General features: G+C 37.6%; 1 long non-coding RNA gene across 1 annotated transcript; it reads right to left on the bottom strand.

Annotated features, from left to right (window-relative positions):
• Positions 1-15,159: 15,159 nt before the first annotated feature.
• Positions 15,160-22,776, bottom strand: LOC147579039 (uncharacterized). Its single transcript, XR_015253123.1, has 3 exons — positions 22,312-22,776; positions 17,031-17,078; positions 15,160-15,270 (listed from the first exon to the last, which is right to left on the bottom strand). It is a non-coding gene; the product is annotated as an uncharacterized LOC147579039 (long non-coding RNA).
• Positions 22,777-70,330: the final 47,554 nt, after the last annotated feature.

Below are 70,330 nucleotides of genomic sequence, written 5' to 3'. Positions count from 1 at the left end.
GAAGATGATAAATAATCGTTTATTCCTTTAAAACATCTTTGTCTTACACTAATTCAAAAAGACATATGCACATCATGTTTATTGGAGCATTATTTATAATAGCATTATTTATAATGTTATTTCAAATTATGGAAACAGCCCAAGTGTCTATCAATAGATGAATGGAAAAATAAGATTTGGCATATATATATATATATATATATATATATATATATATATATAGTGGAATATTACTCAGCCATAAAAAAGAATGAAATCTTGCCACTTGCAACAACATAGATGGAATTAGAATGTATTACGCTAGGTGAAATAAGTCAGTCAGGGAAAGACAAATAACATGATTTCACTCATATGTGAAATTTAAGAAACAAAACAAATGAACAAAGGAAAAAAGAGACAACCCAAAAAACAGACTCTTAAGTATAGAGAATAAACTGATAGTTACAGGGGGGAGGGAGATGAGGGGATGGGTTAAATAGGTGATGGGGATTAAGAGTACACTTATCATAATAAGCGGTGAGTAATGTGTAGAATTGTTGAATCACTACATTGCACACCTGAAACAATATAACACTGTATGTTAAATACACTGAAATGTAAAAAAAAAATTTAATGAAAAAAAGTATTTTTCTTTATCATCAGCTAAATCTTGAACTTCCTTCAGGGTTATAGAATTGTGTAAATAGACCCAACAGTTTCTTATCAGTCTGGGGAATCCCAATGAATAATGGATTATTAGGCTATAATAATGTCATTGAGATTGACTGGAAATTCTCTTCTAAAGCAAATTATAAATCTCTATTTAACTAAGGCCAAAAGATATTCAATGTTATTTACTTAAAATAAAGATGACAAGACATTAATTAATCTTTATATAACAAATTGCCAAGAATGTTATATGCAAACATGGCTTTAAAAATCTATAGCCAACACCTTCCTGCCAGTTTGTTCCTGCCGAAAACAGCACCCCCAGTCCTGTTACTCAAGCCTTCTAGAAGCCTGGGAATCTGCCATCTCCCTTTGCTGCCCACATCCCATCCCCACGTCTTTAGATGGACTCCATCTCCTAAATATTTCCAGAACTTAACCACTGACACAATGCCTATCCAGCATTGACTCCCACCTGGGTAACTCCACAAGGTCTATCTCCAGGCTTGCTCTCCTTTTGGACATTGTCCAAATAGCAGCCAAATAATCTTTCCAAAATAATATCATCTTTTTTTTTCTCCTGCTAAACAACCATTAAATTATCTTCCTCAACTCTTGAGATAAAAGCCAAACTTCCTAAAGGGGTCTAAGTCCCTCCCACCTTGCCTCCTTCTGCCTCCTCCAGTCTTATCTGTTGACTCCATGTCCTGCTCGTTCTTACTTCTTCGTCCACCTGCATCAACTTGATCCCTCTAAACTGAATAAGATGGCCTACGAAGAACACCAATAGCTTCCTGTACCTACTTCTCTAACCTAGCACAAATCATGTTTTTTGATAGCTGCTTGCTTAATTTTATGTTTTTTCTAATATACTCTGGAGGCTACAAGAGAGCTGGGGTTGGTCTGTCTTTGTTCAAAACTGTATCCTCAGCTCCCAGCACTGAGCCTGACAAAACTTAAGTGCTCAATAGATGCTAGTTGAACAGACGGATAAGGCAAAACACAAAGAAACAAAAAGGAGGGTACAACCAACTGGGGGGAAATACTTGATTCCAATACAATAGACCAAGAGTAATTTCTTTTTTAGCTAATGACTGATACCAAAAAAATGAATACAATATATGAATGTGTACCAGACAAGGAAAAATAGTTCACGAGAGTGTAAATAGGACTCTACAGTAAACATTTAGGCAAATTAGCTACACTTCAGTGAAATAACCTCTTATCCATGTAAAATGACTGAGAAATTTTGTTTTCTTTTTTTTTTTTTAATGTTTATTTATTTTTGAGACAGAGAGAGACAGAGCATGAACGGGGGAGGGTCAGAGAAAGAGGGAGACACAGAATCGGAAGCAGGCTCCAGGCTCTGAGCCATCAGCCCAGAGCCCGACGCAGGGCTCGAACTCACGGATCCCGAGATCGTGACCTGGGTGAAGTCGGACGCTTAACTGACTGAGCCACCCAGGCGCCCCTGTTTTCTAATAGAAGGCACTGCTAGCCCTTTAGCAAGGGCATGGTGATAGGAATAATGCCATATAAGTTAAGTTTAAATTGGCCCAAATGTTTTTGAAACAAATCGATATGTAATTTTAATGGGCATAACCCTTAGGAACTCATCCTACACAAACAATTCTAAATGTGAGAGATTTATAAAACTACACAAAACAACCTTATTTTTAGCAGTAAAAAAAAAATGAGAAGCAATCTAAAACTTCAATGGAATAGACATGATGCATTCTCTTCTTAGATTATTATATAATTTTTATGAGAATGGTAAATAAGCAATCAAAAAATATGCTTATGACATACCTAAAAATAATATAAAATGTTAAGTGTAGCATGATTAAATATATAAAAACTATGAATAATTAGTGACTTAAAGTATTTTTGTTTGCCAGTTACAATTTTTCTGTTAATTCAGTGAAAACAGAACTTGTGCCTGAATTGTCCTTAAATTTCCACTTTACTTTGTTTTTGTGAGATCATGTAATAATTGTATCTTTGTTATGAAGAAATAAAAATACTTTTCATTGGCTCTGATTTTTCTATTTTGATAGGTGTTTGGGGAAAAATGAGAGAATGAATCACAATGACTCAAAACCATGTCATTTACGCAGGTTTCCTTTGTTTGCATGTTATCATTATTCTTAAGAGGATAGTTACTCAAGCTCTTTAGAAACAGTATCATAAAAAGTATCAAATGTGTTTCTTACAAACCATTCCTATATTCATAAAGAAAAAAATCTAATAGTTGGGAATGTCTGTGTTGCAATATGGTATAAAACAGGTTATTGCTTATCCCCATGTAAATGGATACCACAGATTGATAGGAAACTTAGCTACCAAATTACAAAATCATAGAAAAGTGTCCCAGTGCAATCTCAAAGGGATCCTTCTTCAAAAAGGTCTGGTGTAAAATCAGGCATCCAGATAGGATTAGACATAAGAGGTTTACTGGAAGAAATACCTGTGAGGGAAGATTAGGAAGGGAGCCAGAGGAGGCTCGGGCAACCTGTCAGACCATGATGCGAGTCTGACCCCCACAAGGAAAGAAGGAAGAAAGTTTGGGTCAGAAGCATCTTAAACTGCAGTGCAATTCTAAGGAAGTCCAGAGAGATTACCAGAAAGTCCTTGAGAAAAGTGTCACACCAAAGGAATCCTTTCTCTCCTAGGAATCATCCTGCCTTAGTACTTCTCCCATGTTCTATCACAGATTTGAAGCAGCCCATGGTAAGTGTGGCTTCCACATGAAGGTAGTGGTAGATGTAGAGTACAGCAGCTGGGACCATCAGTTATTATGCCCTCTACAGCAGGAGCTTGGAGAGGCTCTTTCTCCTGGCTGCCACAGGCATCAGTATTTAATTACATTCAAAATAGAGCATCTTATTTTATAAAAGAGCATCTATCCAATGTTTCCTCAAAATAGCCACCCAGTTATTTGATGGCAGATTTTGATGTCAGATGACCAGGTGTCTCCCATGGCAAAAGCTCCAGGCAATAATTAGGTAAGCATATACCTCCATTGTTTGGGTAGGGAAACTGAGGTATGGAGAAGCTAAAGCACTTAACAAAGTTAAAAATAAGTATCAAACTAGAATCCAAATCACTGTGGTTTTAGTATAGGAAGATTCCTTCCCAGGGTGCCCAGGTAGCTCAGTTGGTTAAGTGTCAGACTCTCGATCTCAGCTCAGGTCATGATCTCCAGGTTTGTGGGTTCAAGCTCGCATCAGGCTCTGCACTGTCAGTGCAGAGCCTGCTTGAGACTCTCTCTCTTCTCCTTCTCTCTTTGCCCCTTCCCCCCATCTCAAAACAAAATAAATACATAAACTCAAAAAAAAAAGAAGTTTCCTTCCCTTTTACATTCATATATGTAGAAATACAATAGCAATTTCAGGATGTTAACATAGATAACACATAAACATCCAAGGCCAATTGGCTCTCTTGATCACTGTTGCATATTATAAGAAAGGAGAGTTTACAGTTAAATACACTTATTTCAGAATAAAATCAAAGGACCCAGCTATCTATTCATAAACTTTCTTGAGAGACATTGATTTTTCATCAATTATTTCATTCTCTGACTCAGCAAATTAAGGAGAAATCTTAAGGTTTTCTTCAAGAAGTCTTGAAAGTGCATACTCAATTTTAATTTTTTTAAAATTTTTTTTTTAATGTTTATTTATTTTTGAGACACAGAGAGACAGAGCATGAACAGGGGAGGGGCAGAGAGAGAGGGAGACACAGAATCTGAAACAAGGCTCCAGGCTCTGAGCTGTCAGCACAGAGCCCGACGCGGGGCTCGAACTCACGGACCGCGAGATCGTGACCTGGCTGAAGTCGGACGCTTAACCGACTGCGCCACCCAGGCGCCCCATGCATACTCAATTTTAAAATCTAACTGAAGAAACCTAATGTCCTTCTTGCCATTGGGCAAAGAAGTTATTTAATGCCTTTAAAATAATTCTTAGTTCCAAATATTCTGATCTGACCCACATAGAAAACAGGTTTCTCTTTTAATTCTATACATGTAGATGTGTTTTTAGATAATTACCACCCTAAAAAATGACTGTTTTGCTCTGTCCAACTGTTACAAGAATGGCCTCCTGTACTTCATTAAGCCAAATTTTGAAGTGAGCAAATTGGGGACTTTGAAAGCTTAATTAAGTGGCTTAATTAAGCCACTAAAGAAAAATAGCTATAACTTGTTTTATGATGATCTATCCATTTAAAAGAATTTGTTTATGCTCAAGAAATAGTTTATTGTTGTGAAATACTTATATCACTTCCAATCCTGTAAATACCATGAAGAAAGGATTTTATTTTCCAAAGACCAAGCACATGTCTGTCCCAACATCAAAACCACCTCTAACTTTATCATCTCTATTGGTGAATTCTCTTAGTTCTAAATTTTAGGACTTCAAAAATTTCTAGGACCTTATGAATATATATAACAGGTTTTTGGGCAGGGAGGGGGATAGACGCTAACCTTACTAAAAACATCATTTCCAATCACCCTCCAAGGTTGGTCTGTCTTGGATTTCTTTTCTGATCTTGAGAAAAATGCATGAATTTTCTTAGGCAGTACATGTATTCAGAATGATGAGCTGCACTGTAATCCCCATTAAGGTACATTATTCTTAAAATAAAATAAAATTCATTGCCATAGAAAATTTAGTTCCTCACACTTCAAAGAATGAAGTCCTCTGTTTATGACAACGGCTATAGCAGTACAAGTTTTAGGGACCATCACTGCCAGATTTGAAATTGAGCCTGAAACAGCCTACCTCAAAGACCTCTCTTGGGTAGTTCAGTAACTTTATCTTTTTCTACTCAAGCCATCTACATAGTTAAACAGAACAAACTCACATCATTTATTTTGCACATTGGACTCCACTCCTTTGGGACAAAATCATTCTCTGAATGAAATGGAACTGCAAAGGGTGTCCATAACACTGGATCATTTTGAAGGAAACAGAACATATACTCCCTATTCGATATGTATTAGGTCACTGGCATTTTTGCATAATGATTTCATAAAAATATAACCATGTGCATGACTGAAAATAAATTTATTTAAGTTCCGCTCAAAAAAAAAAAAAGCATTCAAGGAAGTAATTCAAAAAAGTTTAAAAACAATGTTTTGTCTTTTTTCAGTTAAAAGTACTCAAACACATTTAAATTCAAAATCAACCAGGGGTAAAATAATCAAAGCATTTTGGAGCTTGAAAGAATCTAAGAGGCTGTTTTAATTCAGATACAGTTTTAGAAGTATGTAATAGAAACCCAAATTAATATTGGCTTACACAGGATGAAAGTTAATTTTTCTTTCATGTAACACTGAAAACTTAGGTGCACGCTGCTAGTAGGATTACTCTGGTCTATGAAGTCATCTAGGGACTCAGGATTTGTCTATCATGTTGCCCTGCCATTGCTAGTGTAATACTTTGACTACATGGTCAGGATTAATCATCATCAAATTCCTACTTTAGGGACTGAATATTGCACACATCATTTCTGCTCCTACACCAATGGCCAGAAATCAGGCACAGGGCCATACCTAGACACAAAGGAGGCTGGGAATCAGCCATACCTAGATGCAAGGGAGGCTGGGAGTAGTGTTTATTCTAAACATTCATGTGCGAAGCTGAAATTCAATTATTTTAAAAGAAGAACAGATTTTAGAGGATTAACCAAAAGTCTGTGTCCCAGAGGTCATTTTAGGTCCTAATATTTAACACAAATAAAAGCTGAACTGTGATTGAAGAGAGATTGGACCCTCCACCCATGTCCTCTTGAGTCCTCATAAGGTTCCTCTAAGAACTATGGCTTTGTAAGACACATTTAGAAACCATTGCTTTAGACAAAGGATGAAGAACTAAAATGTCTAAAAAGGTCAGGCACCTAAAGTAAATAAATGTAGCAAGTTGACTGGGTCCTGAGGCTGGCAGTGGAACAACCTCAAGAGAACATTTCCAATTATGGTAAAACCTTGGATTGCCAGTAACTTGTTCTGCGAGTGTTCCGCAAGATGAGCAAACATTTCTAATAAATTTTAACTTGATAAACGAGTGATGTCTTGCAATACAAGTAGTACATGAGGCCGAACATCACATGATCACAACTGAGCCAATGGTTCTTGAAATTCGCTTTGATATACGAGTGCTTTGGATTACAAGTATGTTTCCAGAACGAATTATGCTCACAAACCAAGGTTTTACTGTATATCAAAAAGAGTCTTCTGCACTTGATATGAACATATTGTTTTGCAAAGCTGTGGGACCTAAGTTAGCAGACATTCTTATTTTTCAAGAGAAGCCAGAAATCTACATTTTCATGAAATCTCTTGCGTTTTTGATATTGGTTACTAGTTAACACATCTTGTGTTATTGTGAAGGCCAAAAACACATCTGTAAGCCAGATTTACTTAAGGGTCACTCTATATAATCTATACTCATTTAGACCAATCATTTAATTTTCTAGACAAGGAAACAGGCCTTGAGTGATTAAGTGACTAGCCTTTGGTCACACAGCTAGCACACCTGGTCAGGTTTTTTGTCTTTCAATTCAGTACTCTTATGCTATGCCACCATAAAGTGCCACTGTGAATTCCGGAATAAGCAAGTAAGAAAAAAGTGGAAAATGATTCCTTAAAAGTAATCCAATTCTATGGCATAATTTAGTGTTCAGCTTAGAAATGAAATAGTTAACAACAGATCAAGTATGTGTCCTATGCCCCATTCCCTCTGAACCCCAATTGAAAGGAAGATGTGTTCTGTTTTCTGCCTTCCTGGCTTGGATTTGCCAGAGCCCTGGCTGCCTGATCAGGAACACATGAGGCTGGGAAGCGTCAAAGGATATCATTGGCACTCACCCAGTAGCCAATCTTGCCTCTCTCCAGCATGGCCCATTTAATTGCACACTCATATCATATCAGTGGCAGATTTATTGCAAAACATATTTTTCACTTTTATGTGTATTTTTTTCCTGTGTGCTGTAAAGTTATATGGTTAAAATATTTTTGGCTGAAAATTTTAAATATATGGAAATGGATAACATTTATCTTCTAAATGCCTGAGTGGAACTAAATTGTTCATGGATTAGTTATATGGTACTTGCATAAGCTGCTTTATGAATATTTCTATTCTTTAGAAGCTTCTTCTAGAAGAATCTTATACTAAAAGTGTGTGTCAAGCATGAAAAAGTACCTCATACTTTATTTCTACCTTATGGTGGGGTATTTTCAGTCCAAAACTTCGACGAAGGGATGTGCTTATTTTCTGCTTTTTTCCTTAGAACTTTTGCTTTGATCAGTCTTTCTAACACTTAAATTAAAATGTTTTTGGTCCAGTGTTATCCTAAATGTATAGTAAGAAAAGGCTGGAAATATAAGTAGTCTATACCCACGTAGTAATCCAAAAAGATATTTCGTTTTCAAATTTGAATTTTTTTAATTTAAAATCATTAGAGCCCCCCTTTTTTTCAAATCTGAGGTTTTGGTGGTTTCTGTGATACTAGCAGTTGGCAAAAGTAATGTCTATAGGGGGCCAACCTCAGAAAATAAGAATCAAGGGGTGGATTTGGTTTGGCTGGGAAAATATAATATTTTTCCATTCCTTCTTTCTAATGTCTTAAATCATCAGGTTTTATTAATAGAATAAATTGAACCACATGGAACACTTCCAATATCACTATTAGAAAAACACAGCCACAAATGTACAAACAAAGCTACTCTATTTCCTGGTCACTTTCTATAGTCTTACCTCTATTTATCTTCTGTTTCTCTTTACTAGTCATTCTCTTTCTCTCTCCTGCTTATTTCCATCATAGTTCACTTATTTCTTCTAACTTTCCTCGACATTCTGTCCAGGCCTGCTTCATTTTGTCAGTGCATTTCTAAAAAGATTGGTGTAAATTATTTATAAACCTTGTTACCTATTATGTATAAATTCTATCTTTGTATAGATTTACCTACTATTTTTATAAATGTGTCCCCAAACAAACAAACAAAAAAATGGCATAAGTATTGTTATGGGCTGAATTCAGTTCCCCCCACAGCCAAATTCATATACTGAGGTCCTAACCCCTAGGACCTCAGAATGTCACAGTACTTGGATATAAGGTCTTTAAAGAGGTAATTAAGGTTAAAAGAGGTCATTAGGGTGGATCCTAATCCAATATGACCTATCTTTATAAGAGATCAGGACACAGAAGGAAGACCATGTGAAGACAGAAACGAGATGGCCCTCTACAAGCCAAGGAGAGAGGCCCCAGAAGAAACCACCCTTGCCAATATCTTAATCTTGGACTTCTAGTCTCTAGGACTTTGAGAAAATAAATTACTATAGTTTGAGCTACCTAGTCTGTACTTTCTTCTGACAGCCCTAATAAATGAATTTAAGTCTCATTCAAAAATCTTGTTTAAGATAACAATCCTTTGCAAGTTACATACTTTTCAACTGAAAGTTACCTTTTAATACACCATTCAAAATACCCCCTATATGAAAAGTAATACGATAATATAAAAGTTTCACACTTTCTAGTACATCTGAAAGGGTAATTTTCTCATACCCATAAGTAATTCACTTACATTTTCTTTCCTTCAGCTTTTTATCCTTATAAAGAGATCAGAGTAAAAAAAAAATGTTCTGTTTCTATAGCTCTAAAAAGCTGATTCTGTATCTTTGTCTCCCTGATGACAGAGTTAAGCATTGTTTTTGAGCACACACTCCACCACCCACCCCCCACCACACACGCGCGCGCGCGCACACACACACACACACACACACACACACACACACACACAGAAAGATGCATTAAATAAAGTAAACGTTTTCAGTTGCTGATGTTTTTCCAGGCACCTTTAACTTCAACCTAAATATAAGCATTGTGTTTTCAACATCTATGGTAAACATTTATTTTCTTTATTAAAAAAAAAGGATTATTTTCCTTCCTCTGCTAAAGAAAATAGTCTGGCTAGTATACAGATGGCAGCTTTTGTCACATTAAACAGAGAGCAAAGATAAGAACATACAGAAAGACAAAACCTTAATGAAGGTCAGAGAAGAAAACTGAACTAGTAATGGCAAGAAAGCAAGACAGAAGATGATTCAAGAAGCACAGTGAAGGGCAAAAGTGGTTTCAGCCTGGTTAATAGTTAATCACTACATTCACCAAATGTCTTTCCTTTCCTTCCCTCAATTTCACTTACCACCTTTCTCAAAGACAAGTAGGACACCAAACCTCTAGAGTAGAGGAGATAAAAAGAAGCTGTCAACAAGTCCACAACTCAGCGGTGACTTTTCCAGTTTGCTCCTGTCTCACTGCAGCACAATCCCCTCTTTAAAAGTACAGATAAACTGAGGTAATTGTATTTACCATGTGAATCGACAGAAGGAAGCAAAGGGAGAAATATTGAGAGTAGTTGCAGGGACAGACAATTGGGCAAAGAAAACAAAGGATAAGTCAAAGATGGGAAGTGAGCAGCTCTTTCCCTCCGTCCCTTCTTCCCTCTTTCTTCCTCCCCAGCCCTCCCTCTCTTTTTCCCTACTTCCCTCTCTCCCCTTCTCTCATCTTCCAAATTCTTGATTTCCTTGTCTCCTATGGAACTTCCAAGCTGTCTCTCCCACTTAATAACCTAGCTCCTTAAGATGCCATTCTTATTCTTCTGCTCTTTTTTTTTTTTTTTTTTGCTCTTCACTATTTTTTTTTTTTTTTTTTTTTTTTTTTGCTCTTCACTTAGTGCTTTGGAAGTAAGGAAAATGGTGGTGGGTCATTTTTCAAGACATTAGTTTCTCATCAAAATTCCTATAATTCGTAAGTGATTCCTCTGCCACCAACTTGGCCCCCACACCTCTGCCAGAAAGATCTTTCTAAAATATGAATATATCACTCCATTACTATACTAGAAGTCCTTTGAAATAACTCCTGAAGGTGTACAGGATGCCGTCACCTTAATTAGCTCAACCCACAATCCATCACCTCACTTCTAGCTATCCCAAAATACTCGTAATTCCCCCAACATGTCATGCAGGGTTTCACACTGGGTGTCTTTGCACACACAGATCCCTCTGTATCTGGTCATTTCCTAACCATCCCTAAAATTTCACCTTGAACCACCCTCTTCCAGGAAGGAAGTTTTCCCTTACCCATGCGATTTAGTTATCTCTATCCGTTCCATGTGTCACAGCAAATTTTATATGGAATTATAAGTAGTAGATTTATTTGTCTGTCCTCTACTCTATACGACTCTAAGCAAGACAGCAGCGTAAGCAATAAGGTAGGCGCCCAGGATGGGGAGGCTCTGTCACATATCATTAAGGAGTAGAAACTCCAGTCTCATCACATACCAACTGTATGCAATGTGCCCAGTCGTCACATCGTCGACCTTTCTGATACTTCAATTTCGTCATTTGTAAAGTTGAAAAAGCCTGGCTCATAGAAAGTGCATAAGAAATATTATGGTACTTTTGAGTATTTATATCAGTCTATTTTTATATCTGTAGCTATACCTACATCTATATCTATGTATCTGCTTAGGATAGAGCAGAATCTAAATCCCATCGTCATTCTTCATGTAGTTGTGTCTATAGGCTCTTTCCTTGGATAGGGCTGTATTCTTTCAGCAACATGATCTACATGCCTGTTGTGGATAAATTTATCAAATACTCTTAAAAGTAAATATGTTCAGGGGCGCCTGGGTGGCTCAGTCGGTTAAGCTGCCAACTTCCGCTCAGGTCATGATTTCGCGGTCTGTGAGTTTGAGCCCTGCGTTGGGCTCTGTGCTGACCGCTCAGAGCCTGGAGCCTGTTTCAGATTCTGTGTCTCCCTCTCTCTGACCCTCCCCCATTCGTGTTCTGTCTCTCTCTGTCTCAAAAATAAATAAACGTTAAAAAAAATTTTTTTTTAAAGTAAATATGTTCAGTAGGTATATAAAATGTTACATATTTGAAAGAGACCCAAGCCAATCTTCTAATTTTATTCAACCAGGACATACCAGTGGAGTCTTACTGTTTATTTATGACTAGAGTGGCTGTACATTTCAGTTTTCTTGGGACGGTCTCAGTCTATGCCTCCCATCCTGGCACAATTATCAATAGTGCCTCATTTCATTCTCAAAAGTGTCCTCATTTGGGTTCTTTGGGACAATTAATTATATGGCCACTTTATTGTGGCCTATGATCATTCTGATGGACTGTAGTGTTTTTTCTGATTAGCCAGTGCCCATGCCATACCGGTTTTTAAATATTTTTAATATCAGATATACCTATAAGATAATAAAAGCACAGAAAAGTGACATGATTTCTCCTTCTACAAACTGAGTTAAATGCATATACACTAAGAACTTAGAATAAGAAAAGTGAGAACAAGACAGGAAAGAGCCTGATTCACCCCCAAAGGACTGACCTGAAAAAGTACGGAAACCTGGTTATTTCTGAGTCCCACTTGTGAGGTTTTCCTCAGTTCTACCCTCTCCAATCCCTCTCGCCCACCTGGCCTTCTCTATTTCCTGGTTTCTTTCAGGTTTATTCACTGTTGAGAGTATTTGTTCCTTACTTTCTTTCCCTTTCTAATTCTGCAGGAACTTAAGATGCTAACCTAGTCATGCCCAGGTGTCACAGACAGTTTTTGTTCAAAGGTGAAAAAACTCCAGCTATTGTCCCTTTTAATATTAGCACTCTCCACTAATTTGCAGATGATCTAGCAGAAATATCTTCTACTTTACCAGTCATAGAATTCCTTCAAACAGTACATTTCCTTGAAAGTCGGGCTAAGGAAATCAAGGTCTGTAGTTAAAAAGCATTATCCTTGCCGTATCTTGAAGGCTGTCCTCCTTAGACTGCAAGGATTATGAGAATTGTACCATTCAATCATTTTCGAGAAGGAAAGATTTCTACCCCCAAATTTCTAATGGAATTAATGCCAATTGAATTTACATGGTGAGAAAAGCTGTGCATACAGTCAGAATAAAATGCTCCCAAGAATAATGTGAACTTAGATTATTTTTTGACTTCACAAGGAAGTTTAGAACCATGGTATCTAGAGTAGTGAATAGCTATTGGTTGTTATTCCACAATTTCCTACAGATAAAGATAGAGCTGTAGTGGTTCGGTTGGGGCTTAACTAAGAAATTTTAGCATTAATAAAGACTGCCATTAGTTTACTCATCTTTGCCTATTTACTGATACCCGTACAAAACATCTTCTGATAAACACAATGGGATCTAGAGTAGGGTACAGAGGCAGTGGGGGAGTTGAACAATAATGAAAGAACCCCTCCTACATGTATTGTTAAACCATATAATTCAATCTCCACTCTGAAACTGAAGGAGAATCTATGTGTAAAACAGTTGCTTTGTGGTACAGCAAAGTTTGATAGACAAATAGCATAAAAAGAAGCACGTAATGAAAGGCTTTTATTCTGCTTTGAAGTAAACAAAATGTCAGGCACTGCTGTGATTACAGAAGTCTGTGAAACCACATCTTGTGTAATAATTTTTCACTATCCACGACCAGGATAGTGAAGTAAAGAGATTACTTAAAAGAAAACTTAGCAGTAGCCCCAGTCAATAATCACAGGTTTAAATTTCAAAACAGAATCAACAATTAAATGAAGAGATTTTTGTTTATAAACAAGTGCATCTATCTCAAAGTTACACTTTGGGGGATGTAAGTCTTAGATCGGTGCTACTGAAGGTGTCTCTGTCCAAACTGCTTGCTGCTGGTCCACTACGAGATAAAGAGCTTATGCTGCAATATAATCAACATACTGCTCCCTTCATTGAAAACATCTCCCAACCACTGCCCACCCCCCACCGCTTGAAGAAAAAGGAGGAGGAGGAGGAGAAAGAGGAGGAGGAGGAGGAGGAGGGAAATGTCAATTGAATTACAGTGTGTTTAGTAAAGAAATTGGTCTATATTCTGGCGCTGGTTTCTGATTTTACTGCAACAGATAGCAAAGTTTGTGGACTGACAGTAGCTTATACAACACAGTTTGAGGAGCATGTGGTAAAACATCAGGTTTTTGTCAGTTAGAAATTATGTTCAGCTGCTAATAACAGAGAGCCTAATAACAAGTGAATTAGGGGACTCTTCTCCCACAGAAAAGATGTGAGAGAGTTGACTTATTGGTCCATCACAAGCTGAGTCCTACCAGATCTGCCAAATCACAAGGCTGGGTGGGCCCACAGCATCCCATACAATGGAAATGGTACACGTGGGATCAGCTGCTGGTGGAATTGCAAGTAGGCTGTAAAGCAGGTGCCCTCACCTTCCCTCCAGCACCTTTTCCCCCAGCTTGCACCTGCTGCTTCATGGGAAGTCCATTATGATCAACTAATGGAGGAGGAAAAAATGGCCAAGCTTGTTTCCACAGACTGACGGGTTCAATAAGTGATTGTACACCAAAAACAGGTGGCCCTGACTGTAAGTGGGGAAGGAAATCCTCCCAATAAATAGGGCTTCAGATTGTCTAAATGGTCATCCACTTTTTGTGGAAAGAGAAGAAGCTTAAGGCAAGAATAAATATGGCATAAAGAATAAATAACAAAATTGAAGACAACGAGGTCTGGGAAGGGGAGTGGGGACAAGCACTGCATGTTATCCAACATGCAGGTAACAAAATTTGATCCTGCCTATGTTTTTTAGAGGCAGATGAAGGATCTCTTAAAGGGAAAAATTAAAATATTTGTATTAGTTTAAAGAGAGAACACTTATTCAGAGGGATTGGAGGACATAGTGTATGTGAAAAAGTCTTTCACACACATCTTTTTATGAAATTAATTAATAAAGAAGTAGATAGAATGACTTCCAATGAACATCAGCAACCTTGTCCTAGACCACCTATTCTTGGCACAGTGGGCACATGAACAGTATCACCACGGCAGCAGAGTTGGAAGCATGAGCCTGATTGCGTGGGATCCCACCCGCCACAGCTGATTAAATACCACTTCTGCCGAAAGTCCAAACCTTCCAGCAATCGAAACCAATGCTGAGCCTCCAGTATGGCACCAACTCTCCAGACCAGCTTGGTGCCAAGTTGATTACATTCGACTCCTTTCATCCTCAGAAATGCAGCCATTTATCTTAACTGAAATCAACACGTATTCCCAATATGGGTTTGCCTTCCTTGCCTGCATGACCTCAGCCAGCACCATTGCCCAAGTGCTTACAGAATGTGTGACCTACTGACTTGGCATCCCACATCACATTGCAGGGTACAAAGGTACCCACTTAAAAGCGAAAGTAGTTAGCTTCTGGGTGCTTGATCATGGGATTTTCTGTCTAAATATACAGATTCTTTAACTTTCTACTGCCCACTGGACTAATACACATTGGGATATTAAATAAGACTTGACCCATCATCCCATCTGAATCCTTTGGTTTTCTAAAGGCTTTTCCTGACAATTTGGGCCTCAGCCAGACTGCTTTCCCCAGTGCTCCATTTTAAATTTTATTGTCCCCTTCAGAACATAGTTATGGTATCAATTTTCATTATTTCTCTCTTCTTTCCATATCTTATCTTTTTCTTATGGAATCTTGCCCTTGCAAGACTGGAACTTCTTGGCCGCTTTGTCCCAATATAATGCTGCCATCTAAATTGAGTTATAGCAATGTCCTTTTGGTTCTTGTAAAATAAAAATAAAAAACACATTAAAACAGTACCTTCTAGCAGGCTAGTGGCTACAACATAAGAATCCAGTTGCTATACTGTATCATTCTGGGATTTTTTTTCCCCATACCTTATGTCCTCCAGTCCCTCTGAATGAGTGTTCTCTCTTTAAAGTAATAAAATTATTTTTACTTTTCCCTTTAAGAGTTCCTTCCTCTGCTTCCACAAAATACAGGCAGGCTCAAATTTTGTTACCTCTGATTTTTCCATTTTCTCTTTATCTCATGTTTATCTTTATCTCATGTTTTCTATTCAAATATGTGAAAGGCTTAGAATAAATATGTTCCTCCTCAAGATTAAGATTTTTAAGCCTGCATTAGATGCAATGTTCCCAGTATGCTAACCACATGAGCCCAAGTCAACCAATTCCTCAAAATTTATAAATTCCCTTATAAAGCAGGTTCACAGTAAATTCCTTTATCAACATCAACTTCTATCTGTTCCCAGAAAAAAAAAACATTCTACGTCTGGATTTTTCTAGTCCCCATTTCTGTGCCTTTGATTCATATTTCCATTGCCATGTTCTATTTTATTCAGCCAGCTTAAAATATCACAGTGCTTCTTTACCCACACAACATTGTCTTCTCATTTCTGTAATATGCACTTTTTTTCTTTTAATAAAATCTTGGCCTGCTTAGCTGTATTCCTGGAACATCAAGCCAGAAGTTCTTGTTATTTTTTTCCACTTATTTCTTCCAAAATTCATCACACGTTACTTTACTCTTGAAGCTTACATCATCCTCTTTCATCCCTAGCAAGGAATGACTACAAATATGCCTCTTGGAGTAATTCTTAGTTAGTTGATTGTCCAAACTCCCATAACATAATCCCCAGGCAGCCCCTGGCTGATTTATCTTTTCAATCTTTCTGACAATAAAATGTTGCTGAAACAATTTTGTGATGTCTGTGTTTCATGGCTTTGAATAGATTTTCCCGCTCCCATTTTGGTCTTCCTTTTGTTTACTTGGACCTTAGGAAGAACAGGAGATATCTGAAAGAATACATACTCGCCTCTCCTGTCTCAATAACACATAAACCTTAAATGGTCCTCTTTGCACATCACTGACCCTATTTTCTCCTTTGTTCTCTTTTTTCAATCATTAATTCCTCCTCCCCCAAATTGTTACAGCGGATCTGAAGCCTTCCGTGACTAATGGCCCCATGAGACATCCCTCTGTTTTGCCATCCCCTAGCATTTACATCTAAAATATGGAATCAACCAGGGCATCTGGGTGGCTCAGTCATTTGAGCAACCAACTTAGGCTCAGGTCCTGATCTCGCGTTTGTGAGTTTGAGCCCCACGTCAGGCTCCAAGCTGACAGCTCAGAGCCTGGAGCCTCCTTCAGATTCTGTGTCTCCCTCTCTCTCTGCCCCTCCCCTGCCTGCACTCTCTCTCTCTCTCTCTCTCTCTCTCTCTCAAAAGTGAAGAAATAATAATAAACATTAAACAAAATAAACATTAAATATGCAATCAACCACTGTGTATTTGTTGTAAACATATTGCTAGATGTGTGTGTATGCATGTGTGTACATGTGTGTGTGCTGATAATTGCCTTGGCTTACCAGCCAAACATCTCTGTCTTCTTTTGTATCATGATTTCTGTCTATGCAAATACTGGAAATGCAACTCTGAATAGACGTTTGAGGTACTGTATTAAATTGGTCATTATTCCATTCATCGAGCATTTAGTGATCATCTATTCAGTGTCACTCACTGTGCTAGCTGCTCAATCAACTGGTCCCAGCTTCCCACAGCTCATAGTCTAGAGAAAAAAAGAAAAACAAGAAAACAGATAGTTACACCGGAGTGCAAAATCTGTAGGAGGATATGAAATTAACAAAGAAACCCTCTAAATCAGTGTAAGAAAAGGGTGGAAGAAGGAGAGAGTGGAAAGAGGAGGACCAGGGGAAGTTAGCTCGACAGAGGAAGGGGGGGGGGGGGGGCGGCCAGAGTGCCCCTGGCAGAAGGCAAAGTAAAGCAGAGTGGGGTACTGAGGTCCTTACGGTATGGTTGGGGTGATGTGCATGGTGCCATATGGCTATAGAGACAAGTTCAGGAAGATGGTGGGAGATGAAGCTAAGAAAGCAGTTAAGAGCCAGTTTAGAAGGGACTTTGTATGGCATATTGAAGAGTTTGCCCTTTGTCCCACCCCATTCCTTGTGTGTGGCTATAGTCACTAGGCTTCTGACTAGCACTGGGAAAGAGGTTCCACGTTCTGTCTGCTGTCTCATTTTTGCCGCTCAGTACTTGAAACTCCTTTGATTCCTAGCTATACTCTCAATCTCATTATCCACCTCTCCAAATTACCCTAAACGCTACTGCCAGATTAACTATATTGTTGAATTTCATCTCTTACATTTGAAAACCTTCAGTGTTTCATTGCTGCCAAATGCAGCAGAAATCCCTACACATTATGCCCCTCAATGAATCTCCACCACCATTTCCTGTTCCCCCCATGAACACACCTTTTACACATGGGTGCTATGGTTTCCAACTCTGTGCCCTTCCTCGAAATGCCCTTTCTGTTTTTCATCTACTCAAGACTTTCTGGTCTTCTGGCCACATGTCCCGTGTAATTTGTCTTCTTGGAATCAACAATGTGTTTCATTTCTATTATCTTTCAGCCCTTATTGTACTGGGCCCTGTAGTTTTATGTATTTATTTTGTTCATTTGACAAAAAAAAATTATTCCTGGGTCAGATCTGTGTCTTGGCCACTTTTAAAAATTTTTGAATAGTCCATAACACCATTTCTTGAGCAGAGGTGCTAGGTAAATATTACATTGGAATACATCAAATTGGTGACCATTAGTGAAGCTCTATCAATCTACTCTTCTCCAAAGTAGTTACTTTATCACCTCCACTCCCTTTTTACTATGTTATTTACAAGGAAGGTAGAGGCTGATGTTTTATTTCTATTTTATAGAGAAATATTTGAGTGTCAAGGATTTTAAAAGTTTACTTAAGTGTTTGGGGACCGGAATCTAAGCTTCTGATACCTGTTTAGCGCTTGTTTAGATTATATTAGATCCAGGATTCTTTTCCTGGAAGGAATTAAAAGGGAAGCTTTAAAAAATATATTAAGAGTTATTTTTACTATTATTTACCATCAGTACTGGGAGGAAAGATAATGGCAAAGTTGTTACATCACTAAAAAATAAGTTAAGTGGTTTCTAACTTTATAATTCAGGGAAATGAAGACTTCACTTTAAGAGATAAGATAGTTAATGGGGCACCTGGTTGGCTCAGTCAGTTAAGTGTCCAACTTTGGCTCAGGCCATGATCTCAGGGTTAGTGACTTCAAGCCCTGCTCTGGGCACTGTGCTGACAGCTCAGAGCCTGGAGCCTGCTTCAGATTCTGTGTCTCCCTCTCTCTCTTCCCCTCCCCTGCTCATGCTCTGTCTCTCTCTCACACAAAAATAAATAAACATTAAGAGATAGATAGTTAAGAGGTGGTTTGGAGTGCTCTGGGTTCATTTGAACCTGCTTTGGGTTAATTTGTTGAAAGCCAATTGATTCAAAGCTATTTCAGCACACAGCAAACCCACCAAAAGACCATCTGGAGGAAACTGTCAGCTTCATAACCTGAGGTAATAGGAAACTTGGTTGCAACCATTTGAGGGCAATTTCAGGGGTGGGATGCGAGCCTACCAAAATAGAGAAGGCCATAAACTGGGTTTAAGAAAAGACCACCCATTCACGGATAAAGCATTAAGCATTGAGCAATACCAGGCATCCAAATTATAAAATACGCACGAAATTAGCATCCAGCTAAGTTGAACAGATGAATCCTTAGTAAAATAGCTGAGATGTAAAGCCTAGGGCAAAACTAAAACTTTGAAAAAATCTTCCAGAATTCATCAATTTTGACAAATTGACTTTTTGGAAACTGATTTTCAGTGAATTGTCCTGATTCTAGTTTGAATAAATATTTAGCCTTAGTTACTTACACATTATTCCATCAAAGAAGAACGCAGGTTTGTGTATGGGCATGATAGCTGGTCTGTGACCCAAAACTTTAGTTTGTACCTTAACCCTATCCTACATAGTACTGATTTTTTTATCTTATGTTCTTCTTTCAAGATTTTAAGGGTTTTTTTAAAAATGTTTTTTTCAACGTTTATTTATTTTTGGGACAGAGAGAGACAGAGCATGAACGGGGGAGGGGCAGAGAGAGAGGGAGACACAGAATCGGAAACAGGCTCCAGGCTCCGAGCCATCAGCCCAGAGCCTGACGCGGGGCTCGAACTCACCGACCGCGAGATCGTGACCTGGCTGAAGTCGGACGCTTAACTGACTGCGCCACCCAGGCGCCCCTTAAGGGTTTTTTTTTAATGTGTATTTGTTTTTGAGAGAGGGAAAGAAGAGGGGTCAGAAAGAGATGGGTACAGAGGATCAAAAGCGGGCTCCATGCTGACAGTAGAGAGCCTGATGCGGGGCTCGAACTCAAGAACCATGAGATCATGACCTGAGCTGATGTCAGATGCTTAACTGACGGAACCACCCACACACCCCTCAAGATTTGAAGTTCTATGAAAGGTGGGACCATTACACCACATCTTATGACTCTTTACGTTCCTAGTACCTTGCACACTTGTATTTGGTAGCCCGCATGTTAGTCGTCAGATGAGGACAGAGTATCGACCCAGCTGCCTCACCTTTGAGGGCATGGTTAGGGGAACCCTCAAAAGATGATTCCCTCCTTATTGTGGTTCAGTAGTTTCATCTTCATGTATGAAAGACAATGCTACCATTACAACTAAATTAAGAGTATTCTGGAGCTGAATAAAGTTTTCCTGCCCTATTGTGACCCCATCCAACTTGACTAAAGTCTTTTCCTTTTCTTAAGTGGGAATTGGAAAAGGAACTCATATATCATCCTTCTAAATCCTCACAATTCGTGGGTAACTTTCATTTAATAAACGTTGACTTGCAAGAGCTTTCTGTTATTGATAATGCTTACAATTAGTAAGAACTTGAATTATTTTATCAACTTTTTCTTTCTGTTTCGCAATGACACAAAGCCTAACCAGAAAGCAGAGCTTCTCAACCTATAAAACTGAGCTTCTGAGTATTTTTACTATTTTAGGTAAATAATAATGGCCTCACCATTATTGGTAGCGCCACCCTCCTCCTTGATATTAGGACCCTTAGATGACCTGCCTTTATCCCTGACCCTGCAGGAGGAAGGTTCTCCCTCTGGTGAGAATCTGGTGTCTGAAAATGTTCTTCTATGCTTCAGATGCCCCAAGCTATCCTATAACTACTCCCTGGATGTCTCCTTGATTTCCAGCCCTGGAAGACTGTAGTCTGGTCCAGTCTTGTGCTGTTTTCTAAAACTCATTTATTAGTTTATTAAAGCCTAAATTTATCCTCTTGTGAAACCTGATTAATGTCCATTGTTCTTAGCTATACTTTGTTCATATGCTATCATAGCACCTTCCATATTATGTATTCGCTATACCCACATCTGACTTCCCAACTAGACTGTGAACATATTTTTGCTCTTTGTCCCCAACTGGACAGTTGTCTCTCATACTATACACTTTCACACTAGGAATAGCCATCTTTTCTAGATGTGAAATGACTAGATTCCCAAATACTCTAGAATGTAGTCTAGTCAAATCCTAAAACTACTAGAACATAAGCTCCATGACAGAAAGGAGTTTCCTTGTGTTCATCATTGTATCTCAGTTTATAGAACAGTGTCTGGCAAGAGTCAGTACTAGTCTCAATAAAGTTTGTGACACAAAAGAATACTGTGTTAGTATGCAACAAGATGAAGGGAACAGTGTTATATCAGTCTTTTTGGATATTTGTAAACTATAAAGGCTCCAATATTCCTTTCATACCTTAGAGACAAAACACAGCTTAAGATTTTTATATAATAGTGATTTCTAAATTTTTCATCACTGATATTTTTCATTCATGTGGTTTCATAAGAACACTCTTATTTGAATATTCAAATAATTGTCATTTTTAAGCTTTACAGGTTCTAGGTTTTTCTGCTTCCAAAATGATGGCCATACCCTCATGGAAACTCAAGCAACTGCTTTTAACTTAGGTATAAAGAGTAGCCCATCAGGATAACTTAAAGAGTCAAGCCACTGCACTCCAGAGGTCTCCTGGGTGCTCTGAGCAGCCCAGATTCTTTCCTGACATGGCACGTCCAAAGACCCTAATCCAGGTGGGGCTCAGGAGCTTTGTAGGAAAGAACTTAAAGTTTGCCAGCAATTGTGGCTCCAGTGTGCTTCCATTACATGGGACTGAGTTTCCCCAAAAGAGAGCAGACTGGAGGAAGAAAGGCAGAGCATTGAAAGAAAAACTGCCCAAGTGGAGACAAAGCCAGGCTGAGTGAGCAGAGTGAGCTTCAAGAAAGCCAGATTCCAGGAACTATGTGCCGTTGCTGGGTCGGTGCCTAGTGTGAGCCCGGGTGGAGGGGAGCAGGGGACCTGCGGGCTACCAGCAAATGGGCAGCAAGGGTGGCAGCAGATTAGTGCCGCTCACTGGAACAAAGGAGTCATGGAACAGCGGATCCAAGAACATATGTGTGAGACCTCCCTGGACTTGGCGAAAGCTCCATGAGGTGAGAAAGGCTGGCACTCCAACTGAACAATGCTCACAACATTGGTTCCCACCCACCACCTCCAGCTAGAGGAAATACAAGTTATATGAGGAAGAAGCATTAAGCTGGGAGGAAAGAAACAAATCTTTAAAAGTTTAGGTCATGTCACCAACTTGGCTGCTAGTAGCTTTTTCAACAAAAATGTATATTCCTATAAAAAGAAACAACAAAGTCTCCATGTCATAACGCTTGTGAAGGAAGGGGGAGGGATGGAGATGGTGTCCCCTAGACTGGAAATAGATGTGTATTGCCACTCGATCAGTGCCGGGAAGACATGCTCACCCTCAGGACATGATATTTCAGGCTCATTCAGCACAAGTGTGTTAAAGGGAAATACCACGGAACGGAGTGACTCATCAACTCACTACAACCTTGGCAAGAATTGGTGTATCCAAGTTCCAAGACAGCAGAGAATGCAGGGTCCAAAGAGCACGAGGTCCAGAGCAAGTGCCCAAGGAACCTGAAATAACAAACACAACCACTTACTATTGGCTGGGTGCGTTCTATGTTCTCTGCATGTTTTCATTTACACATTTAATCCTCCAAAATACCCTGTGAGGTAGGGACTGTTGTTATACCCTCATTTTACAAACGAGGGACCTGAGGCACAGAAAGGCTGAGTAACTTGCCCAAAACCACACAGGTATTAAGCAGCACGGTGGAGATTCAAAGCCAGACAGTCTGGCTCCTTATCCTAATGCTCCAGCATCCTTCAGATGATGCTTCTTTAGCACTTACCCTCTGCCAGGTTCCCTTCCAAGTATTTTGCATAGGTTAACACATTCAAGGTTGAAAGTGCAGATAGGGATAGAGGAAAATAAAATTTACTTAGGGCTTCCTCTCTTCTGAGGTAAATTTCTTAAAAAGAAAATAGTTACAATTCATTAATCTCCACTACTGCAGCATGCATTCTGATAAGGAAACTAGTATAAAGAAAACCATGACTACAATGAAGACCCTGATTTTTAAAATCATAGGTTTCTAATGAGAACAATAAGTGGACTTGCATCATTAAGTCACAGAAAATTATGGGACAATGAAAGTGAAGTAGAAAGAAAGAGTGTTAAACATACCAACCTGGGGCATATATGCCCCTAAATTAAAATGTTGAGTGAAAAATATCAAGTTGCAGACTAATTCATGAAATGTGATATCATTTATATAAGGTTTTCTAACAGCTTTATTGAGTTAAAACTTAATGTATACATTTTAATAAGTTAGGACATATGCCTACACCTATGAAACTATCGCCTCAATCCAAAGTTTTCTGGTGTCTCCTTCCCTTCCCTCTCCTCCCCTCCCTTTCCCTTCCCTCCCCTCCCCTTCCCTTCCTTTCCCTCCCCTTCCCTTCCCTTGCCTTCCCTTTCCTTTGTCTCTTTTCCTATTTTCTTTCTTTCTTTCTTCCTTCTTTCCTTTATTCTTTTTTTCTTTCTTTCTTCTTCCTTCCTTCTTTCCTTTCTTCTTTCTTTCCTTTTTCTTTCTTTCTTTCTTTCTTTCTTTCTTTCTTTCTTTCTTTCTTTCTTTCTTTCTTTCTTTCTTTCTTTCTTTCTTTCTTTGTAAGACCACAACATGATATTTACCCTCTTAACAAATGTTTGGTTACACAAAACATTATTGTTACCTACAGGCTCTATGTTATACATTAGATCTCTAGAATGTATGCATCTTGTATAACTGAATTATACTAACTGAACAACAACAATTCTATATATTGTTTGGGTGGGTAAAGATAAATATTAACAATCAAAGAAATGAATGAGAATATTCACCAGATTCCAGAGGCTGGCTACCTCTGCAGAGGAGGAAAAGAATGTGAATAGAGAGAACATCTAAGGACTTTGATTCATTTTTCATAATGTTTTATATATTAAGCTGTATTTTAGCTATATAACTCTTCTTTCTATACAAACCCTCTTATATATGTCCGAAATATTTTCCAAAATGAATAAATCATTAAATGACTTCGGAATAAATGGCGATACTGTGTAGAGAGAGACTTCCATTTAAATAAATGTACAATGTATATTTATGTCTTTTAGAAATCCTTTCTTTCAATGGAGCTAAAGAAAAATCTCTTGAAAAGAAAGCTATAGTTGTATATAATGCATCTTCCATCTACTTGCCAAACTTCTGCACTCTGCTCTCTATCTTGGAAGTCTGACTTATCCTCTGCATCAACAGGATTTCCACACCCTCTGGGTTCTGGCTGGGTTCAGCCAATGATGAGCCCTTAGGAAATCAGACAGAGAGGGGAAACCAAAATCAAAGTGAGCATTCCTTTGTCTTCTTGGAGATCGCCTTGAATTGGCCTGCTTTTCCACCAAAGTTCATTGCTCTGCTCTATACAACTCAAGGTAATCCTCTCTCCCTCATGGTTCTTTGTAGTTCTTTCTACTGCTCTCTGCTTCATCCCTTTGTACCAATGAGTGATAAAAATTGAGCTATGAACCCTTGGTTCCGACACTGTTCCTACTTCATAGTCCATTATTTAAATAAACTGTACTTGAGTTGTCCCTTATTTATGTAAATAGTTTTATTCTTTTACCTTTAAGATAAAGTCTTTCTCTCAAGAAAAAGAATTAATAGGGGCGCCTGGGTGGCTCAGTCGGTTGGGCGTCCGACTTCGGCTCAGGTCATGATCTCGCGGTCCATGAGTTCAAGCCCCGCGTCGGGCTCTGTGCTGACAGCTCCGAGCCTGGAGCCTGTTTCAGATTCTGTGTCTCCCTTTCTCTGACCCTCCCCCATTCATGCTCTGTCTCTCTGTCTCAAAAATAAATAAACGTTTTAAAAAAAAAAGAAAGAAAAAGAATTAATAATTCGTATTCTCTCGATAAGAATTAAATGTATCTTTATATATCCATGTGTTCATTTATATAACAAATATTTACAATATGCTAACCAGGTGCCTAATGGTAAATAAATGATAGGGGAAAAAATTGTTATGGTTATCACTAGGCCACAGGCTATTTTCAAAGATGTCACAATCAAGAAGGAAGACAGAATCCCAATCAATTAAATCTTATTTATGTTATCATATATAATTTATAATATATTCTTTATAATTATAATATGTATAATATAATATAAATATTTGTATTTATATTTATAATTCTTATTTCTAATATTCTATGCTATATTATTCTTAAATTCTATATCATGGTATATGTAAAATGATATGAAATTTTTTTTAAAAAGCACTAAATTTAAACTTGTTATTAAAGTCTTCCAAAGCAGTGCTCTTTAAAATAAGTCAATATAAAAAAAAAATAATAAAATAAATAAAATAAAATAAGTCAATATACTGCTTCCTTCATCAGGAAAATCTTGTTACCAAAAAATAGCTATAAAACTGATGAACTAAGTCTGTGTGCTTAATGATGCAATTGATTTACATTCTGACATTCATAACACTTTTTAGACCAGGAATGAACCATTTACTTCATAAAACACAATAAAAATGAAAAGTGTGAGATAAATGTCTGTCTTAGAAGTTTAAGAATAATTTCCTATGTACACATAGATTTTACAAAGTTGTCGACAATCGTTTTACACAACAATATTGACGAGCTCCTGTAATAAGACAGGCAGCCACAAAAGGTAGAAATTAGTATTGCTCTCGGTGGTCTTTCCCCCACCCCTCAACTTTATTGCCCTCCAGATAAGGAGAAAAAGACATCCATATGTGTGCAGTATCAAAGATTTTACTGGGGCACCTGAGTGGGTCAGTCAGTTGGGTGTCTGAATCTTGATTTGGGCTCAGGTCATGATCTCACAGTTCCTGGCATCAAGCTTCTCATGAATCTGACAGCACAGAGCCTGCTTGAGATTCTGTCTCCTCTCTCTGCCCCTTGAGTTCGCTCTCTCTCTCTTTCTCACACATAAACATTAAAATATATATATTTTAGGGGCGCCTGGGTGGCTCAGTGGGTTGAGTGTCCGACTTCACCCCAGGTCACGATCTCACGGCTTGTGAGTTCGAGCCCCGCGTCGGGCTATGTGCTGATGGCTCAGAGCCTGGAGCCTCTTCAGATTCTGTGTCTTTCTCTGTCTCTGTCCCTCCCCCGCTCACACTCTGTCTCTCAAAAATAAATAAACATTAAAAAAAATTTTAAATAAAAAAATAAAAATGAAAAAAATATATTTACCAGTTGCTGGAGGTTCAATCCAAGAACATGCTGACAGGAGTGGAGCACGGGCAACCATACAGAGCACAAGAAGACTGATTCTTTTCACTTTGGTTTCACAGTCACTTGCTTTGGCTTGTCAAGTTATACCATAAATATCTCCACTGGCATAGAAATGTGACACCACCTTGTTTGGGTACCACTGTCTTAAAGATAATAAGCTCTCGTTTATGGACAAGGGAAAAACTTCCATGAACTATATCAGTCAGTATGCAGCCAGGATAGCAGAAACCAGTCTGGTCATTTCAAACAGTGACAATTTAACACTGGAAACTGGTTACAAAGATACTGGAAGAGCTACATGAGCCAGAAAAGAGAAGTTCACCCAAAGAGCAGTAACTGCAGAGAATCACTATTATGCTGAGGAGACAAGAAGTGAAGGGGGAAATGGTATGACCCAGAACCCACAGTGTGAGCCTCTGAGGCTGCTGAGAGCTCCCTACTGCCGATGCGGCTATTGCGGCCTGTGGTGCCAGTGCCTGCTCAAACACTCCCCACCACTGCCAGTGGACACACTGAATGAGAACCCAGAGCTCACACTGGCCAGTGGCTTCTACTACCGGAAGCTTCTGCCAGAAGCCAAGGGGGGAAAAAAAAAGTTTCTTCCCTCTTCCCAGTTCCCAATTACCTGCCAATGTCTCCCACTGGTAGAACCTAACAGGGAGGCAACTGGTGATGGAATCCCAGGAAAATAGCTTGCAGGCTTTCAGCCCCAAATGTGGAGAGGAATATAGAGAAGGAGAGGGGGTAGAACGGAGAGATCAGATGCTCTCAGCAATTCACTAAAGTCTATTTTATACTTTTGTCCATTCACCTTCTCAGAAACAAAGAAAAAGAAAAATTACTTCAAAACTCTAGTCAATTTTGGGGGCACCTGGGTGGCTCAGTCTGTTAAGCATCCAACTTCGGCTCAGGGCATGATCCACAGTTCGTGGGTTCAAGCCCTGCGTCGGGCTCTGTGCTGACAGCTCAGAGCCTGGAGCCTGCTTCAGATTCTATGTCTCCCTCTCTGCCCCTCCCTAGCTCACAGTCTGTCTCTTTCTCTCTCTCAAAAATAAATAAACATTAAAAAAAAATTTTTTTTTACTCTAGTCAATTTTTTAGTTCTTTTCTCATGGAAATACATATATAGATTTCCAACTTTATGAGATATAATTGGTGCGTCACATTGTATACATTTAGGGCATACAAAGTATTGATTTGATACATTTATAAACCGTACCATGATTAGCAGCTTAGTATTAGCTAACACTTCTGTCACATCACACAGTTAGTTACCATTTACTTTCTGTGGTAAGAACATTTAAGCATATACTATTATTGGCTACAATCAACATTCAAGCATATGATACAGTATTATTAGCCATGATCACCATGCTGCACATTAGATCCCCAAACTGGTTAATCATATATAGCTGGAAGTTTGTACCCTTTGACCATATCTCCCTATTTCTTCCACCCCCAACCCCTAGTAATTACCACTCTTCTGTTTCTGAGTTTGCATTTTTTTCTTAGATTCTACGTAAAAGTGATTTCATATGATATTTGTCTTTCTCTGATTTATCTCACTTAGCATAATGGCCACAAGTTCCATCCATGTTGTTGCAAATGGCAAGATTTCCTTATTTTCATGGCTGAATAATATTCCATTGCCTATACATACCATATCTTCTTTATCCATTCATCTGCTGATGAAAACTTAGACTGTTTCTATATCTTGGCTATTTGTGAGAAATGCTGCAAGGAACATGGGAGTGCAGATATCGCTATGACTTCCTGGTCTCAGTTTCTTTAGATATATACCCAGAAGTGGGACAGCAGTTCTATTTTTAATTTTTTGAGGAAACTCCATACTGTTTTCCCTAGTGGCTGCACCAATTTACATTCCCACCAACAATGCACAAATCCTTTTATCCACATCCTCACCAATACGTGTTACCACTTTTGTCTTTTTGATGATAGCTATTCTAACTGGTGTGAAGTTATATATCTCATTATTTTGATTTGCATTTCCCTGATGATGTGTGATGTAATGTGTAATTTTAACTACTAGTTAACATATCATTTTGTTGATAACTATATTTTATACTTTCCTCTACCTTCCACCTAATAATGGAAATAAAAAATATCAATATATGTTATATTGATCCTTTATTTGTTCAAATTAAATCAGAGTCAGAAGTACTATATTTTCCTACTTATTACCTTGAACTCTGAGGGCCAGGCCAAAAAGTTGATGTTTAAGTGTCAAAAGTTTTAGTCTTACAAATAAATATTGCTTAAGCAATTATGTGACTAATAAAGTATAAATATTTAAGAATGTCATAAAAAGTTTCCTCCAGCTAAATAAATGTTGAAGTAATATATTTCCAAATTTTAAAATCCTTAGCTTTACTAGAGACTCTTCAAACTTTTAGCATCATTATTAAATGGTAGAACATTTTCAAGAATTCTTCCTGACACTTTCATCTTTTATTCAAGGGCTTTTTTGTCAGGTCTGAACTGATGTATTACATACCATTTCTTTTCCTCAATAATTTTGGAAATGACACATTTTCTTTTCTCTCTTCTGCTTTTATTTAAAAGCCTAAAATACACATAATGGGAGGCAATTTAGGTGTGGCTCTTCAAAGCCTGTAGTCCCTTGCATTGGCTGCAGGAGGCATGAGGTTGAAAAAAAAAAAAAAAAAAGAATGAGGGCTGGGAATTGTTAGAAATGGAGACAAGAAGGTCATTGGTGACCTTCCCAGTTTGGGCGGAGCAGCGGCTGACAGAAAGAATGCAGGTTCTGAGGTCAGGCCACCAGGATTTGAAGCCTAACTCTACCACTTACAATATCTTTAACACTGTGCAAGTTATTTATTCCTCTAGGTCTCATTTTCCTTAAGTGTGCAAAAGAGATAATTCTACCTGCCTCATATGGCAGAGTAAATGCAGTGATGTTCTTTAAAGCTCTTAGAACAATATATGGCAAATAGTAAGCAATCATTAAATGTTTATTGTCATTCAGTATTAATACAATGGGTTAAAAAATAATCATATCCTACATCGGGAAGTCCAAAAATGGTAGCGCTCAATGGAGCTCACTTTGGCATTCACTTTTTAACTCAGTAATCCTGTATTTGGGCATTTGTTCCATAGAGAAACCTACTCATACACAACACAACATGGCGTGCACAATATTGATAATGGCAGGGTGGTTTGAAAATATGAGTAGAAACAACACAGGAGACCAATTTTATACACCAGTCTATGTCACCAAAGGAACACTGTGCCACTTATATGAAGAGGACTTCAGTGTTCTGACATAGAAGACCTCCAAGATATATCATGATGTATAACAAGCAAGAGGAAGATAACTGTATATTATGTTGCTAAAGTTTTGTTTAATGGAAGAGAGAGGAAATTTTTAAATGGTTTCTCAAATGGTTTGTTATCCCATCATGCATATCATTCAATGATAAAATAAATTCTACACACCAGTATACCATTGGAATAACCTGTTAGTTATTCCCACCAGGGAGACAGCTTTCTTCTATCGATCTCCTTTTATTCCATCAATCTGACTCCCTTGGTGGTCTCCCTTCCTCTTTCCATCCTCCTCTTTTCTGCTCTATTCTCTCATCCTTTTCTTATTCTCTTCCTTTTTCCTTTGTCCCCATTTGTTCCTGGTACCCATAGGCATTCCGAAGCCACACAGGGGCCACTGAGGACCAGATTCCTGTACTAGAGCATATCATCCTGTAAATATCACAACAACAAAGCCCTGGCTTTAACTTTCTACTTTACTACTTTCACGTTATTCTTGAAACAACTATTCAGCCATGAAACATTTTTATCTTAAAAGCCAAAGCCTAGAGGATGTGTTGGCCAACAGCAACACTACCTAGTTCACCATGTGAAGTCCAATAACTGTGTCCTTATTCCAGCTCCATTATTTATCACTTCTCATAGCTGAAAACTCACTCCTAAGACAAGAGTCACAGAAAAGATCTTATTTTCATGTTATGCTTATTTCTGTGCTGAACAGTATTTTCTTTCTCAAGAGCTAGTTTGAAAGAACAAGTTTTTCAGATGAAATGAACCAAAGACTAAAAGAAAAGCATATCAGCCCCATATTTTCTAAAACCTATTAATACACCCACAGAATAATATGAAGCACAGAAAATACCAATACTCAACAAGATTTTTCTTGGCCCAGTAGACAGTTACTAAAAGAAGCATTTGCTCATCTTTATCTTATTCAATACAATTTTTCATACTCTCATTCTAGAGGATTATAAAAAGAATTCTATTCAAATTAGTAGGAAGACAGTCAAATGTATTATTAGCTGATAATACAGATTTTAGAATCAAACTTGGTCACTGCAAGATTGCACGGAAACTACTTAACTTCCTTGAGAGTAAGTTCATCTCAAAATGGTGAGGAAATGATTTTTGTCTCTACAGTGTTGTGAAGATTATATGAAGAGTAGGTCAAGGACTTGGCATAGAACCTAGCATATAATAGACAAAATTGGCTGGAATATTATCACTACATTTATAGTCCAAATTGATGATTATGTCCTTACTACTGGTGATCTGCAAAACCTAAAATACATGGTCCCACACAACTCATCTCTAGGGTAGCACTGTATGCCCCTGGCCACTTGTAATTACCCATTTCACCAAGGCTTCCTTCAAGCCTGGTATCTTATTGTGTGTGCTCATTGATGGCTTTCTACCACTAAAGCCATGCAGGGAACAGAGCAGCCCCCTTCTCAAAGAAGTTTTTTAAAAAAATCAAATTTTAAATATATAATTCATTAAAAAAAAATGATCACCTCTGATGTCATCATTAAATCTTGTTCTCTACTGTCCAGAGGCTGTCAGACTAGTTCTTCTGTAAATGTTCAAATGGTAAAGTTGTAATAATCAAAAAAACAGGAAAGGGTACAAAACAAAGTTGTAGGAGAAAGGAAAACAATGCCAGGGAAGAGTAAAAGCAGGAGAATGAGAGCAAGAGAGTAATCAATGCAGAATGTCAAAACCAGAAAATAAGAGGAAAAGCAGTTCTGCTGAATATAATCCAGACCTATACGTGTGTTATAGGAAGGAGGAAAAGATAAACCCCTCAATCAAGCTCAAATCGTGCTCTAGCCCTGGCCGGATCCTCTGGTCGGCTGATGTGTTTATAAGAAATGTACAAGTCTGCGTTAGTTCCTAATTAGGTTAGGATGACGGCCAAAGAAAGTAGTAGTATTTTTAAATGAAAGGTTATGGTTACAAATGGATATCAAAAGCCTTGACACTTAAGTGGCCATGACAATAGCTGCTAACCGAAGCTGCATAATTGGTCCCCCAAGGTTGAACCAGCAACTCATGTTTCATTCTCATGAGGGCTGTCCCTGAAAGAATCTAGGAAATGGTACAATGTCGACTCATTAAATTCATTGACACTATTCATTTGGGTTGGGATGAGGGCAAAAAGAAATTGTTTTTAAATAATCGTGGATTTTTATCAGGCTGTTTTCCTCTAGCACTCACCTGGTAAGACGGTCCTTGGATAGTGGTTTCTTTACAAATCCCTGAAGTATATTCAGGAAGAATAAAATTAACTGCCTCAAACAAAATGTGGACCACTCTTTGTTCCACACAAGCCATTCCAAGAAATAGAATAATTGACTGAAGCTTCCAAATCAAATTGTCCTTTCAGTTGAATTTGCTATTATTAAGCAGGTAAATAAATAAGCAGAATAGACCATTTGGAATCATCATCAGTGGCACTGTCTCCGGTGAATCGTGCAGATGGAATTCTATCGCAAATCTCAACGCAATATGTCTTATATTCCAACAAGATGTCATCAAGAGGCTCTAAGAATCTATTTCCATTTTTACACCACACTGCCAAGGAAAAAAATGGGCAAAGTTCAAAGTGTCTGGAGAGCGGAGAAGTCTTTTTGAACCACTCTTGTCAATTAGCACATTTATTTTACATGAATAACATTTTTATGCCATTTATTTTCCCTAGTTCAATGTTTTGTCTTTAATGAGCCCTAAGAATATTTATTGAAAATGGCATTTATTATTAATGAAAATTCCTTCTTTCCTCCTCCAGAATTGAGTGCTGGATCAAAAGTAGCAAGTGAAGTAACATGCAAACACAATGCACAATTGTTCTCAGAATTATACAAGAGAACCCACTGGAGTGTTGCATGTATCCCAGATGGGTATACTTCAGCAATAAGAAAGCATTCATCTCATTTCCAAAGACCACACCTACTTAAATGTTATAGGGATCCAGTCCATCAAAGCCAAGGGGATCCTTTTAAACTCAATTTTATAGCTCTCAGTAAAGATAAGGGGAACTGTGTGACCCTAGGGCTGAAGAAAGTGACTTACAATTATGCTTTGCCTGCTAGGGGTTATTGTTCCTCAGGGGACACTTGGCAATGTCTGAAAACATTGGCTTTGATTGTTAACAACTGGGGGGAGAAGGGGTGCAACTGGCACATAGTGGGTTGAGACCAGGAATGCTACTAATCATTCTACCATGCACAACACAATACCACCACCCACCGAAGGGAAAAAACAAAGCAAAACAAAAATTATTTGTCGCAAATAATATATTGATATATTTATCAATAGTTCAGAGAACAATGTCCTTGAGACACTGTTAGAAATATTCTAGAGCTATTGTATTGCAATTGTGGGAATCCACTGGTGTCACTTCTATTTTTGCCAGCTCCATTATCCATATCCTCAAAGCATTATCAACATCAACAACAAAATTACTCACATTTATTGAGCAGTTTCCCTCTACAGTGTGCTATCCTAAGCATTTTCATATGCTGTTTAATCCTCCTAGCAGCCCAATGAGGAATAAACTGTTGTCACCATTCTATAGTAAAGAAAATTGAGGCATAAGGAGTTGTGACCCATCCAGGTCACAAAGCTACAGAGAAATGGGGTACAAACCCAGGTTGTTTCTGACTCCAGAAGCAAATCCTTCATCCCCAGTGTTCTCTGCAATAGCAAGAACATAGAAACGAGAGGAGAAAACTTAAAGGCAATTCCCCAAAAAAAGAAAGAATAAGATTTAATAAGTTACTGTATGAGACCCAATTGTACTTAATCAGCTCTTACCCTCCCCAACCCCCAGCACCAATGCTCAATCCTGAGGGGCCCAGTCTCCTTTTTTAACACATGAGAATGACTAAAAATGGTACAAGTTGCACATACTGAATTAGCCCAATTTTAATCTAGTGGTTCTCCAAATTTCTCTAGCCTAATTTTATGGTGAAAAAAAAGAAAAATATGCTTCTAAACTAATTCAGAACTGATTTGTATATATAAAAATAACTAATATCTTCCATGGGAACTTGAAGCCAAATTCTTGGCCTAAATGATGTTAAGTGGGTGAAGAACAACAGGCTGACTGTTCCTCCAACTACTTTGCCTTGTGCAGGAGAGCTGATGAGAACTCCTCTGAACTAGTTTTGGCATTGCACCCAACTTAGGCTGAACAAGACTGTTAGGTGGGACCTTACAGCCACTTGCATTTAAAGAATACACACACACACACACACACACACACACACACACACACACACTGTAATTTGAAATGGAAACAGAGCTAATTGTTGCCATCTGTGACTAAGTGAAGTCTCCTTAGTCACAGGTATGGGGCAGAATTGGGGAAGTGGGGGGAGCATAGGTAAGTTACATAAAAGGCAAAGGATAAAAACCATTCTTTACAGGAGGGCAATAAGTAGTTGTTCGCATCTAGCTGGTAAGAGTATCCAGAGAAGATAAAGAATACAGTTGACAGTACCATACCATAGCTGGGCCTTCAACTTAATGTTTAACGAAAACACAGTTGTGGTAGTTTTTGCTTGTTTGTTTTTAGTACAGTTGACACACGTGTTACTTTAGTTTCAGGTGTACAACACAGTGATTCAACAACTCTATAGGTTATGCTATGATCATCACAAATGTAGCTACCATCTGTCACCTCACAATGCTGTTATAATACCATTGACTATTTTCTCTATGCCGTACCTTTTATTCCCATGACTTATTCATTCCATAACTGGAAGCCTGTATCTCCCAACTCCCTTCACGCATTTTGCCCTACATCGCCTCCCCTCTGGCAACCATCCTTGGTTTGGTCTCTGTATTTATAAGTCTGATTTTGCTTTTTGTTGTTTGTGTATTCATTTGTTTTGCTTTTTAGATTCCACATGTAAGTGAAATCACATGGTATTTGTCTTTCTCTGTATGACTTACTTCATTTAGCATAATACCCTCTAGGCCCATCCATGTTGTTGCAAATGGCAAGATATCATCCATTTTTATGGCTACATAATATCCCATTGTCTATATATACCATACCTTCTTTATCCATTCATCTATTGATGGACACCTGGGTTGCTTCCATATCTTGGCTCTTATAAATAATTCTGCAATAAACATAGAAGTGCATATATCTTTTCAAGTTAGTGTTTTTGTTTTCTTTGGGTAAATACTCAGTAGTGGAACCTACTGAAGAAAAGAGGATACTTGCAAATGATATATTCAATAAAAGGCTAATATTCAAAATATATAAAGAGCTTCTACAACTCAAAACAAATCCAAATAATCCAAATTTGAAAAGGCCAGAGGACCTAAATAGACATTTTTCCAAAGAAGGCATACAAGTGGCCAACAGACATTTGAAAAATGCTCCACGTCATTCAAAGAAATGCAAATAAAAACCATAATGAGATATCACCTGATCACCTGTCAAAATGGCCAGAATCAAAAAGACAATAAATAACGAGTGTTGGCAAGGATGTGGAGAAAAAGGAACTCTCAAGCACAATTGGTGAGAATGCAAATTGGTGCAGTCGCTATGGAAGACAGTACGGAGGTTCCTCAAAAAGTTAACAGTAGGGCTGCCATATGATCCAATAATTCCACTACTGGGTATTTACCCAAAGAAAAAGTGGTGGTAATTTTTAAAGTGTTTCATAAGAGTGATAGAAAGAGTTCGTATGATTGGAACTACATGAGATAAGTGTTTCTAAATTATGGTCTACTCGATCCAAATGGATTTTCATCATTCTATGCTTATTCTACCAAAGTCCTGATTTTACCATTATCCCTTATGTACCCCTCTGGTACATCTCTCATCACACAGTATTGCATTTGTCCACTAATTTGTTACTCTTCTTCATTAGATTGTAAATCTCTTGAGAGCAGGGTCTAGGCCATATTCATATATTTATCCCCAGGATATAACATGGCATTTGGCAAATAATAGGTACCAAAGAGAATATTGACAAATGAAATAATGTCATCTTGAAGGGAGAACCCGGAAAAATACAACAAGCCTATTACTGTTAAATCCTTTTTTTAGTGACTTAGACGAAGGTATAGAAGGCTTGGTAATATTTTAAATGGCACAAGGATGGAAGCTAAATATATTGAGTGATAGAAATAGAATTTTTAAATATCTCCACAGGCATGACAATCAGGCCAAAACTAACAAGATGCAATTTAACAGAAAGAGATGTAAAAACCCGTTCAAACACTGAGTTGCACAAATACAAACCAAATTTGTCTCAGTTTAGTTGTGTTTTATATGACAAAGAACTTCAGGGATTTCACTGACAGAAGTTTTAATATGAGCCAAGCGCGTGATTTGGCTGCTAGAAAAGCTAATGTGATCTTAGGCTACCTCAGCAGAAGTGAGTTATTCACAATGTACATACAGCCCAATTAATTAAAAAATAGTTTGGTGTGGCCATTAGTGGCGATATAGTACATAGAACAAGAGAGATGAAGGACCTGTGGCACTCAGTACGGTCATGCCACATCAGGACCCTATATTCAGCTCTGAGTACCACATTTTAAGAGAGATATTGACAAACCAAGTGCCTGAAGATGACTGCCAATTGGAAAATGCTCCAGAAACCAGATCATATGCTCCTATGATGGATAGCAGGGGGAAAAAACTCAAAAAATTTTAAGCTGGACAAGGAAAGTTTTTCCTTGAATATTTTGATGACTGGATGGGAAAAATGTGCTCTGATCCCTGCCTTGCAATCTCCATGGCTAGGGCCACCTGGCCACCATTTTTATTCACTCAATAAATGTCTCTAATGTGCAATAGATGGAAATACGAATCTCATGCCAACTAAGGGAAACTTAAAGAAACCTGATTTAGTAACTGAGTTGTCTCAGGGTCAAGTGAAATTGTTAGTGACTCTACAATAACTTTATGGACTTCTATCCCCATGACCAAACTATAACTCCATTCCCCATTTCAGCATGTGAGTCTTTGTTTGTTCTTCATGCTCTGATCATCTTCCTGATGATGTCATCATCTGTCTGCCTCCCTCCTTAGGATTTCTGTGTTTGATCCATTCACAGTCTCCCTGTCACTCAACTGGGACAGTCATCACCTTGAGGACCTTAGGTAACTGTCGACCCTGAAAACTGTTCTACCTGCCAGGTACATAAACATATCTGCAGTCCAATCACCCCAAAATGGCTTTCCCATTGCCTCCCCATAATGATAATCTGTGTGATTCAGAAGCCTGAATAGGTGAAATGGAGATAAAATAAGGTGGAGAAGATTTTTTTTCATTCAATTACAAGGAAAAATTTTTCTAACAATCCAAGTTTTTTGGAGGCACACCATCACTGGGAACTCCCCAGAAGCCTGGGAGTAATTGGAGCAGTGCCATGAAAGGATTTCCTCATTGTTAGTGAACTGGGCTGGGTTATTCTAAGGTAATCTCCCAAGCTTTGTTGCATCAAAAATCAGTCAGGAAGCATGTTTTAAAACTGTAAAATTCCCAGAATCCAGTAGGTCCAGGCTGGAGTCCAAGAATCAGCATTTCTGACAAATACACCTCTCATAACAGGTGATTCCAGTACATGTGCATGTGAGTCACACTTTTAAAAACATTCTTTGAAGGAAAATAACCAATATTTACCGAAAACCCACCCTGCGTTAAGGGCTTTATATGTTTTTTTTCTTAATTAAACCTCAACACAGTCTGTAGATGCTGTGACATAATCTTTAAGAACTTGGACTCAAAAACCAGGCTGCTAAACTTCAAATCCTGGCTTCTCCACTTCCTAGACTTTTCCATGTCTCAATTTCCTTTCCCAAAAAATGGAGCTCATATTAGCAACAACCTCACAGGGTTGTTATGAGGATTAAATTGTTCAGTTCAACCAAAGTGCTTAGAACAGTGCCTGGCACACAATAAGGACTCAAGATTAGGATTACTATGAAGTTGTACTATCATTTCTCCATTTATACATCCAGAAATTGAAACTTAAACAAAAGAAGTCAGTTTCCCTCAGATCCTTCAACTAGTAATGATTTCAGTCTATCTGCCTTCAGAAATTATACATTGTACTGCTCACCCCAACTCTGAGATTCTATGATCCTACCAGCCAAATAGATTACTATTAATAGCATTGAATGGAAACTAATTCCAGAGATGGCCATACGCACATGTGGAACACACAGACATACCTCAAATTCCACCACGAATAATTTTATTAATGAAGAAACTAAGAGAAGAAGTGATACTGACAAAAGCTCACATCAAGACAAGAGTATAAATTTGAATGCGTGTTCCTTCTGTCACCTATCCTGTGGCTCTGACCTAGAATGAGTCATGACAGCCTGGAAAATTCTTCTCATTCAAGTCAACACAGCTGTTTCAAAAACAAAGGTAGGAAACAAAAGTGGAATTCAGGGTGAATTCTGCCCCCTACAGGGTGACACTGTCACCAAAAACATGAGAACAGCATATTTACTGAAAAATATTTGTTTTCCATCACATAGGCACAGCCTAAAAGACTTAGATAACTATTGACATCTCGAGAGTAACCAAAAGATAACGTCGTGTGGAGAGAATTTGAGTCTTGAAAACAAAGCAAATTCAGTAAATTGTCATTAAAAGGATTAGCTTTGGAAACAGGCAAACTTATGTTTGAAGCCTTGCCTCAACCACTTACTAGCAGTTTACTTGACATTTCTGAAATTCTGTTTTCTCATTTACAAAAATGAGGATGAACCTGGGTGGCTCAGTCGGTTAAGCGTCCAATTTTGGCTCAGGTCATGATCTCACACCCCATGAGTTCAATCAAGCCCCTTGTTGGGCTCTGTGCTGACAGCTCAGAGCCTGGAGCCTGCTTTGATTTTTGTCTCCATCTCTCTCTACCCCTCCTTTCCTTGCTCGTTCTCTCTCTATCTCTCTCTATCTCTCTTTCTTCCCTCCCTCCCTTCCAAAAGTAAATAAACATTAACAATTTTTTTAAAAAAACAAAAATGAGGATGATCACATTTACCTTGCAGAGTGTGAGGTTTCAGTGACATTATTTCAAGTCAAGCTCCTCACACAGCACCTGTCAGATAGAAAATATTCCGTAATAGTGACTGCTAATCTGGACATCTAAAACTGTCCTGATAGGGAAGCACAGTGCTCATCTCCAGAGAGCAAGGAACTCATGTAACCCTGTGGGCAGGGAAAAGGAAGCTCAGGATGCTGACGTAGAAGATACTAAGAAAAGCTCAGAATCTGCATGTATTGCACCACATTTTGGGATTGAGCTCTTCTTAGGAAAGAATTTGGAAGACCTAAAATTACTATGGTTCTCTGCCCAATAAGACATTCATTTGTAGAAATTTGGACAACTGTCTTATTGACATGCAATCATTTCATATAATCGCTAGGACAAAGAACTTGTCCCACACTTCTCTCTATTTCTCAGGCTGGTTCAGTGTCAACATTCAAAAAAAGCATTTATTGAGTGAAAGAATAAAAGGATGAATGAATGAATTACTTAATGTCATACAGCTTACCACAAAAGAAACATTACATAAAAACTCCTCACAGCAAATACCCTCAGGGATTTTCTAATCCAAAAGTCAGCAAACTTATTCTGTAAAGGGCCATACAGTAAATACTTTAAACTTTGGGGGACACATAGTATCTGTGATCATGCTCAACTTTGCCATTGCACGTAGCAAGAACATAGCCATAGACAATGCAAAAATGAAGGAATGTTTGTGTGATTTATGGACATTGAAATCTGAAATTCTTATCATTTTCATGCGCCATAAAATATTGTGCTTTTTTTCAACCATTTAAAAATGCAAAGATCGCTCTTAACTCGTGGGCCATAGAAAAACAAGCAAGACTCTAGTCCATGCAACAAGTATCAGTGAATGTTTCCATGCAAAGCTGTTTCCAATTATTTCCAGTAGGAATGAATCTAAAGTGATTTCTTCAAAGCTCCTAAGTATTTTTTTTAACATGGGACCAAATTCAAAATACATACAAATGGTAAGTTTATTCTAGTTTTCAACCTTCAGTGGTTGACCTGATATACTTACATCATGGGATAGACACGAGAGCCTTTACTGTGAACGTAAGTCGAAAAATATATTATGTTAAGAGATATATTCCCTCGATATACAATTTTCTTCTTCTAAATGATCACTTATTGGGAAAATCAATGGTTATTCCAGAAATATAAGAGTAATCAGGTACCCCTCAGGGTCTTCCTGAGGGAGCCTAAACTTCATGATGTACGTTTTGTGTGTGCATTTTAAACTTATGTACAGAATCTAAATGAATTAACTATGTATGTTTACAGAGTTTAGATAAGCATCCACATTGTTATTTATATTGCATTTCTGTTATCTCTGGGTCTGTCTCCTGTAAAATGTCAATGCAGGAAAAAACAGGAACAGGATATCTGTTGAGATTTAAATCTCTACTAATCTAGTCAGTTTATACATTGGCTGTAGAAAGCAAACTGAAAACCAAAACTATGAATAATGAGACAATCTTTAGGTATTTAAAAAAATCAAACAAGTACAGTCTTATCACATGTGTTCATTTTTATTTTAAACAGCATTATTTATGGTTGGCTGGGGGGAAAAGGCATTATCTTATAAGGATCAATCTTAGTACCTAAAATTTAGAAGACAGAGGAGGAGGATTCGATTTAAAATGATTGTCCAGGGCACATCTCAACATCACCACTGACTCACCTCAACTTTGGCAAGTTGGAACCTTCTGGGTCACAAATTTCCTCATTGTTAATTTCTTGTAATAATTATTTTGGTCAAGTTCTGGGGATTCAGAGAATACTTTAATCCCACATCAGTATACAGACAGCAAAGCTGGATGAGAACCAAAAGAACAGTCAGGACTGATAATTCCAGATCCCTACCATTAGATACATCTCAAAAAGTCTGTCTTCAAGGTACTTGTTTGCCTGTTGCTCGCTTGTTTTTTTTTATATTAATTCAAGTTGGCCATGAATATATAGATGTAAGATATAATAACTAACATCTGGTAGCATTAGTTATCTAGTGTTGTAATAATTGTATTGCTATGGTTTACAGGAACTCCAAAAATTCATAGGATTTTTATTATCTCTCTTCCTTCCCTTGCTTCCCTTGGTTTAGTATACGTGTTTGGTTTATGGTATTTATTCTTTTTTTTTTTTTAATTTTTAATGTTTATTTTTGAGAGAGAAATAGACAGAGTGTGAGCAGGGGAGAGGCAGAGAGAAGGGAGACACAGAATCCGAAGCAGGCTCCAGGCTCTGAGCTGTCAGCACAGAGCCCGATGTGGGGCTGGAACCCACGAACCACGAGATCATGACCCGAGCTGAAGTTGGACGCTTAACCAACTGAGCCACCCAGGCACCCCTATAGCATTTATTCTTTTACATAGAACTCCTAATTTTCTTAGAGGCTTAATATCTTAAAATGCTTTGCGTGATCTATGGATAAACATCTATTTTGTTTTTTACTATCATAATTGTTTGAAGTAGTATATGCTTATTGTAAAAATTAAACAGTAAGTAGAAAAATAAAAGTTAATAATCTCCTCTAACCCCCAACCAATCCTATCTCAAGAAATTGCCAGTGAGGGGCCCCTGGATGGTTCAGTTGGTTAAGCGTCTGACTTCGGCTCAGGTCATGATCTTGCAGTTTGTGAGTTCAAGCCCCGTGTCAGGCTCTGTGCTGACAGCTCAGAGCCTGGAGCCTGCTTTGCATTCTGTCTCCCTCTCTCTCTCTACCCCGCCCCTGCTCGCACTCTGTCTCTCTCTGTCTCTCAAAAAATAAGTAAAATGTTAAAAAAAAGAAAGAAAAAAAGAAATTGCCAGTGTAACCTGTGTGGTATTTAATCTCCACACCTATTTCTATAATCATCAAGGCATATACCAACATGCATATCCATATATTGATTTTTGCTTACTCCATTTTTTTTAAAATTCAGATTATTCATTAGATATTACTCACAACCTGTTTTATTTCACTTAAAAAATGTATCTTGGAAATGCTGAATATATATATATAATATAATATATAATATATAATATAATATATAATATAATATATATTAATATATATATATAATATATATATAATATATATATATATTAAATATTTCTCTAAACTGGTGGGCATTCAGATTTTTCTTCCAGATGTTTTCCCTACAAACATCTGTAGACATATTTTCTTATGCACTTGTGCAAGTATTCTTCTAAGACCTAGTTCCAAAAGAGATACTTGCTGCCAATAACTTTCCTGAAGGGTTAAATGAGCTCATTCCAGGTATATGTGAGTGTTGATGTTATGAAACTTTTCAATGTTTTCCAAAATGGTGGGTGAAAAATTATGTTTCATTATTGCTTTATTACATATTTTCTTGAGTACTAGTGAAGTTAATCATATTTTCAAATATTCATTGGATATTTAAATTTATTATTCTTTTTCTAATAGTTTTTGTCTTTTTGTTAATCAATATTTAACAATACTTTATTTTTTTCTATGTTTAATTATTTCTTTTTGAAAGAGAGAGAGAGAGAGAGAGAGTCCCAAACAGGCTTCATGCTGTCAGTGCAGAGCTCAACACGGGGCTTTTTTTTATTTTTTTTATTTTTTTTTTTTTACATTTTTAATTACAGCTTTATTAAGATATAACTCACATATCATGTACTTGATCTATTTAAAGTATACAACTCAATGGCTTTTAATATATTCACAGACGTGTGTGTTCATCACGAGAATCAATTTTAGGACATTTTCATATCCCAAAAAGAATCTCTTTCCCTTTGGCACTTACTCCTCATTTCCTCCTAACTTCCCCCCTTACCAGTTAAAGCAACTTTCTGTCTGTAGATCTAGTTTGAACATTTCTAATGTGCATTTTTATTTTTTTTTCAATATATGAAATTTATTGTCAAATTGGTTTCCATACAACACCAAGTGCTCATCCCAAAAGGTGCCCTCCTCAATACCCATCACCCACCCTCCCCTCCCTCCCACCCCCATCAACCCTCAGTTTGTTCTCAGTTTTTATGTGTCTCTTGTGCTTTGGCTCTCTCCCACTCTAACCTCTTTTTTTTTTTTTCCTTCCCCTCCCCCATGGGTTTCTGTTAAGTTTCTCAGGATCCACATAAGAGTGAAAACATATGGTATCTCTCTTTCTCTGAATGGCTTATTTCACTTAGCATAACACTCTCCAGTTCCATCCACATTGCTACAAAAGGCCATATTTCATTCTTTCTCATTGCCACATAGTACTCCATTGTGTATATAAACCACAATTTCTTTATCCATTCATCAGTTGATGGACATTTAGGCTCTTTCCATCATTTGGCTATTGTTGAGAGTGCTGCTATAAGCATTGGGGTACAAGTGCCCCTATGCATCAGTACTCCTGTATCCCTTGGGTAAAGTCCTAGCAGTGCTATTGCTGGGTCATAGGGTAGGTCTATTTTTAATTTTTTGAGGAACCTCCACACTGTTTTCCAGAGTGGCTGCACCAATTTGCATTCCCACCAACAGTGCAAGAGGGTTCCCGTTTCTCCACATCCTCACCAGCATCTATAGTCTCCTGATTTGTTCATTTTGGCCACTCTGACTGGCGTCAACATGGGGCTTTAACTCATGAACCATGAGATCATGACCTGAGCCGAAATCAAGAATTTGATGCTTAACCAGCTGAGCTACACAGGTGCCCCAATGTCTAGCAATACTTTAAATGTTTGTAATAATAACCTTTTGTCATTACTATTGAAAATATTTTCAAGGCTCCTGACAGTGTGGAGCCTGCTTGGGATTCTCTCTATCCCTCTCTCTTTGCCCTTTCTCCCTCCTCTGTCTCTGTCTCTCAAAATAAATAAACATTTTAAAAAAAAAAAAAAAGGAAATATTTTATCTGAATTTGTCATTTGACCTTTTTTGCGATGTAGTTCAACATATAGATAAATTTAACTGTTTTCTGTAGTCCTCCATATATTTATTTCATGAAGGTCTCTGGTGTTCCTTCTTAATTTTCTTTTTTCCTTTTTTTTCACTTATTTATAGCTTAAACCTTTAAGATATCTAAAATTTGTTTGTATATGACACCACAGAAGAATCTAGCTTTCTGTTTCTCAACAAAATTGTCAATTCTGCCAGTAGCACGTATTAAATATACCATGTTTTGCCACCTCATTGAAATGCCATCTTCATGATATATTAGGCTCTACTATATACAGGGGCTCTCTTTCTGGTTCTCTTCTACTCATCTATCTTTGGGCCAAACAGTACAAGTTAGATTATAGTAACTTTATGGTAAGTTTTGATATCCAGCAATGCAAGCATCCCATCATTAACATTGTTCCTAGAATTATTGGTAATTCTGCAACACACATGCTTCCAGATAAACTTTAAAATTGTGTTGTCTAATCTTAAAAAACACATGTGGAAATTCGGATTGAACAAATATAAATTGATTTTACATATTCATTTTTGAAGGACTAATATTTTCATAATACTCTTTCAGTTCAGGAACAGAGCATGTCCCTTCATTTATTTGGAATCTTCAATAACATTATGTCCACACATAATCTGAAACTTTCTTTTAAATGCATTCCCCCTACTCTGATTACTAAATAAAGAAGAGCAACTGATCTGTTTTTATGCTAATCTTATATCCAGCTACTGTATACAATTCTAACACCTTTAGTAGAATCACTTGGATTACATGCAAATAAAGATATTTGTCTTTTTTTTATATTTATGCTATTTATTTTGTTTTCTTGTCTCATGGCTTTATCTAGAAAATTCAAAATAGCATTTAATAATGAGAAAAAACTGTGATTATCCTAGTGTTAGTCTTACTTTTAACGAGAATAACTCTAATATTTTACTAAGAAGCACGCTACTGAACTTTTAGATAAATTGTCTTTATAATGCTGTGATAGTTTTCTCTGTCACTATTTTTCTTAGCATTTTTATTAGGAACACAGTTAACTTTAAATTTTATTTAATTTTCTTTTTTTTTTTTAATTTTTTTTTTCAACGTTTATTTATTTTTGGGACAGAGAGAGACAGAGCATGAACAGGGGAGGGGCAGAGAGAGAGAGAGACACAGAATCAGAAACAGGCTCCAGGCTCTGAGCCATCAGCCCAGAGCCTGACGCGAGCCTGACGCGGGGCTCGAACTCACGGACCGCGAGATCGTGACCTGGCTGAAGTCGGACGCTTAACCGACTGCGCCACCCAGGCGCCCCTTAATTTTCTTTTTTAGACTGTATTGACAGAATGGTGGTGCTTTTTTCTTTCATTTGATAATGAAATGAATTATGTTGCTGGCCTTTTTTAGTTGAACTATCCTGGCATTCCTGGAACAAAACTTACTTCATATATTATTCTTTGAATACACTGATAAATTTGATTTGCCTATATATGTCTAGGTCTACAATTTTTATACTTTCAGTATTGAGTTTGAAATTAATGTTATGCTAGCTTTGCAAATGGTGTGTGTACTTTCTCCATAATCTTGAATAATTGCATTATGTGTGAATTACCTCTTTTTGAATGTTACCCAGAACACAAGTGTAAAACCATCTGGATCTCATGTATTTAAAAATACTGAGTGTTCTGTAACAACTTTTTATAACATTTGTAATTTCTTCTAGAACAATTGGTCTATTTAGATTTTCTATCTTTTCTGGGGCAAAGTCTGGCATTTATATTTTGCTTGATAAATTATCTAACAAATTATATAATAAAATTTCTAATTTAAGCATAGCATAATGTATAGTGTCATTGAATCATTAAGCTGTATACTTGAAACTAATGTAATGTTGTGCATCTACTACACTCAGATTTTTAAAAAATTTTCTAATTTATAACCAGACAGTTGTACATAACATTTTAAAACCTTTATTAAATTCAATACCATCTATAATTATATTTATCATACCTGATATTATATAATTTTTCTTTTTGTTCTTAAATCAGACCATGCTATTTAACCTCTATTATATTTTTAATAAATATATAGCAAATAATAATTGAGGGAATAAATAATAAATCACCTGATAAGGACTCCATCCATAGCTAGCCAATTTGATATAGTCACCAAAAATATTTGTTTCCTCACTCCCGTAGTAACAAATAAGCCCAGACAAGAAGGGCACAATAAACCAATTTAATTCCTTAGCTCAATACAATAGCCCTGGATTTTATTTACGTGTGTGTGTGTGTGTGTGTGTGTGTGTGTGTGTGTGTGTGTGTGTTTATGTCACCTGGGATTCTACACTATTGTTTCTACTTCCTATTATACCTGGATTAATGCTATGGATGAGATGGAACAATCTATATGTAAGCTAAAAGAAAAGGTACATCCTGATTCTCTTAATTAGACACAGGAAATTAGTTTTCCTGGCCAGACCTGAGAAATCTATGTCATGGTTCCAAAATGTTATCTAGGCCCTTTTTATAACACTTCTGGTTACACTCATTTGTGTCACAGTTATTCAATATTTGTTGTCCATTTTGTTGAATGATTCTGCATAGCCACTATCCAAACAGATGATTTAACAAATGATTCAGAAATGAAAACAGGATGAAAACGTGCTGATCAAATGAAATCTCATCTTCATGAGAATAAACAACAGTAGTGAATATTTTGGCAATCTTCCTGCAGCTTTATCTGGATAAGGACCAAAATGTGGGAGTGTGAATAAAAATGTTCACACAATCTTAGGGAAAAGAATGATTGTTCCTTAGCCATAGTAGCAAGTAACCATCAGGATCATTTTTAAATCTATTCGATTGACCACTGACAACTCTGCCTCAATTAACATGCTTTTTTTTACAAGCTAACCAGTCAATAACAGTCCCTCACTTCTGAAAGTCAGCCAGTGAGAAACAGATTTGTTTCAAGAAACATGCCTCTGAATGCCAACCAATCAACAACCATCTCACCTGAGTAATCACGCTGAAATGGATAAAGTCAACCCACTTACGCCTCTCAAAGTATGCCAATCCCTGAACCTCATGGTGTTCAAGAACCCTGCATAAGATCAGAAGTCTACTCTTTTCAGAGACACTGTGTGTAATTGGCATAGTCTTCCCTCATTATGAGAAATAAATTCAGTATTGTGTTTTTATTTCAGATATTAAGTACTGATCTCAACACCCTTTGCCGTTCAATAAAGATTTATTTAATGCTAACTATTGGGATTTTTAAAAAATAGGTAAGGCAAGTTCACTGCTCATTTGTGAATTCACAGAGTAAAATGCACACTATTTTCAAGTATGTTTAATGTCCCCAAATATCCTGAAGAAGAGTAGTGCAGTAAGGCCTAAGAAAAATCTCTGACTTGATGCATAGCCCAATAAATAATTCTAATTTACCATCTGTACCAATTACTTATTCTTCATGCTACCTGTGATTCTAAAAAAGTTTTTAGTACACTTTTAAATCTGTTTGGTATTTGTCTTTCTCTGTATGGCTTATTTCACTTAGCATAACACTCTCCAGGAGGGCACCTGTTGGGATGAGCACTGGGTGTTGTATGGAAACCAATTTGACAGTAAATTTCATATATTTTAAGAAAAAAATCTGTTTTGGGAGTAGACAGATGAGGGAAAAAAGGAAAGGAGAAAAAGGATCTGAAAGGAAAAAAATCAGTAAAGGAGGAAGAATAAAAGGAAGAGAAAGTAAGTTCTGGCAAATTATTTATGGGAAAGACAAAGCCTCAATGCATCTATAAACTGAACAAAGTTTTTTGTGTGCTCTCTTTTCATTTTCCTTTCCCTCACTCCGGGCCTCTGAAGTACTCTCTATTTGCTCTCCTTGTCTTAACTGAGGACCTAATTTAACCTCACTTGGCTGTGAACTAATCCCCATAAGAATGTAATAAAGCTTCCATTTAAAAACATCTATTGGACACTCAGTATGTGTCATACTGGGTGTTATCACTCCCAGAGAGATTCTCAATGACCCAAAGACATCTTAAAACCCAAAGTAATAAGTCCATTGTGAATTTTTAAGCACTCAAATATCTGGTAGGGCATGTATTTGGGGCAGGGAACCACACAAATAGTCACAATAGTATTTTGAACTTTGGAAAATCCCATAAGCCTTATTAAATTTCAACTTCCTTCTACTTTCTTCCAGAACAAGTTTTCAGGAGAAGGCAAAATATCCCTTTTACACTTATCTATAACTGTATATGGAGGAGGGGTTAAGGAAGTGGTAGGGAGTGGGAACTTTCATTTAAAAGCTTACCATAGCCATTACATAAAACAATGGATTTTGTCACTTTCAGAAATAGAAACATATGCTGAATGAATCTCTGTGGTCTCATACTATTTTGTGTTTTACGACTGTCATTATTCTCTGTGTATAAGAAGAGTTATAACAGTTACATTATATCCCTTTTGGCTGCAACTTTCTTTGACTAAGATTAAAAACTTCTGAGGTGCCTGAGTGGCTCAGTCGCTTAAGCGACTAACTCTTGATTTCATCTCAGGTAATGATCTCACAGTTCATGAGATTGAGCACTGAGTTGGGCTCTGGGCTGACAATGTGGAGCCTGCTTGGGATTCTCTCTCTCTTTCTTTCTGCTCCTCCCCCACGTGCATGTGCATGTTCTGTCTCTGAAAATAAACATTTAATAAATAAATAAATACTAAATAAATAAATAAATAAATAAATAAATAAATAAAAGTTTTGTGATTATGTTAATAAACATGGCTTTCTAATTCTGTTTGTTAAGCTATTGCTGAATTTAATACCCATTTGATAGTGAAGCTTTCTTCGCCATGAAAATGTCAGTTGCCGGGGCGCCTGGGTGGTGCAGTCGGTTAAGCGTCCGACTTCAGCCAGGTCACGATCTCGCGGTCCTGGAGTTCGAGCCCCGCGTCAGGCTCTGGGCTGATGGCTCAGAGCCTGGAGCCTGTTTCCGATTCTGTGTCTCCCTCTCTCTCTGCCCCTCCCCCGTTCATGCTCTGTCTCTCTCTGTCCCAAAAATAAATAAACGTTGAAAAAAAAATTTTTTTTTAAAAAGAAAATGTCAGTTGCCATTATATTTAGTACTACACCAGCCCTAAAGTTTGCTTATATTTTAAACTGGAAAGGGAAGTAATTCAAAATTGTAGGGGCTAGAATTAAATTGGTTTTAATGTATTTTATGTCTCCTGCGTGTTAAAATTGATCTCCTATTAAAAACATTTGCTTTCTTAAAGTCTATTTTTTAAGTAAATGAATTCTTAAGGTTCCCTCCCAAATTTTTCAACAAAACAGAATGTGCAAATTAAAATTAAGTCAATATTTGAATCCTAAACCTTCCAGCAGTTCTGAACCTACTTCTGAGGTTATCACAAGCCAGAAGGTTACGTCCAAAAAGAATCTCAGGCATCACCTGGCATCCTTTTCTCCTTCAATTTTCATTCTTCCTTCATTCTGAAGCATTGGCAAAACTGGTCTAATTCAAAATTGAATCACAGACAATACTGTGTGTGTGTGTGTGTGTGTGTGTGTCTGTGTGTGTCTGTGTGTGTTGTGGTGGTGGTGGTGGTTTGTCTACATATTTTTATTACTTTTCTTAATGGAGATATTTCCATTCTCATGTTACTCTAAACTAGAAACTGTCATCCTACCAAGTGAATAAGTTGTTTGCATAATAATTAGGTTGTTTCAGGAGGAACCAAATCAGTGTATTTTTTGACAATCCTTTGTTCTCTGCTCTCACTGGCTATCTAGCTCTAGGCAGTCACTGAAATTTCACCATCTTAGTTTCTCCAGCTGCAAAAAATATAATTCCTCCATGCAAAGTGTAATTGTTAGGACTAAATGGGGTCAAACAATAATTTATACAAAAGCACTTTGTTGGGGTGCCTGGGTGGCTCAGTCGGTTAAGCGTCCGACTTTGGCTCAGGTCATGATCTCACGGTCCATGAGTTCGAGCCCCGCGTCGGGCTCTGTGCTGACAGCTCAGAGCCTGGAGCCTGTTTCGGATTCTGTGTCTCCCTCTCTCTCTGACCCTCCCCCGTTCATGCTCTGTGTCTCTCTGTCTCAAAAATAAATAAACATTAAAAAAAATTCAAAAGCACTTTGTAAATTTAAAGAAAATATTTTTTTTTAACACAAATACTCTTCTCCAGCATGTCTATGGCAAACTTTGGCACAGGGAGTGTAGAAAAGAGGAATTAAAATTAAAATTTAAATTTAAGTAAGACTAATTAAATGCACAATAGCTTTATTCCTAGGCAGCCTAGGAAATTAGCTATACAGCTACTATTTTGTTAACACTATTAGTAAGGAAGAATTCAGTCAGGGGGTCTAATTCAAAGACAGTCATTTCAGGAAATATCCTTGAGTTTCTGATTAAGAGACATTTCAATTCACTTTATACATTCTTCCCACCAGTAGTATCGGTATTTCTTATTTTTACTACATCTTATTACTGCTTTAAACTTATCATTATGCCAAATACACCTTTATCGAATTTGTCCTGCAAAAATTCTATGATATATATTTCAGCTTCCCCTGCATGTTTTTATAGTTAAATTTGTTTCTACGTCAGCACTTCTATTATACATTTGTTTTTTAGGAGTTTGAAACTCATCCATAAAAATTAACTAAGGCTGAAACTTGGCAGACTGCAAAGAAGCACATTTTGTTTTTACCAACCTTCAAGAAAATCCATATGGCTGTTTCTAAATTCCTGTATATCAGGCTTAAATAAAATAAATCCTGGCCAACATGAGACACTTATTTAGGCTAATTCACTTCAAAAACAGAAGTTTTTTAATGCAATTATTCCATGACTGGATCCCATGTCTCCTCCAAGTGGCTCAGCCCTCCCTCCCCCGCCCCAGGTGGATGCCTGGTCACCCTGGTAGCTGGCCTGGCTGCCACCTGCAGCCCAACACTTCTGACCCTGAGATGCGTAGCTAATGTTTCATGTTGTCATAGGACTGCGAAGGTTTCTAGGAGCTGCCAACTGAATTGTCACATCAGAGATTTCCTTGGCTTAGCCTTGTTCCTCCTCTATCCCACCCAAAGACATGCCCTTTTCAGTATTGTGGTCACATCCATAAGCCCCAGAAGGCAGCATGTGAAAAAAATTACTTCTCACTCCTGTAGGCAGAGCTGTCTCTAATCTGACAAATCAAGCCATGACTTTGAACTGATGGAACAGAATTTTCCACGGGTCTCTCCTGTTTCTGCATGTCTTGCAAATGAGGCACTGACTGCTCTTTGTTTCAGACCACCTTCTCCAGGATGTTTGTATAATGAAGAGTCTTGAGAGCCAGAGGTAAGGTCTCTCTCTGGAGCAAAGGGCAGGTATGTTTACTATCCAGCATAAAAATGATAATATCTCTCTCCAAAACAAAGGGCAGTCCAGCTTGCTGCTCGTTATTATGGATTCAGGCTCCTAAACTAAACAGGAGCATTCCTCTCCTGTATAGGCAGGTATCATCTGACTCTCTTCACATTCCCCCTGTGGGAATGGGGGCTTGGAGAACTTGCACATAAATGCTGGCTCTCTGGCAACTACTATGACTGTTGTTACTATGAGTAATAAACTGTCTTTCATCTCAGATCCAGGCATCTCATCGCTTCTAACAGCATTCACTAAAAGGTGGCCTGTAGGGTGAAACTCAGAACACACGGGCTGTCTCTTCCACCAGCATGTAAGCTCCTTGTAAGTTGACACCATATCCACATTGTTTATCACTGTATCTCCAACACTTAGACCATTGCTGGTAAATAGATGGTGTTCAATAAATATTTTTTTTCGTAAGTGTGAAGTAGAGATCTAAATTCAAAAAAGGAGGCGTGGCAATTCCTGGGGGCTCCCTGATGACAAAAGTTTCAAGGAAAGAAGTGAGATTTAAGGTCAACTCTGACTGCTCCCCTGCATCCAGTCTCCCCTGTACTCTGCTATGAGAATTTGAAAATATCATTCAGAGACCAAGCCTCTCCAAAAGCCCTTTAATTTTTTAGATTTCTAGCAGAAACACACCTTATATCTTCACTTCTTTGCTTCTAGTAGGTCACAGAATATAACCTCAGAGATTCTGTATCCTTTAAGTTACAGTGTGTGGGGTTTTTTTCCTCTTCGATCTTGGCTTCTTAAATAGTTCCACTCTCCTTTTCAAAAGACAGAATTGGAGCAGTACAGTGAATGACAGGTCTTTTACGCCTCACCTTAAAAATCTGTCTGTCAAGGAACAATCAGGTTGTATTACTTTTAAATGCTGAAATTAATTTTTTTTCAAAATTTAAAAAGGTTTCCTCATCAATGTTTCCTTGGTCTGACTTCATGACCACTTCATGATGCACAGCATACTACACTATTCTCAGAAAAAGATTTTAAATTCCTCTAAAGCATTTGGAGGTTTGAGGCTAATTTGAACATCCTTTTAAAACTAAAAGAGCCCGAGAGCAGTAGCCACAGTGGGCAGAGGCAAGAGGAAGAGGATGGTGTGGCTGATGGTGGCCACAAAAGGACAGAAAGTGAGGACCATTTTGGACTTAAGAGGGGCTCTGACATGGAGCAACAGAAGAGCCCATTTGGGAACTTCCTACTCGAATCTAAAACGTTGCTAGATTCATATTGTTATTGGATCCAGAAGTTCCTTAGGATCCATGGTGCAAAAAGGGCAGAATTTGTCACTATCTCTCCATCCTATTGAACTAATAACCCTTTTTTCCCTTAAAGCTATTTCAAAAGACTTGTACTTTTCCTAATATTTTTAAAGTCTCAGATGGAAAACCTTAAACACCCACATCTTACTTCCAGTCCACACACACACACACACACAAATTACAGTAACACACTAGGGAGTCCATGAATACCCTGGTGAGATGAAGATATAATGTTTTCAAAAATAAAACCCCGGGACACCTGGGTGGCTCAGTCAGTTGAGCGTCCAACTCTTGATCTTGGTTCAGGTCATGATCTCACATTTTGTGGGATTGAGCCCCTCATGAGGTTCTGCACTGACAGCATGGAGCCTGCTTGGGATTCTCTCTCTCTCTCTCCCTCTCTCTCTCTCTCTCTCTCTCTCTCCCCCTCCCTCTCTGCTCCTCCCCTGCTCTCTCTCTTTCTCTCTGAATAAATAAGTAAACTTAAAAAAAAAAGAATCCCATCCCAGTCAATAGTTTTACCAGTCAGTTCTTACCAATCAGCCTCATGTTTTAAACTTTTACCAATTCCAATTTAAGAAGAGCAAATGCCTAATGAATTAGTTTTAAGATAAAACAGAAGTTTGACATGGATGTAGTGTTCACGACAGAGAAGGATTAATAGAGTTTGGCCTGAAGAAAACTCAAGCCCAGGCAGGTGGCGGGCAGAATTCCACTCAGAAGAGCCAGCACACCTCACCGGACCATGTTTACCCAATCCTTGGCCCCTTCTTCAACAGACACTGCCAGTTGGAGCAAACTGAGCCAAATGGTGTGGTGGTTTTCTAATGAGGCTGAGCAGAGAGAGAATGAACCAAGGAAATGTTTTCTTGTGGCCAAAGTAAGGCTAAGTTATGGACTCAGACCTGCAGAAGTGAGAGGCTTATGTACTCACCAGCTGCTGTTCCTCTGACCTTTGCATGAAGCCTAGTGGTATGGCCAGGCACAAAGTGCTCTTAAAAGTGATGCCAGGAGTTCCCTTGAAAATGGCTTTTCATTCTGGGCAGTGAAGCAATCTCTGGGTGTGAAGTCACGTCTGAGGTTTACAAGTTATTGCTGACATCAATAAAATGCAGCGTTTGTTATTCTCCCCTCAGTGTCCTGTAGGCATTCTGGCATTCACTAAATGCTTCCTAAAAATATCATTTGGCAAACATTTGTATTTTGTTCATAAAGGCTTATGTACATCATGGAGAGGGTCATTTTAGAAGGCTGTTATAAAAATGTAACACATGCATTCACTGAATCAAATTGTTCCTTCCCTGTGCCTCTAGGTGACTCCAGATCTCTCTCTAACTGACTTAGGTTGAAGGTCTATGTGTCAAGTTTCCTCAGGTAATGTTTGAAACATAAAAAGCAGGCCATTTAAGAATTCTTCAGCTGGATGCTTCATCAATTAGTTTGTCAGTAGATGTGCCTGTCTACATTGCCATCTGGTTGTCATGAGACATTAAAGCTATCTTCTCCAGGTATTAGTAGAGAATGAGAATTGACTAGGCCTGTCATTTGAACCAAGATAAAAGGTAACCTAATGACCACCTCATTTAACTGACACTAAAAGTATGCTAAAGAATATTGGTCATTACAACCCTGGGATCCACAAGAGAAGACAACAGTGGAGTGGAAAAAATTGTTGAGCTCTGCCAGCCCTCTCCCAATCTAGGCAGCAGATAAACAGAAAGCAGAAGTAAGAATAAACAGTGAGAGTAAGAAGAAAGAAGGAGAGAAAACAGGGCGATTGGCTGAAGATCTGTTGACTGAATACCTGCATTGGCTGACATTCCCCCTCCTTCATGTGCAGCAGGGTCATATGCACCCAAGTGAAAGCAGAAAATGATGCTGCGAATAAAATGAGCTATCTGCATTGAAGGAATTAAGGCTTCCAAGTAAGGGACTGGAGCCACATAGTAGGGCCCTCATTGTTTTGGCAAGTCTTGTGCGAGGTTGGAGAAGGAAAAATTCTGCCTTCCTGTCCCAAGCCTGTATAACCTAGAGTGAGATCTAGCAGCCAATAAGTTGTCCACATTACACATAACACAGCCAACTGTCATTCAGGACACAGGCTGGTTGTCAGGTGAATAAGAAAGCATGTACCTATATGAATCAACCTCATTCTTCATGCACAAATATGTATAGTAAACCAAGATATCAGACATTTGAGGAAGACCAGTAACACCAAAGAGGAGGATCAAGCTGAACAAACAGAACTGACCCCAGAGGAAACAAAAATAATTCAGATCCAATCAAGAGAAATTTTAACTAATGCCATCAAAGATATTAAGGAAATTTTAGTAATAAATAAAGAAAATATTAAAAAGGAATGATGAGAAAGAAAGCGTTCTTGGAAAATAACAGTCTAAAAGCCAAAATAAATTTTCAATAGAAAGTTGGTGGAAAAAGTTAACATCACATACAAGTAAAGGAAAAAGATATAATTTTTAAAATATGAGAGAATAATGACAAAAGATACAGAATCAGACAATTTTCTTTTAAAAGTTCCAGAAACAGAGGAAAAGTAAAATTGAGAGAAGGGAAATAATAATGATTTTTTAAAAATAATATTTATCAGAACTGAAAACAGAAGTCTTCAAATTAAAACATCAAAGCAGGATAAATGAAATCCCTCTCTCTCTCTCTCTCTCTCTCTCTCTCTCTCACACACACACACACACACACACACATACACACACACACCTGAGTACATACTCACAAAACATCAGAACGGGAGATAAGGAAAATGACCAGAAAGTATCCACAGGAACAAAAAAGCTATGCACAGATAAGAAAAATGAGATTAGTATCACATTTCTCATCAGGGACACTGAATGCTGGAAACTAATGAAAACAATGCCTTCGCACATAACACAAGAAATTATTTCAACTCAGAATTCTGTACCTAGGCAAATTTGTAATCAAAACGTGAAGACTTTATAAGACATTTTTGTGCATACAGATAATCAGTGTGTTTATCTTCCTTTCTGTAAATGAAAAGAATTACTTGAAGATGTACTACAGTTAAATTAAAAAAGAAACTACAAAAAGAAGGACATAAGATCCAAGAGAACCCAGAATTATGCTTCTTCAGCAGGTCTAGGACACATACTGGTGCATCTGACAAGTAGTATAACTAAGAAACTGAATTATCTTAGGGACACAAGTTTTGTTGTTGTTTTTTAAGGCACACAAGTTCTTTCTGGGAAATAAAAACCACAAGAGGTAATTAGAAACTTTAAGAAGAATAAAAAAAACTAGAGGAAATATATGGTCCAAATAAGAAGCACATTGAAATGTCATTGTTTTGGGCAATAGGCATCTGAGAAAAGAACTTATTTGACTTTTATGCTGGAACATCTTCTCCTAAACATTACAAATTCAGAGATGCAAGATTCTATTTATTTTTCTACGGATTTTTACACATAGAAATATTTATACAATCGTGACATTTATTTTCCACTTTAAATCCAATTTACATCCGTGGAAAACCTTAATTTACAGTATGGAAGCCCTATTTATAGCAATGGCAAAGAATTCAAATGCTGCAAAAGTTAACTATATAAAATGCTGGTAGAGTTGGCAGGTTTTGAAAGGAGAAGGGGAAAAAGAGAGATGGGGGTGAGGGACACGGAAACACACCAAAGGGTTCATTCGTGTAGCTGGGAGGAAAGAGAAGTGTCCAACATGTATTAGGAGACAGTTTAAGGAGTAGGGAGTGATTAGATAGAAATGTAAGCAGAAAGTAAGCAAGGGACATAAGCATAATATTTAACATAATGGTTGTAATAATCAGAAGAGACAAACCCAGAAATGGTTCAAAATTATTTTGTCTGAGGCAGCAACGCTCCAAGTATGTCCCAGGACCCATGTGAGTCCACAAACACTTTTAGGGAATTCACAGGGTCAAAACTATTTTCATAACCATACCAAAATGTTATTGGCCCATATCAGTCTCACTTTGCCATCACTGCACTGTGAAGTTTCCTAGAGGGCTACATGATGTTTAATATTGCAACAGATTGCACACAGAATCAGAGATGAGAATCTTCTTGTCTTGTGTTAATCCAGACATTTAAAGAGATTTACAAAAAAAACAAACTACAAAAAACCACAGAACCATGCCACTCTTCTCACTACCATAGAAAATCTCTTTCAACACTTTTTTCATTAAATGGAATATTTACATATTTATTTTTAATATTTTAGATAGTTATTCATTGGTTTAATTCCACTCGGATAAGAGCAGTGGAATAGTAGTGTCAGTTTTGTCCGTTAGTGTGTCTCCAGAGTTTAGCACTATGCCTTGTGTATGAAGCACATGGTGAGATTTGTGGAACAAAAGAATATTAGCTTTTCACAATTAGCATTCCCATTTTTGGTTTGAAGGCTGCCATTGGCTTAACTGGGTGCGAGTTAACATGAGGGTCTGGATAGAGGCCAGAAGAGTTATAGCTACGCATTGAAGGAAAAAATCAAGATGTGAGAAAATATATTCCGGCCTGTCAGTCATTTGAAATATACTCTTCCTGGGCAGATCTGTGTTTGATGATCTTTTTAGGCTTTGGAAAAAAAGTTTTTTTCGGTCATACATTTATTGTCAAGAATTAGTGAATAATTACTCTTCTGCACACACAGTGGTAGGTTCTGTGGACACATCTGTTGGTAAATGGCATTTTTAAATGTGAAGATGTGATGGTTTTATTATCGGTTTTTAAATGAATCAACAAGTGGATGTTTTAAAAGTTTCTTGGTTTAAGTTTCTAATATAATAAAAATTGACAGATTAGCAAATACTCTTGGGGCTCTTCAAAAAGTTCTAGGAGTCTGAAAGAATCCTAAGACCAAAAAGTTTTCTCTGAGAGGTAAGATGACAAGGAAACACTTCCCTTTCCCATGGGTGCATCTCTATGCTGTTTTAAATATTCACATGCACATACATTATCTTTTATTGAGATATAATTGGCGTGTTATATTCATTTGGGGTACAACATAATGATTCAATATTTGCATACATTGTGAAATGATCACCACAATAAGTCTAGTAACTTTTCGATAGCAGTTGTTAAATGCATACACAAATAAGACAGTGGTGTTCAGACAAGAGAGGTACGAAAATAGCAGCTACATACCAACAATGACTAAAAGGGAGCTAGATTTTCAGGAAATGGAAGCAAATTTCCCAGCAAAGACTATTGCATGCTGAAATCAACCAATGGGTTTTACCTATGGAAAGCCTTTAAATGAACCCAAATAAGTAATCCCCTCGTAGACCTCAGGTATACTTCTGGGCAGAGGAGAGGACTTGGCTAGACAACCCTGTGGATTCCTTAGAAACTGCAGGAGGCTGTGTTTTCAGCATGATACCCCTCATGGTCAAAACATCTATTTAATATCACTTTCTAATTTTTTTACAGTATATTGATGGATGCCACGTAAACACATATGCAGATAATAACACTGTGCTTGTAATGCCAGTTTTCTTTCATGAAGCTTAAATTGCCTCACAAACATCACCTCAATCCAAATTCTTATCCAAAAATTATACTCGTCCTAAGCCAAAGTATATACTTCTCTCATCATTCCCTCCCTGCCTGTCTGTCTCCCTCTCTCTCCCCCTCTTGCCTCTTCCTGGGTTTAAATTTGGTCGTTAAGAGACTGCTAAAACACAAATCATGATTCTTTCGAAAATGTCAAAATTACCTAAGTAAAATCTATTACATTATTTATTGCCAAAGTCAGGGAAGCCAATTAAACTGTGATTTTACTTTTGGCTTTAAGATGCCAGAAACTGTAGCCAAGATTATATCTCAGCGATCTAAATTAATTTAGCTTTAAATGCTTGTTCAAAATGAAAATGAAGAGGACAGTATTGGTGACTTTAGTGTGTTATCTTTATAATCCACATCGGGTAACAATTGTTTTGTTTTCATATCATTAGCGAGCATTATTTGTGCCACGATTAATGTTTATACTTAATTGTCTTGTTTTTCAAAAGACTGAAAACAAAAGGCAAGAGTGACAATAGGCATATTGAGGAATTATATAATCAAAGACTTTGTGTCACAAGACGTGTCTAATCTGCTTCCAAAGACATAAAGGAGTTATACGAAAAGCTTGCTCTCCAGTTAATATTTAATATGAAGATATCTTAGGACTGGACATAACTACTTAAAGGCTTAGAACAATAATAAGTAGCTTTTATTTAAAACCTACTATGTGTGAGTCACTCTGTTAAACACTTTGCATTCATATTTCATCAATCTTAATAATCACTCTACATTAAAGAAAGAATATTATGTCCAATAAGTTGAGGATTAGATAAGGTTAGTAACTTGTCTAACGCTTCATAACTAGTACACAGCAAAGCCAGAACTCAAGCCCGTATCTGCTAAATTCCATAGCCTATATCTTAACCATTTTGCTAAATGTGAAGAGCTTATAAATGGCATCCTACAAACAAGAGAACAGTGAATCTTCCATTGTTTATCATCCATACTAAGAATGGGCACTTTACTCTAAACCTAAGACATACAATGCATATCGTTTAAGAAATATTTATTGGGGCGCCTGGGTGGCGCAGTCGGTTAAGCGTCCGACTTCAGCCAGGTCACGATCTCGCGGTCCGTGAGTTCGAGCCCCGCGTCGGGCTCTGGGCTGATGGCTCGGAGCCTGGAGCCTGTTTCCGATTCTGTGTCTCCCTCTCTCTCTGCCCCTCCCCCGTTCATGCTCTGTCTCTCTCTGTCCCAAAAATAAATAAACGTTGAAAAAAAAAATTTTTTTTTTTAAATTAAAAAAAAAAAAAAAAAGAAATATTTATTGAATGCTTCCAATGTTAAGACACTACACTAGAAGATGCTAAGGGGGGCTATAAAGAGGGACAAGTAAGGCAGCTGGTATCAATGGGTTTATGGTCTAGAGAGAGAGAAAGAATGAAATAAATATGAAATGAGATAAAATGGAGAAAGAGGCATAGGCTCTCAAAGAGCAGAGAGAGGCTTCATAGTAAATGTTTAAGTGGGGTCTCAAAGAGTGAATGGGATTTCTTCATGTGAAGAATCAAGGAGGGGTGCCTGGATAGTTCAATCAGTTAAGCATCTGACTACAGCTCAGGTCATAATCTCACAGCTTGTGGGTTTGAACCCCACATCAAGCTCTGTGCTGATAGCTCAGAGCCTGGAGCCTGCTTCAGATTCTCTGTCTTTCCCTTTCTTTCTACCCCTCCCCTACTTGTTCATTCTCTCTCTCTCTCTCTCTCTCTCTTTCAAAAATAAATAAACATTAAAAAAAAAAAGAATCAAGGAAAGGCACATAGACTGAGAGCAGGGCACGATTAAATACACAGAGGAAATAGGCACGGGGAGTGTCCAAGGGACACAAGCCATCTGATGGGACTGGTGTAGAGGCAAATGAGGCTAGAAGGATATTTGGGGGCCATATTTGGGGAATGTTTCTATGCTTGTATAAACAAATCGGACCTTACTTCTGGGATAATAAAGGGGATGTTTTACAGAAAAAGGAAAGGACTCAATGGCATCAGAGACATGAGGAGAGAAGCCATGCTATTTACTGTGATAGCCAATGTGGGAAATGATGAACCGCTGAAAGAAAGGTAGGAGGAGAGTAACAAGAAGACAGCGAGATGTGGGATAAGAAGACAGCTCCTTAGAGGACTAGAAAGTAAAAGGAGAAGATCAAGAGGAAAAAAAACCAACACAACAGATTTGGTTTGAGATATACTAATTTTGAGATGCCTGAAGGAAAATCCACACAAAGATATCTCGTGGCTCTTGGAAACTTGGGCCTGGGAATTGAAAGAAAGGTCAATGTTGCCATTATTATGTTCAGGAATAATCAGCAGCGTCCTGAGTAGTTTCCCCTAGGCAGACGTTGAATGAGAACAGGGAAAAGGTAGAATTCTAGTGAGCATCAATTTTTACAGGAAAAACAGAGGAGGAGGAGCTGGTTTAAAAAAGAGGTCAGTTAACAAACAACAGGAAACTTCAGTATTTTAATAGAAGTCAAGAGGGGGGAGGAGTATTTTCAAGAGGTAATAAGCAATCAGTGCCCTAAGCTCTCAGGAGGTTACCTCAAATGAGACTGAGAAATAGGACGCTTGGGTGACTCAGAGGGTTGGGCGTCCTGATTCTTGATAGCCACTCAGGTTGTGATCTCACAGTCACGAGACTGAGCCCTGCATGGGATTCTGCATTGATCGTGGAGCCGGCTTGGGATTCTCTCTCTCTCCCTCTCTCTCTCTGCCCCTCCCCCACCCAAATAAATAAACTTTTAAAAAATGAGACTGAGGAGAGACTTAGAGCAAAGATGTCCCCAAAATCTTTGTGCAGTTTCTCAGGCTCAGTTCCACGTGCTGACGCCACCTGCTTCTTCCTTGTTGCCTGTAAGTATCCTCGGAAAAGAGGTACAGTTTCACTGTTCAATAAACACGTGTTCATGTGGCAATGATGACGACGTTGACTGACTGCCTAGGAAGCATCAGGTCCAGGGTATGCTTCTGATTTAGATTTTAGAGTTTCAGGAAGCGATTCCTTTTTCTCCCCTGTTGGCCCTTTGTTCCAATAACAACTTACCACCGGATGTCTATTATAAGGGACTTGCATTTCTCACCTGGTCTTAGCATATGTTAAAGCCAGAAATAGATTTTTTGTGCTTCTAACTTGAAAAATAAATATCTCCTTCTTCCAGTAAAAGAGCTATACAACATTTCTGGCCTTACTGTAAATTCAATCATTCATTCACCAACAAGCATTTATCAAGCACCTGATGTGTATAAGGCTGGGTGTGCTGCAGGAAGCCGGACAAAGCCCCAACCCACATGGAACTCACATTCTAGTGACAGAGATAAATAATGAATGAATTGATTAATACAGATGTAACAACCTCAGGCTTTAGTCTCTAAAGTCTCTAGTGCTCTAGTGACAACAGTAAAAGCAGACAGTGTGACCTGTTAGGCCAGGCCTCTCTGAGAAGACATTTGAGCTGAGACCAGAATGAAGAGAGTGACTGACCCAGTCTGGGACTTGGGGAAGGAGCATTCCTGGCAGAAAGAACAGCAAATGCAAAGTCCCGGAAGCTTAGCACGGGATCTTGGCACGTTCAAAGAACAGCAAGTTCATTTCCTTTGGATATGTACCCAGAAATGGAATTGCTGGAACATATGGTACTTCTATTTTTAATATTTTGAGGAACCACCATACTGTTTTCCACAATGGCTGCACCAACATTGCACAAGTGTTCCCTCTTCTCCACATCCTTGTCACCACTTGTTATTTCTTCTCTTTTTTATAATAGCCATCCTAACAGGTATGAGGTGATATCTCATTGTGGCTTTGATTTGCATTTCCCTGATGATTAGTGATGCTGAGCACCTTTTAATGTATCCGTTGGCCATTTGTATGTTTTCTTTGGAAAAATATCTGTTCATGTTGACTATTTTTTAATTGGGTTATTTAGAGGTTTTGCAGTTTGCTGCTATAGAGTTGTATGAGTTCCTTATATATTGTTGGCATTAACCCCTTGTCGGATATATGTTTTGCAAATATTCTCTCTCATTCCATAAGTGTCTAGAGTTAATAATACCATCTAATATACTTGAAATTTGCTAAAAGAGTAGATCTTAAGTATTCTTGCCACACATATGTACAAAAAAAAGAAAAAAGAATGAAAAGGTAGCTATGTGAGGTAATGGATGTATTAACTTGATTGTGGCAACCATTTCACAATGGACACAGATGAAATCATTACATTGTACACCTTCTAAAAACTCATATTGCACAACCTAAATACATACAGTTTTTATTTGTCAATCATATTCCAATAAAGTTGGGGGAGCTAGGGGTTGAAGAACAGCAGATTCTTCTAAAGCCTCAATGGGGAGCTGAGAAGACATGAAGGATTGAGGACATACTCGCTCACAAAGCACACTATCTCTACCACTTTCTACAGCTTTGCTTCCATGTACTTTGCTAACTTGCCTTTCACAAATATCAAATTCCTCACATTTTCTTCCCAATAGATATTATGAACAACTGGAATTCTTATAGGACTCTCATGTCTAATTCATTTATCTGAATAAAATAAGGGGGAAAGATTCAGAATACTCTTCTTTGGGCTATACAAATAAAAGATGGTAATTGCCTTAGTATTAGAGTCTATAATCCTAACCTTAATGCTAACCCTTCCTTTGAAATGGTATGCTTGAAAAAACAAAATGACTTTGGAAGGACAGGCAATATTTACTTATTGCCTTTTTAGACCCCAGCCTACTTTTGCACAGCCCTGACACCTAATTTCTTCTGGCACTATGCACTTGGTCATGAGTACTTAGGTCCACACACTATATTCATGACTGTCCAGAAAAGAGCTAACCATTGACCACATCAGTGTTCCTCCATGGATCCATTTGCAAAACTGCTGACAGCTGGGAATGAACAATTTAGCACATATGGTTAAGGCGCAATTTGCTATAGAGAGAAAAACCCAGAAGATGTTCTAATTTCAGAATAAAGATAATGTGTGATTTACATTTCTTAGGATGTATATGATTTGCTGTATATTGCTTAGGATGGTAGGGGAAACCATCAATCATTAAAAAAAAAAAAACCCTATAAGTGAAATCTTGAGGATGGTCCTTAGGGATTAAAATTCACATTCCCTGGTTTTCCCATTACTATTCAAAAAGAAAAATATACATTCAATCTTTAAAAGTCAAAAACAAATAGCATTTCTTGTGCTGATATCAGGTATGGATCTTGGACAGACAGCTGAATTATTTAAATTAGGAAAGACAGTATGCAATACTGCTAAGAGTTAGTATCCAGCTTTACTCCCTCATAGAAGATTATCTATCTATCTCTCTATATATATCTATATCTATACCTACAGCTATATCTATATCTATATTTCATACTCAAGGAATAGCTCTATAGCCAAAACTGTAAATAGAAATTAATGGCATGAAAAGCTATTTGTGATATAATTAAAACACGTCTTTTCCCATTGGAAAAATATATAGATGTAATATGAATATTAAAAATGCTAAATATGCTAAATACTAAAATATTAAAATATTTAAGTATAATCTAATAATATTTAAATAACACTAAAATGCTAAAAATATAATTAAATATTCATAGATAGATCGATTCTACAAAGGACATACTAAAGAAATGGTAATAGTCTGGGGCATCTGGGTGGCTCAGACAGTTAAGCATCTGATGTCAGCTCAGGTGAAGATTTCACAGTTCATGAGCTAGAGTCCTGCATCAGGCTCTGCGCTGACAGCTCAGAACCTGGAGCCTGCTTCAGATTCTGTGTCTTCCTCTCTCCCTGCCTCTTCCCTGTTTGCGCTCTATCTCTCACACTCTCTCTCAAAAAGAAATAAACATTAAAAAAAATAAAAATAAAAATAAATAAATGGTAATAGTTCTTCCCCGAAGCAGAATTACACCTGATACTAGACATGACATGCAGTTCAACTTTTGGCCCTTTTTTATTTTTTAATTTTATTTATTTATTTTGCTTTTATTTTAATTTTACTTTTTATTTTTTTAAATTTACATCCAAATTAGTTACCATATAGTGCAACAATGATTTCAGAAGTAGATTCCTTAGTGCCCCTTACCCATTTAGCCCATCCCCCCTCTCACAACCCCTCCAGTAACCTCAGTTTGTTCTCCATACTTATGAGTCTCTTCTGTTTTGTCCCCCTCCCTGTTTTTATATTATTTTTGTTTCCCTTCCCTTATGTTCATCTGCTTTGTCTCTTAAAGTCCTCATATGAGTGAAGTCATATGATTTTTGTCTTTCTCTGACTGACTAATTTCACTTAGCATAATACCCTCCAGTTCCATCCACATAGTTGAGAATGGCAAGATTTCATTCTTTTTGATTGCCAAGTAATACTCCATTGTGTATATATTCCACATCTTCTTTATCCATTCATCCATCGATGGACATTTGGGCTCTTTCCATACATTAGCTATTGTTGATAGTGCTGCTATAAACATGGGGGTGCATATGTCCCTTCAAAACAGCACACCTGTATCCTGTGGATAAATGCCTAGTAGTGCAATTGCTGGGTCATAGGGTAGTTCTATATTTAGTTTTTTGAGGAACCTCCATACTGTTTTCCAGAGTGGCTGCACCAGCTTGCATTGCCACCAACAATGCAAAAGAGAGCCTCTTTCTCTGCATCCTCGCCAACATCTATTGTTGCCTGAGTTGTTCATGTTAGCCATTCTGACTGGTGTAAGGTGGTATCTCATTGTGGCTTTGATTTGTATTTCCCTGATGATGAGTAAAGTTGAGCATTTTTGCCTATGTCAGTTGGCCATCTGTCTTTTTTGGAGAAGTGTCTATTCATGTCTTTGGCCCATTTCTTCACTGGATTCTTTGGTTTTTGGGTGTTGAATTTGATAAGTTCTTTACAGATTTTGGATACTAACCCTTTATCTGATATGTCGTTGGCAAATATCTTCTCCCATTCTGTTGCCTTTTAGTTTTGCTGATTTTTTCCTTCGCTGTGCAGAAGCTTTCTATTTTGACGAGGTCCCAGTAGTTCATTTTTGTTTTTGTTTCCCTTGCCTCCAGAGACGTGTTGAGTAAGAAGTTGCTGCAGCCAAGATCAAAGAGGTTTTTGCCTGCTTTCTCCTCGAGGATTTTGATGGCTTCCTGTCTTACATTGAGGTCTTTCATCCATTTTGAGTTTATTTTTGTGTATGGTGTAAGAAAGTGGTCCAGGTTCATTCTTCTGCATGTCGCTGTCCAGTTTTCCCAGCACCACTTGCTGAAGAGACTGTCTTTATTCCACTGGATATTCTTTCCTGCTTTGCCAAAGATTAGTTGGCCATATGTTTGTGGGTCCATTTCTGGGTTCTTTACTCTGTTCCATTGATTTGAGTGTCTGTTCTTGTGCCAGTACCATACTGTCTTGATAATTACAGCTTTGTAGTATAGCTTGAAGTTGGGGATTGTGATGCCTCCTGCTTTGGTTTTCTTTTTCAAGATTGCTTTGGCTATTCAGGGTCTTTTCTGGTACCACACAAATTTTAGGATTACTTGTTCTAGCTCTGTGAAGAATGCTGGTGTTACTTTGATAGGTATTGCATTGAATATGTAGATTGCTTTGGGGAGTATTGACATTTTAACAATATTTGTTCTTCCTATCCAGGAGCATGGAATCTTTTCCCGTTTTTTGGTGTCTTCTTCAATTTCTTTCATAAGCTTTCTATAGTGTTCAGTGTATAGATTTTTCACCTCTTTGGTTAGATTTATTCCTAGGTATTTTATGGTTTTTTGTGCAACTGTAAATGGGATCGATTCCTTGATTTCTTTTTCTGTTGCTTCATTGTTGGTGTATAGGAATGAAACCAATTTCTGTGCATTGATTTTATATCCTGCAACTTTGCTGAATTCATGGATCACTTCTAGCAGTTTTTTGGTGGAATCTTTTGGGTTTTCCATATAGAGTATCATGTCATCTGCGAAGAGTGAAAGTTTGACCTCCTCTTGGCTGATTTGGATGCTTTTTATTTCTTTGTGTTGTCTGATTGCAGAGGCTAAGACTTCCAATACTATTTTGAATAACAGTGGTGAAAGTGGACATCCCTGTCTTGTTCCTGACCATAGGGGGAAAGCTCTCAGTTTTTCCCCATTGTGGATGACATTAGCTTTGGGTTGTTCATATATGCTTTTATGATCTCAAGGTATGCTCTTTCTATCCCTACTTTCTTAAGGGTTTTTATCAAGAAAGGATGCTGTGTTTTGTCAAATGCTTTCTCTGCATCTGTTGAGAGGATCATGTGGTTCTTGTCCTTTCTTTTATTGATGTGATGAATCACGTTAATTGTTTTGTGGATATTAAACCAGCCCTGCATCCCAGGTATAAATCCCACGTGGTCATGGTGAATAATTTTTTTAATGTATTGTTGGATCCGGTTGGCTAATATCTTGTTGATGATTTTTGCATCCATGTTCATCAGGGAAATTGGTCTATAGTTCTCCTTTTTAGTGGGGTCTCTGTCTGGTTTTGGAATCAAGGTAACTCTGGCTTCATAGAAAGAGTTTGGGGGGCGCCTGGGTGGCGCAGTCGGTTAAGCGTCCGACTTCAGCCAGGTCACGATCTCGCGGTCCGTGAGTTCGAGCCCCGTGTCAGGCTCTGGGCTGATGGCTCGGAGCCTGGAGCCTGTTTCCGATTCTGTGTCTCCCTCTCTCTCTGCCCCTCCCCCGTTCATGCTCTGTCTCTCTCTGTCCCAAAAATAAATAAAGACGTGGAAAAAAAATTAAAAAAAAAAAAAAAAAGAAAGAGTTTGGAAGTTTTCCATCCATTTCTATTTTTTGGAACAGCTTCAAGAGAATAGGTGTTAACTCTTCCTTAAATGTTTGGTAGAATTTCCCTAGAGAGTCATCTGGCCCTGGACTCTCATTTTTTGGGAGATTTTTGGTTATTAATTTGATTTCCTTACTGGTTATGGGTCTGTTCAAATTTTCTATTTCTTCCTGTTTCAGTTTTGGTAGTGTATATGTTTCTAGGAATTTGTCCATTTCTTCCAGATTAGCCATTTTGTTGGCATATAATTGCTCATAATATTCTCTTACTATTGTTTTTATATCTGCTGTGTTGGTTGTGATGTCTCCTCTTTCATTCTTGATTTTATTTATTTGGTGGCCCTTTTTATATAAGGGCCCTTTTTTTATATTCACTGTTAAAGAATGAAGAGGAATAGAAGACCACAGACAGCAACTGAGGCCCTGATGATATGCAATATGGTAAGACAGTCCATGAACTACACCAAGAAAGGAAAAATAGGTACAATAAATTCCATCACTTAATATGGCCACCTATTGGCATCTCCTGCCATGTAATATTAGAATATCCATTTCCAAAAGTTCCCAAACAATGGAATGAAATAGACCTTCTATTCCCTCTCACTTCCTTCAAAAATGAAGTGGGCATTCAACACATTTGTCATTCTACATTCTATCAGCAAGAGTGAACAGACCAGGTAGGTGTATCTACAGTGCAACTATTAGCTACCACCAGAGAGAATTATGTGCTTTTGTAATCTTGTTCAATATTATGACCCACTTTACTCCTCTAGGATAAAATTGATTCTTTGCAACTCTGAAAGAAAGCCCTTCTTATTGAAGTTTAAGGAAAGAGAGTCTTTTTCCAAGATTTTTCCTCCAAGCTCAAATTCTCCAGACATCTAGTAGGTATTCTTTGTCCTGTATGCTATGCCTCACTAGTACAAATCTTAAAATACCTAATATTTGGGATAATTCAAGCTCTTTGGAGCTTTGGGTTACATTTCATGAGAAAGAGTGAAGTCATCCTATAAGAGAAAGCCAACACACATCAGACCTGTTTTACAAACCAGAGCTCTGGGAAAATAAAAAGGAGTAAGGAGTGTTGACATTTTTCAGATATGTAAAATTTAACTGTCTGATTTTTAGCAAAACCAAAGATTGGGAACTTTGTAATTACTCTGCTCAAATTCACAGAGAAATAGAAATATGTTTAATGACCTCCAAAAGTAAGTATCTCAGCATAAAAAATAACCAATTGGAAAATAAACCATTAAAAAATATTTCTTAATGAAGTTCTTGGCCTGTAATTTCTTCTTATTGAAATAAAACTAAGAAAGAATATAGGAAAGTTACAACAAATTCTATATTTTGAGCATAATAAAATCTATCTAAATACATAAATAACTAAATTGTATTATGTCAAAGTCAGAACCATCCAGTGATCTCTTTGTTAAAGTGATCAGTAATTAAGTAAGCAATATTTCAAAGAATGAGTTCAATGCTAATTCAATTCCTAAAAAACCTAAGACCTGTCAGGGATATATATTTCATAATTAATATTGTTCTGTTGGCTTAGGTATTTTTCAGATAATGTTTAATGTATACATTATTAATGCATGGGGATGACTAACTGTTCCAGTTTGCAGAGAGCTGTGCTGTGTCCCAGGCAACCCCTCAGTCCTGGGCAAACAGAGATGGTTGTTTTACCTACAGCTAAAATCTATATCATAGAATCTCAGTATGATTTCAACAACTTTTATAAGACTCCAACAGAAAACTAGGTTAACTAAATATTTAGGGCTTACATCTCCCTCATGGTAAATATAGAGACTATATCTGTGATTGGCTAACAGAACTAATTTGGGTTGACAGAAGTTTAAGGTAAACTTGAAGAGTAAGAAGATAGATAATGTAGACTAAGGGAAACAAACATATTTCCACAGCAACATTCTTTCCATCAGTATTCATAAACTATACTTTAAACTGAGAAAATGTTAGTCTCAGATTCTTTAGCATAGGAATCACTAGACTTAATAATAAGGGGGAAAAAGCAATGAAAGCATGGAAATTTCCATAGGAATATCAAATTTTCTTCAATCATATTGATTTATTGAAATGCTTCACAATGGACTTCTAAAATATATTCTTACCACAGGCGATTCCCTATAGGGAATTACTTAGAGATCAAGGTTATCCATTTTAAGTGAATTTGACAATAATAAACTGTTTAGTAGTGTTATGGTTAACATAGACAATAATTTCCAGAGAATTTTTGGACCCCCAGCTAACAAGCATAGCCAATTTTTTGAGAAGTCTAAATAATGTGCAATTCCTTCAGTACCTGATGCCAGTGAATCTATTATTTCTCAGTTTAAAGCCTTTGTTGTATCTGCTTCTCATTTAAGCTCAGGAGAAAACATTTTGTTTCTGGAATTGTTTCTTGGAAAAGGGAATAAGTCATTCAGTACATTACCAAAACCTAAGGGCTTTATTTCCTTCCCTTGCCGCGGCACCGTATATCTCTGCCTGAAAATATTCCACACATGTGGCCCTGTCATTTGGCAATAAAAACATCTGATCCAACAGTGACGAAAGATCAATGTTTGAAAGAAAGCAATCTAAGATAATTTCACTGCTAACACTTAAAGAGGGTCCAAATAAACTCGACAACACATCCAATATACGAAGCACATTAACAGGGAGAATACTCAGTACCACAGGACACATTTCATCCAAGTACTTTTCAAAATGAGAAGCTTATGCCAGTGAAAGTAATGAACGCTTTCTTATATAGAAGCAAAGGGAAGTCAGGGGTTGATGTGAAGGACACTTGTTCAAACACTAACCTGGTTTTGATTATTAATGTGTTGCTCATTCTAAGACAAACAGACATGGCAAAATTCAAAGGAAGAAAAAAGATTTCCAAACTTCAATTATTTTTCCTAGATAAATTATCTAAGAGATTATCCATTATGTGGTTTTTAACTAACTTGTTAACTGGTTCTTCTGGAGTTCTTTATATCCTTCTTTCAAATCCTTGCTGAATGCATTTCCATGTGACTGTCTGGTGTACCCAAAAAACAGAATGGCTCTAGTTGGCTGAGCAAGGATGAGCACATAAGATTTACTGTTTCAACTTTCCTCATGTTCCATGAGGAAGACACATGATTCTATTTTATCATCTATATGTAATATAAAGTCTGTGCCAAGGCCTAATAATTGTGGGAAAATATGTTTTAAATAAAGCCGACCACACACTAAGGATTAAATTCTAATAGTAGTACTAACACGTTACATTACAGTTCTACCAAGTGCTCATACTTAACATTATTTCATTTGATCATTACAGAATGCTTTTAACTAAATGGAGTAATATCATTATCCTTATTTTATAAATGAGGAAATTGAGGCTCACAGATCCCATACTAAGGACACTTTTCAAAACCCAATTCAACATTCATTCCACTCTACCAAACTACCCTTTTAACTGCATTAGCCTCTATTTTCTGAGTGCCTACCGCACACAGGGCACTGGGCCTAGGGAATACCATGGTGCACGAGGAAACCTCAGACCCTATCCTCAAAACAATTTTAGTAAAAATTACCATTTAAAAACATATAAAATAAGCTGTATGGTAAGTAAGTCCCTTGAATGGATACGAAAATTACTGACTAGACTGGAAAATAGAACACCAGAAAATCATGAAAAATAGTTTCTTTATAAGAAAAATTTGAAATGTATTTACCAGCCTCCAGTAAGAATACGGCCCTATGCAAGGTAACACATGCTTTTACAGAGACATGATTCAATGTTACGAGAAGTCTGTCAGACAGTCACTGTCAGTATCATAGAGAGCTATCAAAACTGCATATGACACTTTTTAGAGACT

This window comes from Puma concolor, chromosome B4, assembly GCF_028749965.1.
Source record: "Puma concolor isolate L17-30 chromosome B4, mPumCon1.1.hap2, whole genome shotgun sequence".
In the NCBI taxonomy this organism is placed as follows: domain Eukaryota; kingdom Metazoa; phylum Chordata; class Mammalia; order Carnivora; family Felidae; genus Puma; species Puma concolor.
The sequence above is the reverse complement of the archived record's forward strand: the minus strand, read 5'-3'. Positions and strand labels throughout refer to the sequence as shown.